Source organism: Anser brachyrhynchus, assembly GCF_964034855.1.
Source record: "Anser brachyrhynchus genome assembly, chromosome: 3".
Taxonomy (NCBI): domain Eukaryota; kingdom Metazoa; phylum Chordata; class Aves; order Anseriformes; family Anatidae; genus Anser; species Anser brachyrhynchus.
This window is the reverse complement of record NC_137696.1, coordinates 108359395-108431483: the sequence shown is the minus strand read 5'-3', so window position 1 is coordinate 108431483 and position 72089 is coordinate 108359395. Positions and strand designations below refer to the sequence as shown.

At 37.9% G+C, this 72089-nt stretch overlaps 1 protein-coding gene and 2 long non-coding RNA genes across 3 annotated transcripts; 1 reads left to right on the top strand and 2 right to left on the bottom strand.

Annotated features, from left to right (window-relative positions):
• Positions 1-22701: 22701 nt before the first annotated feature.
• Positions 22702-25462, bottom strand: SOX11 (SRY-box transcription factor 11). The gene has a single exon (XM_080584573.1). It carries the CDS (start codon positions 25323-25325, stop codon positions 24114-24116), a length of 1212 nt encoding a protein of 403 aa, XP_080440699.1. The 5' UTR covers positions 25326-25462; the 3' UTR covers positions 22702-24113.
• A 1290-nt stretch (positions 25463-26752) lies between these two features.
• Positions 26753-41211, bottom strand: LOC308191763. The gene is made up of 2 exons (XR_013948262.1): positions 40302-41211; positions 26753-36598 (listed from the first exon to the last, which is right to left on the bottom strand). It is a non-coding gene; the product is annotated as an uncharacterized lncRNA (long non-coding RNA).
• Positions 41212-51754: 10543 nt separating this feature from the next.
• LOC308191762 lies at positions 51755-68455 on the top strand. The gene is made up of 5 exons (XR_013948261.1): positions 51755-58877; positions 61656-61708; positions 61879-64789; positions 66767-67027; positions 68323-68455. It is a non-coding gene; the product is annotated as an uncharacterized lncRNA (long non-coding RNA).
• The last annotated feature ends 3634 nt before the right edge of the window (positions 68456-72089 follow it).

Genomic DNA, 72089 nt, shown 5'->3' with positions numbered 1-72089 from the left:
CATGTTGGTATAAAAGTCTGAAGAAGAGGAAAAACAATTTTGCCTAAACTAATTAGTGTCCTTCACTAACTCACGCAATTACTGAGATTACAGAAAAAAAAAACAACAACAAAACAATGTAGCATATCTTCCCTTTATTATAAAGAAATACTAAGGCAGTTACAGAAAGTCCAAAGAGACCCTGGTCAAGCATTCATCAAGGTAACACTTTCAGTATTACATGAGTGGAAGTATGTACTCACTGTAGGATTAAACTGCAATGTCACAGCCTTGTGATTTGCCTCTGGAGAAAGAAAGGAGATCAAGAGCTTTTATCGTGTTCAGGTGCAAGCCACAGGAAATTAGGCTTGCTTTATAGACCATGATTTCCTGACTACACAAGCATAACAATAATTAGAAATCTTGTGGAGGAGATTATATACTGCAAATGTAGTTGTTTACCCTACAACCCTATTGTGATATGAGTTTTCTAATAACATTAGTTACCCTGTATATTTTCCCTAGCTGAAACAGAGAAGAGAAAATCCACGTGTTATAAGACTTCATACTTCTAAAACTATATGGCTCATGAAACAAAATAGATGTCATAGGGCAATAAAGGAAATTAATTTCCATAGAAGATGTGGGAAAATCAGCCTATAACCTAATGAAAGTTCAGGAAATGGTATCATTTGTATGAATGTGGCATTTATATATATATTATTTATATATATATATATATATATATCACTTGTATCTCCATACCATTTTCTGTAGCTGTTTGACTGAAAAGTTGCTGCAGATTGGAGCCACCATATCATCCCAAATTCATGCTGTCCTTGGAAGAGACATACAGACGCATTTAAAACAAACAGAAAATAAACAAACAGCAACAAAGAAACAAACAATAACAAAAAAGCATATCATAAAAGGCAAAGGACATAAATATATGAAATTGTACCTAGGGTATAGAAAGAAAAAGATTGGGCATGTAATGGATTCTGAGGTGATGTTACCTGGTTTTGAAGCACCTGAAAAGCTTTTTAGTGACAACCAAAAATATTATTTAGGGTGGAAGAGATAAGCAAAGTTTTGTAGAACCAAACTTGAAGAGATCATACAAATCATTCACAGATGAATGGTAGAAATGCCAAAGGCACATTTCCGATTGGAGTAGTAGTTACCAGAAGTTTATTGATGACAATAACACTCATGTATTGAACCTACCATACATGGGCATTTTCAGATTTTTAACCACTGTGTTTCATTGTGTTTTGAAAATATGCAAATGTGAAATATCCTTGCTGCAATACATTGTGTCCAACAAATTAAACAGCCTGTCAGATTCCCATGTGTTACTTTGCAAGCTTGTTTTAATTCAGCTGAGCCATTAGATTGTTTTAGAAACACATTGTGCATATTATTTAGACACATGTCAGCAGCAGCAAGACATTTAAGCACAATCGACGTCTGCCTTATCATGCAATGGCAAGGCGTGTGTCAGAGAGAGACAGTCTTCCACAAACAGAAGTGGAACAGAGTAATGATAAGAAGATTTCCACAGAATAAGGGGTATATTGAATTAAGATTCTAACTGATTAGATTAATTAGTGAGTCTGAACTGAGAAAGTATGTTCTATTTTTTTCCTTACTTTCTAAGTATCAACAGTTATTTATCATGTATCATGTATCATCAGTTATTTATCAGCCCCAGGTTTGATATTTCATAATACATATCTCATTGCTCACCACATTTTTCTTGTTTTTAATATTAACTATGAACTAATTATTATATATATAAAAGATAGGATTCATCTCATTTTCTTTAATGATCTAATATCTAGGCATCCACTCTTGTCACTTCAGTGTTCATTATCACTCTCCAGAGGACAATTTAGCCTGTCCACTTTAGATGTCTTTTTCTCACATGAAGCAACCTGAATGATGCACACTCTTAGACCCCTAACTTTTAAATGGCTAAAGGGAGATGAATGCTACCCAGAAGAACAACCTTTTCATACTTTGAAGTTGAAGATGAGGTGACCTCTACAAAAGAACTCATTAGGGTGGTTTAAAGAATAAGGATGAAATAAATACTAGTACCATGCAAAGCACTGGGAGTTTTATTACCATCCTCAGTGGAGACAGGTCACCCCAAGCCCCTGTATAAAGTCAATGCAGTTTTTATGTGATGTTTTGTCAATTAAATGGCCACTTGTAGAGGCCATCTAACATTCCTCATCTATCCTGATAGAAGCATAACACATGAAGAGGAATATGACTGGCAAATCCATTATGTTATCTTGGATTCAAGTTTTTGATCTCTTTTTGGCAACAACAGTTTGTAATGAGTGTGGAAGTTGTGCTGCATGTTGGAAACAACAACAGTAAGGACTGAGGCCTCCTTAGCAGACTTAATGTGCCCTCTATTCTTAAACAAAGATACACACATAAAATTAAAAATACAAAGAAAATATACTAAGGAGAAATACTAAGCATTACTGGGAGAAAAATGAGAGAAAAACATAAAAACTTATGGTGGATGTCATTAGATGACATAAAGCTTCATGCTGGACTTGATTTGGAATTTAACAAGGGAGTGAAAAATAAAATAAAATGATGCCTTGTGTACTGATAAGATTTTAGGATGAAATCCATGAATAAATATGCTGTGCACATCAGGTATACATTTTTGTTTTCCTTAGATGGCTCCCAAAGCATTTTTGTGTGCTTTACAAGTAGTAACATTATTTTCACGTTGGTCAATACCGCAAGCTAGGAAGCTAAAAAAGGCCAACCACTGTGATCTACTTGCTTATTACTGCTGGAATTAGATGTCTTTCAGTGACAAATGAAATTAATTCAGCTGATTTAGGACTGAATAAAACAAGAAATACTAAAATGTTCTATAGAAATGTTGTTGTTTGGGAGGTTGTAGTCTTCAGGTTAGGGACAGTGATGAGCAGCCAGGTCAACCTTTTCACAGTTCTCACAGCAAGTGGATCCACAAAAATATCTTGTCCTTTCCCTGAATTTCCAGGGGAAATTTCCAGCTGTTGTATGAGCAGGTCCTGGAAGTATTGCACATTCAAAACCTGTTTTCTTGAGAAGTCTTCAACAGAAGATTTTAAAACTATATAAGCAAGACCTTGGTGTGATGGTTCTGCATAGTGCTCTATGGAACATTCAGCATGTATAAAAATTTACTTAGTTCTTATTGCTAGGGAAATTGCTTCTGCTTAGAAGGAAATCCACACATCAGATTTGTTTCAGTTGAAAGCTGAAAGTTAGTATTTAAAAATTGTCTCTAATTGTCTCTCTTGTCTAATTGTGAAAGGGTGGGAGGTATCACAAGCATTTTTTTGTCCCAGGCAAACCAGAAAGGACAGGAGTTGATACTTATACCTTTGACCTGAGATCTGAAACATACCTATAATTACTGCAATACACGTGTTTTCTGGATATCTATTTAAATTACTTTTAAGACTTTTTATTATGGTACATTATGTCTAATTTGGAATAGGTTAAGTCTGACTTAAAATAGGAAAGAGAGATTAAAAGGGAAGGAAGGATTTTCATATTATCAACATTAGTAGTAGTTTTAGTCACTAAGTGAAATTTGGTGTCTTAGTGTTTGCTTTGAGAAAAAAAAAAAGAGCAATTAGCGATGAAGAAAGCATTACTTACTAAAAAGAAGTACATAATTTTGTTTCCTCAAACAGTACAAACAGAAGACAAAATTCATCATTCACAGTCATTAGAATTTTTAACCGATTTCCTACTAAAAATCCTCACCCTGCATCCCCTAGGTACACAGAGCAATGGCTGTTCAAGTTGCCCCAAGAACTCTTCCCTGTCTCTGGGTGTGCATTTCTCCTTGCTTTTTAAAATCCAAGCATCTCTATTCAGAATAAAGCAGATTCTTGAGCCACCTTGCATTTGTCTTCAGCTTGGACAGAGTTTTGTCTATTTCTTCAGCTTCCTTCTTCTATAACAGAGGTTAATACCTTTTAGAGTTATCTCAAATGAAAGGCAGTGGTTAAACCTAATAGTTCCACTGAATTTTAATCTGGGCTATAACAATGTTTTAAGACTTTCTGAAGGTAAGTTTAAAGTTTTACAGGGCTATTAAATGTTAACCTGGCCTTTGACAGCAATAGTGTGGTTTCATCAGCTCACACTGAAAAACTAAGAAAGCTGGAGTGCAACATGAACTTCCCATTCCCACTCACATCCACCAGTATTACATTTAGGATTTAAATACTGCTTATACATTACTGGGAGATTGCTGGAAACCACACGAATCCCACTAGCAATCCTGTTGGCCCCCTGCAACTCTTCTCCTGCTCTAAAATAAGTTGGTAGCAAATGTTTTTTTTTATTTATTTTTTTTTTTCTGAGATCTTTGACAGATTCATTACCCTCTTCAATTTGCTAAAACTCAGAATAAAAGAAGTCATATAAAATTCCTAAGCAGGCTAATTTCTTTCATGCTATCACACCGTACTATGTTAACACACACATAATATTACATAAATATGTTAGATTTTTTTCAACTTGAACTGTTGATATAAAAGCAAAGAGAGATATATTTGGTCGTGGTTCATGCCAGCAGAGAATGTTCTCCTAGAATAGTTCTCTGTCAAGTCCAGCTTTTAATAAAAGTGGTTGTGGAGCTCCCTTCATCTAGTAGGTTGACAGGTCCGGTTTTAAGTTTCATCCTGTCATGCTTACTTATAATCCTTGTGCCAAAATAAACCATTCTTTTAGTCATGGTATTTCCATTTTGCGAGTAATTGTGATCTGTTACCATACCCATCTTAGTTCTCATCTGGTGAATTGAAATATATATAATTTTTTTCATTTCTTTCCTTGTAAAACATTTTTTCTGGTTTCATCTTTCTCCCTATTGTATTTTTTTGAATTCCTTCCAGCTCATCAGTATTATTCTTGTATTAAACTTGAACAAGGGTTTACACGGCTTTTATTAATGGCACCCCTAGTAGAGAGATCCAAAAATTGTTCATATATCAAGGAGGAGGATTGTTTGTATATAACATATATGAGAGAGACATGTATAATACAAATGATTATGGAAAATAATTAAATATTATCCTAAGGCACATGGAAAATAAGGAACTGATTGGTGACAGCCAATATGGCTTCACTAAGGGTGGATTGTGCCTGACAAATCTGGTGGCCTTCTACAATGGAATTACAGCATTGGTGACTAGGGATAGAGCAACTGACATCATCTATCTGGACTTGTGCAAAGCATTTGACACTGTCCCAATGATAACCTTGTCTCTAAATTGGAAAGACATGGATCTGATGGATGGACCACTCAGTGGGTAAGGAATTGACTGGATGGCCGCACTCAAAGAGTTGCAGTCAACAGCTCAAAGTCCAAGTGGAGACCAGTAATGAGTGGTGTTCCTCAGGGGTCAGTGTTGGGACCTCCAGTGTTTAATATTTTTGTCAGTGATATGGACAGTAAGATTGAGTGCCTCCTCAAAAAGTTTGCCAATAGCAACAACCTGTGTGATGTGGTCAACATGCTAGAGGGAAGGGATGGCATCCAGAGGTACATGGACAGGCTTGAGAGGTGGGCTTGTGCAAACCTCATGAAGTTCAACAAAGCCATGTGCAAGGTCCTGCAGCTGGCCTGGGGCAATTCCAAGCACAAATACAGGCTGGGTGTAGAACGGATTGAAAACAATCCTGTTGAGAAGGACCTGGGAGTGTATGTTGATGAGAAGCTCAAAATGAGCCAGCAATGTGCACTTGCAGACCAGAAAACCAACTGAATCAAGGGGTGCATCAAAAGCAGCATGGCCAACAGGTTGAGGGAGGTGATTCTCCCCCTCTATTCTGCTCTCGTAAGACCCCACCTGGAGTGCTATGTTCAGCTCTGAAGGACAACTAAGACATGGACTTGTTGGAGTGAGTCCAGAAGAGTGCCACGAAGATAATCATAGGACTGAAACACCTCTCCTGTGAAGACAGGCTAAGGGAGTTGGAGTTGTTCATCCTGGAGAAGAGAAAGCTCCAAGAAGGCATTATAGTGGCCTTCCAATACCCAAAGAGGGGCTACAGGAAAACTGGGGAGGGACTCTTTGTCAGAGAGTGTAGTGATAGCACAAGAAGTAATGGTTTTAAACTAAAAAAGGGTAAGTTTAGATTAGATATTTGGAAGAAATTCTTTACTGAAGAACCGAAAGAGGTTGTCCAGAGAAGTTGTGTATGTCCCATCCCTGGAAGCGTTTAAGGCCAGGCTGGATTAGACTTTGAGCAATCTGATCTAGCAGGAGGTGTCCCTGACCTTGGCAGGGGGGTTGGAGTTAGATGATTTTCAAGGTCCCTTCCAACCCAAATCATTCTATGATTCTAATTCAATCATTTATTCCAGAATTGGTAGATAAACTCATTGTCTTGAGTATGATAGAAGAAAAATGTTTATTTCTGTCCAAGTCAGTGTTTCCCAAACTATTGGTCATAGTTGTGAGCAATAAGGATTAGTACATTTTGAGCCACACAGAAATGCGATAGGTGGCTGATGGTGGGGAAAAGAAAAATATTGCTGATTTAACAGATATGTACTATGACTTGAAAAACATAATAGAGTGCTGCCATGAACAGGGAGTGCTTCTTGTGGGTTTCTGTTCCCATCCAAACACCAGCCTGAGCTAGAGCACTCAGAAGCTGGTCCAGCTCCTTCCTGGTGGAAGAAGCATCCTTCTGAGCACAGCAAGAGCATGAGGGGTGCATCAGTCTTCTTCCATATCTCATGTGCCCACATCCATTCATTTCAAACCTTTTTCCTTAGACATTATCTTTCAATTGAAAATGACAATACTTTGTAAGAACGACCTATTTTCATTTTGTGTCCACTTTGTTACAACAGATCTCTGCCTCAGCCAGGGGGACAAGAGACTAAAAATATGTGACATATGGGAATGACATCAAGTTTCAGAGGACTATTTCATCCTAGCTGCTTCTTGGTACACAGGAAAATAATCTACAAGCCATGTATTACTTTTCACATCGTCCCCTGAGTAATAGGCTCCATTACGTATGATAAGTTTTTGCTTGTGAAATGGTTCTTTGAGTCCTGAGCAAGTAAAGTTTAATGTGCTTTCTCTTTTATTCTTCTACGCTTATGATTCATTTTGTCACTGAAATGTATAAAAACCTAGGTTTTTTTTAACTTTCTGTAAATGTACTGGAGGTTCTGAGGAAGATATCTTTCCCTAGCAGTCAGCTCCTTTCTCTCCATACAGCTGTTGTAGCCATACATGAGTTCAGATAACCATATCTCCAGAGATATCACACATCCTGCAAGCACAAAATCCTTACCTTCATCCTTCTCCTGTTGCCAGACTCTCTCCAAATTTTCTGATTCCTAAGTATGCATCAGTACGGAATCTTGCTGTCCTTTGCACTCCTCTTCCTACTATCCTTGCCTGTCCTTGATCTTCCCATGCTGACTCTTGCAGTCTTGACCTTGTTGTCATTCATATATCTTGTCTTTAAAAAATGTTATTCTCCAGATTTTTTACTGTTTATTTTTTCTTTTTTTTTTTTTCATTTTCTTTCTTTACCTCCCAGTCATCTTACATGTTAGATCCATGTTTCTTTTCATTATTTTTAAGTTTCTATACAAGTCTGCCTCAAGCATGTCCTTCTGCTTAGTTTTTCTATCTTATTCTGCCCCAAAACAAAACAAAAGAAAACTGGTACATTATCAGTGGAGTTAGGGTCATTTATAAAAAGATGAGAGAAATCAAATCCAGATAGTATTTCTTTACAGGAGAGATCGTATCTGTGTTTCCATATGAGCATTGCCTAATACCACAGAGGCCAGTTAAAGCTTGACAAATATTCTCATTTAAACATTTTACAGTGAACGAACTACTTGTTCTTAAAATAAAACTTCTGTACTTTTATTATGTCCTTATTTGTCCAGATACTTTTTAAAAAAAAAAAAAAATACTTAATTGTTTTCCTCTTTCCCTTGTTTTATTTTATTTTGTTTTATATGTTTTATCTATTTCCAGGGTGAATGAATGAATGAAAAGGGGTCGGGGATATTTTCTCACTTTTTCCATTTTTCTTCTGACACTCTGTAACTTTTCAAAACTTCCTAAACTTTGGAAAAAGTAAAGAGGAAAAAAAAATGGGACTCAGTAACTTTGTCACTCTATAACTTTTCAAAAAGGTGAAAAAGTTTTAAAATGTAACAGAGAGACAGAGTTATAGAATTTCATTTTTCTTTTCCTTTATACTTTTCCAAAGCTAAAGAGTTTTTTTAAATTTACAGATTTGAAAAAGAAATGGAAATGAAAAACTAAGGAAGAGGGAGAATAGAGGTCACCATTTTTAATATGTGCCTTTAAAAAGGGAAAGCTGAGAGGTGAAAAGAAAAGGCAAAAAAAGGATGAAAAGTCAGATCTGAAACTGTATAAAGAAAATAGCAGCACAGTGCACAATCAAGTTAAAAAGTAAAATAAATAAATAAATAAAGAGAATAAAAATAAAAAGCATTCAATTTCCACTTATTTCATTATTCCTGTATTTACTTGATAACTTTAGCCTCCACTATAACCAGAATTTGTGGACCAACTGAAAAGCAGTCTATAACGTCCCAATTCAGAAAAGCACATATCCAAATTTATCTTTACATTTACCAGCTTGCAGCCTCTGGCACTCGGTCAGATGCTGTAAATAGCAGTGAAGGAGACAGAGCATTCTCAGAGGCCTCGTCTGTGAACGCACTTCCACAGGCACTAAATTTAAACAGGAATCTCATCGCCCTCCACCCCAAGAGGAAGACGCGTTCCTTTGATGCTGCCACGATTTATGCAAATAACTGCAAGAGAGTAAATACTGCTGCACATATTTTTGCTTCACCTGCCCCCAAGGATCTCATACTCAGTGGTAATGGCCCAGTACAGGGCAGGATCTGTCCCATCCCCGAGTACAGGGGCTGTGATTGAGAGTTGCAGCCTGAGGAAGGCACAGAGGACAGTTCTCCCACTCCTCAGAAAAGTGATCTTGCAAAAAAGAAGTCATATGAATTGTACTAAACAGTTACTTGCTTGATGTAGCTCTTGACCCTCTGTGGTTCTCAATTAACAGAAATCCCAGACTTTTGCTAGGCTGAAGTTAAGTACATTGAATGGTCCCTTTGTGTGTGCTAGAGGAACCTCCGGTCCCAGCATGGGATTTTCATCTGCTGCAATGATTAGGTACAGCTAAGTCACCTGAGTCCTTCAGCTCCCTCAGCGTAGACCAAGGTGGGTATAGGTAGTCTGAATTCAGCCTAAATCTGGCAAGTCCAAGAGATGCAGGCATCCATATCCCAAAATGATGTTTGAGACTAGCCTTGGGAGAGTGTTCATGAGGTTTACAGGATTGATGGTTTTCCCTGCAGCCTACGGACCTGACAGTGGTGGCCTTAGAGAGGAACCACTAGAACCACTGGAGCTCAGCCACACTCATCCTCTGTGCACTACATCCCTACTGCCTGCAGGTTATTCCACACCCTCTGGGACCAGGGGAGTATTTCTATGTTACATTTGAAAAAAAAAAATAATAATAAATGAATGAATAAATAAATAAATAAATAAATATATTCATGTATAGTCTATAAAAATGAAAAACTAAAATTGGCAGTATAGAGTTGGATTTATTTAGCTTCATTCTGTACAAGGTTATCTGTAAATCTAAAGAAGAAATATCTTTTTTTTCTTTTGTTTTTCAGATGGCAATACGCATTGCGTTTACCTGTGAAACCGGAAAGATTTAGAAGCTGATCCAGATTATTGCGCAAATAATGCTTGTAAAAGTATATAACTGTCTTGTCCATTCTGTTAGTTCTTCATTTTGTTGAATGATTTATTTATAGTATGTCTGTGAATCCAGTCTCCTCTGTGGATGATGTCACCTTTCATATGTATTACACATGCTGCACCCCCGGGAAAAGGCAGCAATACGTCTCACTTTCTACTGTTCCTCATGCCTCTTAAGTAGTCCATATAGTTTACATAAATACTTGTTTCAGACATTGCTGAGACATCTATTCAAAAATATACATTTATAGAAAAAGAGAGGAAAATTACAGTTGCTTGTTCAAGTATTTTTGGTCTTATATTGTTATTTCAGATAATAGACATACTATTCTGCTTGTGACATTCACTTATGTCTTGTTTCCAATGTATTCCCATGGTACTTTGCATGTCTGATGGCTAATACTTTGTTTGGGAGAGGTTAATCAATTCAAGTCTAAATGGTAATAGTGTGAAATAAAGCGAGTATTAAAAGGACTGGAAAAGGCAAACATAAAAACACACGGCTTCTTCTGCTCTCACTTTCCCCAAGCAAAAGAGGAGAGAGGGAGTGTTGTTAATATCTATCTGGTTTTCTCAGTAAGAGGTCAGTAGTTACATTTTTAATGTTACTTTATTTACCTTTGATTCTATTTATCACATACGTGAAATACATAAATCTTTCAATCACATTGCAAAGTTACCAGAAAGGAGGAAGACAAAAAATGATTAGAATATATTTCTGGATTTTGGAGGCACAATGGGAAATCCATCCCACATGTTAACCTCCCAGATGAGCAGGTTACAAGAACCTCTTGTGAGTCAAGGAGACATTCTAGCCCTTGCTAACTTCCATGAGCTGGGAATCGGTGCCTAGCATTTAAGAGAAGTAAAATACAATTTCTGTTGGTATACATAGTTTTTGTTTCATTCCCCCCCCCCCCCCACTAGTACTTATCAGATATTCCCTCTGTTTCAAGGCTTGGCAGAACGTTGGAGTCAAACTTTTAAAAATGTTTTCTTTCTGCAATTGTAAGACACAGTACATCAAGTATAGATGAAATTAATTGTCTGCTTTAAACCACAGCCCATGCAAATTAAGTTGAAAATATATTGAAATACACATTATATATGTATAATAAATAATACAATACAATATAACATAATAATTATAATTATAAATGTATTTGTGTGTGTATGTGTATGTGTATATGTATATGTATACGTATATGTATTATATCATATATTTTTATACCTGGCACCTAAAGTAGGTCTTCTGTGTCCCACAAATGACAAGATTACTAAATTCTGTGAATCTTTTATGAAAAATCTTCCTTGATATACCAGCTCCAACATCCCAGGTCTCTTACATGCAAGAATGCCAATAATATGAATTAGACCAATTTGAGAAGACAATCTCAGAATTCAGATCTATTAGAAGGCTCTTAAAAGAGAATCTGAGAGAGGAAAAAAAAAAATCAGGAAATTACTCTGTGAGTGTGGATTTGACTAGATAGTATCCTAATATGGGGTGCACACTAAATTGCTTGTGATTTTTAATACAATATACAAAACAAATGGTTGTTGGATGAATCAGTGAATATCTCTTAAATCTTTTTTAAAAGCTAATGAATAATTTTAAATATGAAACTATTTGAGTTTAAACTGATTACTGTTTTTCCTCTTAAATATTCATAGCTTTGTATATAGATATATATGTTCCTAATTTTATAAAATAAATATATATACAAGTATATGTGACAGAAAAATGCATGTATCATCACTGAGGAAAATAGCTAGCTAAGCTTCAAATAAATGTATAAGTTTCTGTCTGGGAAGCCTGAATCCATTAGTGAACTCAACAAATAGGTCAAGAAAAGTAATAGCCAAATAAATATTTTATTAGCATTTTGTGAAACTTGCTAATGGTTAAGCCTACTAATCCCACAGTAGTGGGAATCTTCATTCAGTATCAGGTCATTATTCAATAGACATTGTCTCCAATTTCATACAAAGTGACTTTCTGGGTGTGACTGGAAAGAGGTGTTTTCACACTAATTGAATTCTTTACTCTGGGATACTATGGAAGAAATCTGCTTCTGGTCTAACTTTACCGCTGGCTAACTGATAACAGACAATCAAACAGAGCTCTATCAAACTGCATCCAAAGAAAATATGTCACAAATTTTTCATCAGCTTTCATAACTAAATTCTCTCTTGAAATGGTGAATAAGGAAAATGCTGGTATCAGGGAAGAGGAATAGCATTCTGGCTCAAAGTCTCATTCTCCAAAAGTGCAGGGTGGCATCACACAGCCCTACAAACACCTCTAGTGGCTTAGGAGAGGAGTCATCTGCAAATACCAATATGGATATTGAATTTCATATCCCCATCCTTGTCCCTTGCAGATTCATATTTTAACTTCCAGAGACTGAGGTTTCTACCTACCCCATAGAAAGGCAGGGAAGAAAACAGTCACAGCACATCTTGCTGGCTGGTGCCCTGGGCATGTCCATTTCAAAGAAATGGCACTGACTAAGACTGATCCTGATGACCTAAGCAGCAGATGCAATTTTTCAGGATCCCAGTGCTGAGGGCATTTTGGAAATTATTCTGGTGTGGCAGCACTTTTATAGTTTTAGGTTCTAAAGAACCTATAGAACACAGTGGGCAACTCTTTGTAGGCAAGTTGCTTGTCTTGTCTTTCTTTGCCATTTTAGCTTTTCTTGTTGTTGTTTGTTTGTTTTGTTTTGTTTGCCAAGCAAAGCTTATGCTGCTCTGTTTTTCCTTCTAGCCACAGCAATCTTGTTCAGATTATCATACCTCTGTTCAAAGTCAGATAGCATTTGTTCAGTGAATGATATCAGAAAACTTGCATGGAGCAAGAAACCACTGAATATCAGAAAAGTTGTGAAACCTGGTGAACTACAGATGTATGATTTTGTTTTGATATTGGTATAACTCAAATAAGTCTGAAACTTGAATCTTCCTTTATGCTTTTTTAGCTTTTATTTCACCTCCAATCCTTAACATATTAAAAAAAAAAAGTTTGAAGCAGTTTTTTTTTGTGTATGTGTGTGTGTGATTGAGTAATCACTGGGGTTAGACTATAACACTGATGTGCTGATCACGGGAGCATTCCCTTTTCAGGACACTAAATCAATTTTACTAAATTATGTTAATATTTAAGTAGGAAAAATGCTTAATGATTCCCTCTTATCTAGTCCAGCTGGATTGATTTCTTTTCCTAAGAGTGCAGTTTATGAAAATATTGTCTAAACTAACTGTGAGAGTGCTAGAAGAACATTCACTGTATGATTCTTATGTATAATTTAAATAGCAATTTCAAGGCTCCAGTTCTACAGCTGTTCAACATATAAAATTCTCACTCAGCTCTACTGTTGGAGGAGATTCAATAGAAGTGATTCTACAATTGATTTCAGTAGGTATTTTGACTACAAGAGTAGCTCAAAATTGGCCAACAGTATTTGTAAAGTGCTTTTGGATTCTTGGGAGTGAAGGCACTGCAGCATAAATTGTCATTTTTATTAGCTAGAGCATTTTCCTCTCCTTAAATTCCATTTGAAATTACCATGTTTAAAAAAACCTGTGGTCGCAGTCTCACTGTGCACTACTGCTGTTGAAGATGAGTCCCCATGACAATGCAACAGAAACGCACCACTTGCAGAACTGACAATACCAATACACAGTATGTATCAGTAATAGAGTAGAAAGTCAAATTCCTTTTTGCTTTGCCTTTAGCCTCATGACTTTTACATTCCAGTCCATAGGTTAAGGCTAAGGTATTCTCCAAAATTATAGTGACTTTATGGTCAAAGTCCTACAGAGTAGGGTTTATAACCTATAGCCACATCTATGCTAGTAAATTATTCCAGGGTCTGTTCCCTGTTTTTGAGGCCAGCTGGCATGATCTGGCCACATCTATGCTAGTAAACTCTCCTAGTTTCCAAAACAGAGTGGATGAATCCAAACTGCCTATTGGGAATGATCTTTGGCCCATGCTAATTTTCAAACTGTTCCAGTGATTTTTTGGAAGAGCACTAGTATTCACCAGCCAAAACCATGTCAGGGATTTTTCTAACAATTTAACGATACAGACAACTGAGTTCCAGTGCCTGGACTATGTGCTGTTTAATTTCTTAGCATAGACATGCTTTCCATCTCTTTCCTGTGCTTTCTGCTCCCCAAGCAAATGTTTTACCTACAGGATACCATATCAGTGGGAAGAGCTTGTCATCTGTCATTAGAATAAAACCATGAACTTGAGGTCTTGAGTGGATAGAGAGTGCCAGCATAAAATCCTAAATCCGGTGTATGAGACACCAAACACCTCCCATTTTCACAGTCAAGTTGCAGATCTCTCATCACACAGCACTAAGGCTGAGCCCAGACATCTGCCATGGATGAGCAGCTGGAGCCAGGTGCCTAACTTCTAGGTACAGCATTGCTTGGTAGGCATGTTCTCATGCCAGTATATTTGCTAAAAAGGATTTGAATAAAGTTGAAAATGCAATCTTTCCCATGTTGTTCCTTAACTTTACAAGACTGACAAAGCAGCCTGTTTGTGTTTGTGCATGAAAGACTGTGATATATATCAATATTCATACCTATCCATCTATATATAAAATACATGCTCAGGAAAAGGCTAGAGAAAAAAAAATAGCAATATTTTGTCTGGCTGACTGATACAGTGAAAAAAGTGCAAAATTGTCTGGCCATAAAACTTTTTTGGGGGGCTGAAGAAGTCTCAGATTATCATGGCTACATTAAGGTTTACATTTTAAACATGCAGTTATTGGGGGGTGGCGGGGAGCATGGTTACTGATGCTGTTATTTCCCTTTTTACAGGTGCTAAAACTTCACTGTTCATACCAACTTCAAGCAAAATCAGGATGGCTAATTTTAACTGTTTAAGTAGATAGCTTAGATGGTTTTCTTAAGTGTAGATGACTTCAGATGAATCACTCTGCCTGCAGAGCTATTGGCTTTGATAACCCAGAGCTGATGAATGACCACACAGAGCTGAGAATGGCAGAATTGGTTTAGGCTATGGCTGTCCACAGCCTAAAAAAGAGGCAGTAGTAGTACTTTCCAAGGATATAAATGGTTGTAAGGTGGGCTGTTCTCAGTGATTTTTCTACACTTTTTCTACCTTTTGAAAGAGAAGGAAAGGCTATGCACAACAGTGATACTGGCAGGGGAAAAGATTGGTTCTTATCTCTAAAAAGTATGAGAGCTAAAACTCAACAAACAAGGCAAACAAAATTAGGTGAATGAAAGGCAGGCTTTATAGATATTCAGGGACTATTACCCTAAGGACATGCAGGCCAACAGTGTCTCATCAAGCAAAGACTATGTGTAAGTGTAAGACTATGTGTAAGTGACCAAACATTAGTTCTTATTAATGTAAGTAAGCACATTAAGTAAGTAAGAACATCTTTGTAACCCCTAAAATTTGTTCTTAGCTTTAGTACCAACCTGAAAATGTAATTTGAACATACATAAAGCTATTGCAGAGTTTTAACTTGATGCCTATTTGGTGTCTTAGAGATGAAAACTATTAATATATATATGTCCTGGTTTTGTCTTCAGACTATGAAGAAAATTAACTCTATCTCAGCAGAAACCAGGACAATCTAAGATGCCAAAATGCTACGTTAATATATGAAACTTAACGGAATAAATACAATCAGATTTAAATTTCTTTTTTGCTATGTATTTCTTGAACTGCTTGTTGTGCTTGCTTACAGCTAAATCCTGCCCCGTTCCCTATGTATCCTTCTTTGTTAATATTAAGACTTGAAAAAATAAAACTTGTAAATAGATTTTAAAGGATATGCATGAGTAAATTTTGAAGATAATCACTGTCTTTAATTAAATTTTTTGAGTAGCAGAAAAAGTGATCTATCATAGACACTTTAGCTTATGCAAATGTCAGAATGATGCCAGTAAATTTAAACACCAGATTTCAAGAGAAAGTGTTAAGTTCTTTCAACCATGGTGGGAATTAATATAGCAGGAGATATTTGTATTGTGGTGGATTTTTTTATTCTACCAAACTTTAATAGGCTATGAAAGGCTATCAAAAAACTTAATAAATTCCAAGGATAACAAATGAGTTTGGATATATTTGTGGGTCTGTGTTACCTACATTCCATGTTTTCATGCACTTCTAGGGTTTGTCCTAAAGTTCAGACTTGAGACCATATTAATCAAAACTGAAATGCCAAGTCAGAGTTTTACTTCTTTACCCCAAACGTGTGCTCCTACCCTTTCTTTCATATAAAACTGAGCGAACACCCAAGCCACACAATACCTCCAAAATGATAGTTTTAAGATGTGATAACTCATAGTTTACCAATCCAAAAACACTTTCAAGCACACGATAGGAAAGATTCCCCATGTGTGTAATGTAGAAATTTTCTCTGGCAATAACAGGACCTGATAATTCAGAACTGAAGTTCCATTTTTCAGTACAGTAATGACACTTCTCACTCAGGAAGAGCCAAACACAAGACTTCAGCTAGAGACATTTGAGATAATATAGAGACGGCCTTAGTCTGTTCTGAAAGATTTCTACAGCTTGTCTTTGGTTATATACAGTGATACATAAACAAACAAACTCTATGGGAACTTGTATATATATATGTATATATATATATATAAAATATGTATTATATATTAATGATGTGTTTTTAGTACATTGTTTCAAATCCCTCTAAAGTATCTTAAAAAGTATTTTTTTTTCATAAATACAGAAAGGACAGTGGTATGATGGCTGTAAATAAAGATTTTATTTCACTGACTTAGAATGACTAGCTTAAACTTCCTATCTTCACTATGATGCATCAAATTCAAACTTTTACGTCACATCAGTTACACACCGCCATTCACAAAAAAATAATACTACTAGACCAGACTTCTGAAATTATATAGACTGTTTTCAGTGTTCTTAGTAAATTAGGTAAATTAAAGAGAAATAATTACTTGTCAACTGAGAAACGTATTTTGGAGAAAGAAGTTATTCAGGTGTTGTGATAACAACAAGGGCAACAGGAAGAGCTGTTCTCAAGGTTCATACAAAATGATCTGAAATCTTTTATTTGGTGAATTGACTCTTCTCAAATTTAAAGGCTTGTATCAGCTAAAGCTGAAGTCAATATAATTTTTATTATTATTTCCTGGATTCTAGGAGTAACCCACAACCTCTTGATGGGAAGGAAACTATTATCAGTTGATATTTTCACCCTTAGGTAAAGTTGCAGAAGTATAGATATAAAATGCAAGCAGGAGAGAGACGTGCCTTTTTTTTTTTTTTTTTTTTGTAATATGGAAATATGTCTACAGACAGGACCTCTAGAAGGTTTGTTTCAGCAAAAGATGTCTCGTGTTAATTGCAGATTTTTAATTTGTAACAATATAACTCCATCATTTCTATAAAACCATATTTAATATACAAACAACTTTCACCACATAAACACATTAAAAACACCTTTTTTATAGTTCCAAGAATTGATTACAGGGTTCTCATAAAAACATTTTCATAACTAGAATCTTAATACAGAATGATATTTTGTATGCCAAAATACATTTAGATGGTAAATTGTTTGTAGAAAAGATACAGAGAGAAATGGGTTTTGCTGGCATGTAATCCATCTTATTTCATTCTTCTATGGTCAACTTTAAAGCAATTTTTGAAATGTTTAGCATAAAATATTTTATTGTTTCATCCAGAGTACTAACCAAAAAAAAAGGAAGTTAATTGGCTTATTCTCTGTTTCAGTGTCTCTCAGGCATGCCCAGAACAGCACTTACCCTCTTTACCTTGACCATAACTATCTGTCAAGGGTTTTTTTCAAAAGACACATTATTCCCACTGAATTTCAGCTTTGGGTGCCCACAGAATGAAGAATGGATTCGCTCTAATAGCTGAACTGCATTTACCAAATGCAACACTGGAAAAAAAATCCACATAAAAACACATAGGAAGATTGATCACACAATTTTATTAGAGTCTTTTGAACAATTGCATTATGTTGTTCCTTTATTTAAAAACTCTTGCAAAAAAAGACATTGGAGTGGACTGGTTTCAACCCTGAGCATTAACACTGCATATCAAGTACTGTAGTAAAGAAGCTGGTTAAGTTTGTAGCACTAGCACAAGTCACTGATATTAATCCTCTAGGTGATCAGGTTTTTACAAAAAAAATACATAGTTTTCAATAAATAATGCTTAATTTTACAACTTTGATACAGCAATGTCATACACTGTTTTGACACATACTAAACTCTGCATGCTATATAGTCTACTAGAAGACAAAACTTTGCCATGCATTTTCTTTTTCTAGTGCTAGAAAACACTTTGTCCTCCAGTGCATCGCCTCAAGCAGCCTTACCATCTTCCTTCTCTCACAGCAATAGGCTGTGCACTGGCATGCAAAAACCTCAAGAAAAGGTTTCCCCCCCACCATCACTCAGACTTCTAAACAAAAGTACTTTTCAGCTTGTCCCCCCAAGACCTGGAGTGGCTATGAAAACTAATTTCATGTGGCCTTGAAAAGTCTTTGAAATTACATATTTTAAAAGTGTCATGCTTGAAAAACTGCTCTAAAACATTCATTTTCCCCCACCTGTGGCCATCATGCAACATCATTGAAATGTTGTAACCATCAAAAGTCCCACACTGGAAAACAGGCCTCCATTTTAAAATAGCCCACCGAAAAAATAAAAAGAAGAAAAAAAGTATCACAGCATTTATGTAAAGACTCCAAAACGCCAACATATGTACAAGAGCAAAACCAGATACGAATTGTAAATGAACTAACAATGGCATATAACTCTTCTCCCTGGTTTAGCCAGGAGTTGAGGCAAGTTGGTTTTGGAGATAAGCAGGACGATGGAAACAAAAACAAACTGTGACAATGGGAGTTCCTGGATTAATCATTATTAGTTGACCAAATTTCTTCAAGTGGTAAATCAGGGTCTTGATTTTCTTGGAAGTGGGAGTTACCAAAATCGAAATGTCCTAATTAATAACATATAATGCTAAATCAAACCTGCTTCTAAGTATTTGCAAGTCTTAGAAGTTTGGAGCCATGCACTTTTTCATCCTACAAGATTGCACTTCACAGAAAATCCAGATGTTGCAACTAACCACAAAAGAAGAAACATGATTAATTAATAAGGATTGAAACCTCCATTCTCACACTTCCAGGTTGTTGTTCATCATTGAAAACCATTCACCCCTTCTTATCCATATTGCTTTAGGGGTTTCCTTGTATCTACAGAAGTCATTCCTTTGAAATTGCTGTCAATCACAATTTTCTAAGAGTTTTTAAAATATTCCTATCTTTGCACTGGCATAAGTATTGGGTTTTCTAAGAGAATCCCAACCCAAAGAAGGTATTACTTTTATACATGAAATATTATGAACTTTTGTTTCCCTTTTTGTAAGTCATTCTACACTTTCTGCACATTTGTGCTTTATATTGAATATAAAAATAGGTCTTTAAAACTCTATTTACTTTAAACTCACTAAAAAACTACTTGCTTGTGAAATTCTCTTACAAATTCACTGCATCCATGTAGAGAAGATAAAACTAATTAGGCAGTTAATTGGTATAGGTAGTGTGCAAAAACAAAACAAAACAAAAAAAACAATCACAGCCTTTGATGTGGGTGAGGGGAAAGGAAATAAATCAAAGGAATACAACCATATAGAAGGAAAAATGTAAGGCAACTCATTGAATTAAGTTTTTGTTGTTGTTTTTTTCTTCTACTTTTTTTTTTTTTTCCTGGCCATGCTTACAAATGAAGGTTATGAAGAACTAAGACACCTATCCTGCCAGCAGCCCTTGAGGCAAAAACTCCCATTAAACTCAATGAGAATTTTTTTTTTTTCAGGTTTAAGGCCTTACTAGACAGCAACTGTGCAGATGTAAAAAGGAACTTAATGACTGTGTTGAATATCAAACACCTAAAAGGTATATGGCCCTGACTTTGACCCCACACCAGTTGTACCTTAGCGTAACACCAGAGTTGCACCTTCCTTGAACAGGCATGAGTGAAGGATCAGACTGCATGCATGCAAATCACATTCAATAGACTTGGAGAACTTTAACCCGAATGACAGTGAATGCCTAAAGAGCATGTAGCACATACAGGATGCTTGGAATGAGTCTTCCCATCACATTTGTAAACAACTGCACTAAAGGAATTAAGATATTTCTTAGGTGTACTTGTTTTTTAAAAGAAATAAGGGGAAGAGGGGGAACAACCAAAGGAGAGAAATGATAACAAAAATTCTTACTATAAAATTAAAAAGAATCACCATATTTGATTAAGTTTTACATGGAGTCGACATCCTCAGTGCTACAAAGAAAATTGTCTTTCAAAAACAAAACAAAAAAAACACAAACTCATTTTTCTCCCTCTTATCGCTAAGCCTTTTTCTACTCATAATAGTATTGTACAGAGACAAATGCAAAAAATGTGAAAAAAGGCCATGGGAGATATTAAGCCTGCAACAGGACTGCTCTAGTAGGTCAAAACGGATTCTTACATACACTAAAAAAAAACTTAAAAAGAAGCTGAAGATAGGAATATTATTAGATACAACAAAAGCAAAAAATACAAGAGTAATTTAGCAAATGCTATTTTTCCTGATTAGAAGATTGTATGTTACTTTCATTGAAATCAGCAGGAGCTTAGGCATTCAACAGCATCAAACTTCAGCCCTAACAGTGTAGTGGCTTAGAAAGAACTCTTTTTTTTCTTGAACAATATGCAACATTAAACTCTGAAATAAATGAAAGTCAGACTTTATGGACAAAAATTATCTCCCTGCACTATACACCTTCACTCAAAATATTCCTCTGATATAGTATTGTATCACTCCCAACTAGAAGAAAGAAAAGATATACTTCTGAGTGGGTATTATACTCTTTAACTAAAGTAGACCTGTTGCTCTTTTAGAATATGCCTGACTGCTCTATACTTGGATCCTTTAAATTAGTTATCCTTGACTAATATCTTAAATGGTAATTTTAAAAAAAAGTCTTCCAAAAATATACGCAAGTCAAAACTCCTGTAGGCTGAGACACAGACCTTATTACAATGCAAACCAAATTCAGCCTAGATTCGACCATAATCATTCATAACTCATTGAACATCTGTAAAGCACAAATGTTTAATGACACTGCCTATTATTACTTTAATAAACAAGGATGCATATCAGAAGAAAGGGACCAGAAGAAAAAGTCCCCATATTTTCATGATAGCGTGAAGAATTACTAAGAGAATTTTGGCTCAGTTTTAAGACTTTGAACCTGATCAACTGATTCCATCACCCTAGCCCAAGAAGGGATTCTCAAAAGCAGGATAGTAGTGAAAGGCTAGGCTAGAGCACTTCAGTGTATCTATTTTCTTTCACTCTTTTGCCTTAGAAGAGATAAATGTCATTTGTTTCAATCTGATTTCTAAGTTATTACATGGAGAACACACTAATCATTTGAGACCAAAAACTGAAAATTCAAGAAACTCTGTTTTATTGAGGACTATCCATTGCCAAGGATATCTTGTATACTGTAATTAAGTTTGTTTTAAAACACAGTTTCTCATAAAGAATTACCACAATGCAAGACATAAATTTGAGTTCCCAGATATGCTATATCTCTTTTCTGATAGCAAAGATTTAGGCCAAACAACTTTTATTTAGAATCATGAGTGTTTTATTATTATTATTAGAAAGATCAGATTATATTAATCATTTTACTACCAGTTCATTTAACTAACCTAAAGTAAGATATCTCACCACTTAAATGCCTAAGAGTTGTCCTTGATTAAACATAACATGCATGCAGGTTTTAATGTTATGTTTTATTATGCCTTACAAATGTGTATGCAGGATTTTCATTTCAGCAAGTCTGAAAGCCTGTAGCAGTGGTTGCCACCAAAATACCAGCACAGTGAATTGTCCCTGTAAACAGCTGGATCATTAATTAGTGGAGAAAAAAATTACCAATGCCTATCAGATAAAAAGTAAACGTCTTGAGAAACAAACTTCCACCTTGTGAGTCTGTTTATTGCCATCAGCATTTATTTCAGAGCTTGTAACTGAAATCTGATGGCTCCTAAGGAAAAAAAAATATATATTGAAAAAAAAAGTCAAAACCGCACACTGCCAAAGTCTGCTCACCTACAGCAGAAGCTCGTACCCCCCCTTTCCTTCCCATGCCCCCTCGGAGAGGGGCCAGAGCAGCCCCGGCGGGCCGAGCGCTGCCCTAAGGCGGAGATGGGGGCCCAGAGCATCCCCTCGTTAAGTCTCGCCCAGGCTAGTCAGCAAAACGGGGAGAAAGGGAGGAAGGAGGGGGAATAATAATAATAAAGGCGGGGAGAGGGGGAGCTGCCCCTGGGGCGGCAAGGGGAGAGCGGGTACTGGCCCCGCAGCCCCCGCCCCCGGCAATGGGATGCGGGGGGGCGAGGCGAGCCGAGCCCTCGGGGAAACCAAGCGATGCTGGGCGGCCGAGGGGGATGCGGGAGAGCCGAAAAGCAGCGGGGTGAGCCCACCTGCTGCACTGCACCGCACCGCCCCGCAGAGCCCGGCACGGCACGGCCCCGGCCCGGTCCGCCCCGGCCACCCGCGGGCACCCGGCTGGACCGCGCCCAGCCCGAGGGGCAGCGCGTTGCAAAAAAAGGGGGTGGGGAAAAAGGAGGGAAAACAATTTAAAAAAGGAAAAGGCAAGAAATCCTTATTTTCCTTCCCCCCTAAGCTCTGGTCATGCACTACAGCCTACAGCTACCGCTCCTCCGCGGGCAAGGGGTGACAACACGGCATCTCCAGCGTTACTTCTACAGACACTAATAGCGATACGAGTTTCTATCAGTTCCAGCTGATTTATTAAAATTGTCAAGATACAGACTTTCAGCATTAAAAAAAAACAGGCTATGATGTTGACAGTGCACAAGTCTGCTTTTGCCATCATTTGCTACAAAATATGCAGATGGTCTGTACTTTAGATTATATTGCACAACATGAGAAACTTTAACTATGTGCCTTTTTTCTTTTTCTTTTTTTTTTTTTTTTTGCTAAAATCGAGAATCCAGTTTCATACCTTCCATCTGGGGCCCCATCCACATATCACAGCGTATGAGATACATAAAGTCCTACTATAGTACAGTACATATACAATCTTTTAAACTAAGATAACAGCTCTGAGGTCTATATCACCATTTTCAATAAATCTTTACCTACAAATATTGAACAAATCTGAACTATAGCTGTACAAAAAAGTGTTTCTTTTCTTTTTTCTTTTTTTTTTTAAAACCACAAGGCCTTTAGATGCAAGGATTATTTTTTTAAAATTTTAATCCTTTTAAAACCAGGACATAACGTACCAACAAACTTGCATGCTAAAAACAGAGAAAAAAAAAGAAAATAAAAGGGAAGAAGTGCCTGAAAAGTCTTACTGAAAAAACACAGCAAGAATGTTCCCTTTTCACTGTACAAAAATACGCCTGAAAATATATTAATTTTTAAAAAAGACTGAGGTCTGTTATGTATCAAAAATGTTTCAATACCTTTTTGTACTGAGGTCTAGGCTGTCTGGTATTCAATCAAGGAGGTATAAGGGAACAAGTTACAAAAAAAAAAGTTGGCAAGTAGAAATCACATTTGTAAAACCATAAACAATTTGATCTGAAAAGTAAACTCTGATCTTAAGTCAGTTCAGTTATTTGTAAGCGTTTGTACAGTCTGCATTTTTTCAAGCTCCCTGCAGCTTTGTTAAGAATCGGATGCATAGAAGACATCAGTTTTCTCCCTCCAAAAAAAGTTGCAATGGTCCCTTTCGGAAAAATAAAAATAGTAAAAAAAAAAATCAGAACAGTTCTTTAAGATCTCTCACGGAAAAAAAAAATCCACAAACCCCCTTGAGTAACAGTTGTGCTGCCAAAAGACTTCTTTGCAGACCATCTTCCAGACTTCAATCAGAGACCGACAAGCTTCAAACAGCGCCTTCTGTATCATTTTTTCCCCCAGTCCCATTTGCCTTTGCTGTTGTTGTTGTGATCACCAAATGCGATAAAAAAAATTAAAAAAAAACAAATTAAAAAAAAAAATCACAACTCCCGGGCTCGGAACTAACTTCGAGATTTTTTTTTTTTTTTTAAAAAAAGAAAACAAGACTTTTTTTTTTTAAATCATCATCATCACCGGCGTCGCTCCAGCTCCAGCTCCGCCGCCTCGCCACCGGCACCGGCGCCCGCCCTCTCCGCCGCCGCCCCCGCTCAGTACGTGAACACCAGGTCGGAGAAATTCGCCTCCAGCCAGTCTCCCGCGATCATCTCGCTCAGCTCCGGGGTGCAGTAGTCGGGGAACTCGAAGTGGGAGCCGAGGCTGCCCTCGCTGAAGGAGTCCAGGTCCTTGTCCACCAGCGAGAGGGAGAGGTTGCCGGCGGCGGCGCCCGCCCCCAGCTCGGCGGCGGCGTGGCCGTGTTGCGAGAAGTTGAGGCTGAGGTCGAAGAGGAGGTCGTCCGCCTCCTCGCTGCCGGCCGACGAGGTGGAGATGGAGCGGGACGAGGCCGGGGAGAGACCGGCCGGAGGCTGGGGCGGCGGCGGGCCCTGCTTGGTGATGTTCTTGAAGCTATAGTAGAGTCTGCTGCCTCCGCCCGCCGCCGCGGCGCCGCCCCGCACCTCCTCGTAGAGGCTCGCCCCCTCGGTGGACTCCGCCGAGGAGCTCAAGGTGGGACTCGCCGGCACTTTGGCCACGTTGTACCGCCGCAGCTGCTGCGGCCCCGGCTCCTCGTCTTCCTCCTCCTCGTCCGCCTCCTGCTTGATCCGCAGCTGCAGCTCGTCCTCGTCCTCCTCGTCCTCCTCCTCCTCGTCCATGAAGACGCACTTGACCGTCTTGCTGCTCACTTTCAGGGTGCCGAAGACGTACTCGTCCCCCGCGTAGTCCCCGTGGTGGGCGGCTTTGGCTCCCGGCTTGGGGGGCGAGGAAGCGGAGGAGGATTTCAGCTTGCTACATTTCTTGCTGGAGCTCTTGGCGCTTTTGCTGCCGCTGCTGCTGGTGGGTGCATTTTTCTCCGGACTTTGGCTGGCGTTGGGCTTGGCCGACGGGTCCATTTTGGGCTTTTTCCTGGGCCTGTATTTGTAGTCGGGGTAATCGGCCATGTGCTTCAGCCGCAGCCTCTCCGCCTCCCGGATGAACGGGATCTTCTCGCTGTCCTTCAGCATTTTCCACCGCTTGCCCAGGCGCTTGGAGATCTCCGCGTTGTGCATGTCCGGGGACTGCTCCATGATTTTTCTCCTCTCGATCTTAGACCACACCATGAACGCGTTCATCGGTCTCTTTATGTGCCCCGACGCCGTTTTGCACCAGTCCGGATCGCTCTCGTCCAAAGCCACCGGGCTGCAAGCCATGAACTCGCCCTCTTCGGTGTCCATCGCCTCCCGGGGCAGGTTGCTCTCGCTCTCCGCGCTTTCCGCTTGCTGCACCATGGTGGGCTTCTCCCGGCTTCTCCCCGCCGCTCCCCTCCGAGCCAACAAAGCCGCTCCCACCGGCGGCGCACCTTGCCCCGGCGAGCCGAGCTGGGCGCCGCGCTGCTGCGAGGTGGAGCTGGCGGGGGGCGAGCCTCGGGGGGCGGCTGCAGCCTTCCTCCTCCTCCTCCTCCTCCTCCTCCTCCACCTCTTCGGCCCGCTGCGGCAGGGCCGGGCTGGGTGCGCTGGGGGCTCCGCCGCGCTGTGCCCCGGCCTCGCCGCCCGGCCTGCCCCCGCCGCCTTCGCTGCCCCCTTCTGCAAAACTCGCGGCTCCTCGCCCGACTCGTTATCAGCCCCTCATATGGGTGACATCACTGCCCCCGGCGCCCAATGGCGCCGCTCGGGCCCGCCCCCCGACACGCCCCCCGTGCTTTATCAGCTCCCCTTCCCCTCCCCCACGCTGACACACCCCCCTGTGCAGGGGGGCGGCGGGGGAGGGGGCCCGGCTCCTGCCCCCCCACCCCCTTCATCCTTTCGCCCCCCCCCTTGCTATTTTACCCCTTGGGGGTCTTCGCCCGCCGTCCCCGGGTGCGGAGTGAGGTGGGGAGAGGGGCGGCGGCCGCGCCCACCCCCCCCGCCGTGCCCCGCTCCCCTCGGGAGGCCGCCGAGCCCCTCGCAGCGGACGGCAGGGGGCGCTGGAGCTCCGCAGCCCGCCCGTCCATCCCTCCCTCCGTCCGTCTGTCCGTCCGTCCACACCGGGACGGTGCCCGCAGCCCCGCTCCCTGGGTCAGAGCCGGGAGCCCGGTGGCCGCCCCCCGTCTCCCTGGGGGGGGCCGCGACGTGCTGGTGCTGAGGGACACGGGGGTCCGCGGTGCCCCGAGCCCCCGGTGCCCCCGCGGAGGGTGGAGGTGGCTTTCCCCCCAAGCCAGGTGTGTGGCAGCTCCCGGAGGGCTGAGCCGCCCCTGCCTTCTTGTTCGCTGGCTTTCCGGAAAGCACCCGGGTGCGCAGCGATGTCGCGATTATCGCAGAGCCCCCGCGCTGGATGCAGCTGCTCCGCTGGTTTCCGGCGGGGAGCTCGGGAAATCCGATGGTGCCTCGTCCCTGGATATTTTGCTTTGCGAAACCTGTGGTGAAAATAAGCTTGTCCGCTGTTCTGCGGGTCCCTTCGCATTTTCCTAGCTACCATGTGCAGATATTAGCAAGAGAAAAGTTTAATAAGTTTGGTGATGGTTGCTGGCTGGAGGAGATGTGATGGTGGTGAGATGGACAAGCCCTGGCATGGCCTCTCCTCTGTCGGAACTGGTGCTAACGGGGCAGCAGGTCCCCTGGTAAATCAGCCTCTAATTAGCACAGTGGTTCGTTTTCCTCAGGCCACAGCAAAATTACTGTGTTGGGATGATGTGACTATGATATCATAGGGCCGTGGTGTGACGAGTACTGTTACATCAAAAAAAAAAAAAAAAAAAAAAAAACAAAACCACGGATCCCTCACCTCTTTTAGCTTTACAGGCGCATTAGGGCTACCAGGTCTCACTCGTTGTCAGAGGTCAGGAGCAGTTTGGAGCAGCAGGCAAGAGGCTGGCACGTGGTGTTGTGTTGCTTCCCCTGCCTGACCCTGGCAAGGGCTACAAAGTAAGGGGAAGGGAAAGGGCATAGCTCAAGAAGGTTCAGTCGCTCCCTTCCAAAGATGGATTTAGAAAAATGCCACTCTGCTTCGCCACGAGAAACCCTAGGAAGGTTTTTTCTTCAGAGGCTTGCTCTCTCTCCCCTTGCAACTGCACTTGGTGGTATGATTTAACCCCATAATCATGCTGATCCTCAGGGAGACAAGAGGTAAAATGGAAAATGTGCCTGGCAGGGTTCTCAGCCTGTCATCAAATGTTATGATTTAGAGAAACCACGAGAGGAGAGGGCGCAGCACCTTCGGGAGTGCCTGAGTTCATGCCACAGCTGTGGTCAGCTGTGGTCGGTCTGGGGAGGGCTGCTGGCAGGGCAGGGCATTCCTTCCAAGAGGGGCAAGTGCTGGCTCAAATCAGGCACACTGGAGAGCCATCTGTGGGATGGGGAGTTCAGAAAGGGTGAGAACACACTCCTCATAATGATGGCGTGGACAGGAGTCTCAGGAGATACATAGCTGGCTGGCTCCTCTAGGGAAGACAGCTTTACTGCTGCTGGGGCTCAGTTACTAAAACTATACCAGGGTACCAAGACTCTCAGATAATCTTTATTATTCTTGTTATTTTTCTGTAAATGTCAGTATTCAGATTGACAGATTTATTTTTTATTTTTTTTGGTAGTGGGAAATTGAGATTTTCATTGTGCCTTTTAAATCCACATGGAAATAAGAGGAGCTTTTGGAGTAGTTTTGCAAAATGAAACACACCAACAGGTTTTAATTTGTTGTTGGTTGTCCTAACATTTAGGGGAGATGTCACTATATCATATAATTGCATAAAATTCAAGCTGATGAAAGTGGAACATTTCCTTAATTTCCTATTAAAAGAATTAAACCTATGTATTTTCATAAAATAGTGCTATTTTGTCACATCAGCACTTTCCAAGAATTGTGAACTATTTTAGAAAATTTTCAGTCAATTCCTATGGAAACCATGTAGTCAATATTGATAAGACATTTTGATGCCTAGGTCTCCATCCCCCAGGGTGACGGAATCTGACATTTAATTCATTGAGATCACGAGAGATCATTTTTAATAAAGCTTCAGAGTGGATTGGAGCCAAGGCAGCCCCATCTCCTTTACAATGTCATTACAGCAGACTTTATCTGGGATGTTTCTTCTCATTCATTTGTGTCCCTGTAAAGAAGAATATTAATACTATGGGCATCACTTAACTTCCATAAATGCCATTTTTCTTTTTTGTTTGTTTTCTTGTTGTTTTTTTTTCTCCTATATCTCATTTTCTGAAGTGTCTTGGCAGCATTTCAATTTTTCCTCAAAGTGATCTTTTAAATATAAATAGCATTACTGTTTTCTCCTGCTTGTTAATGTTATGTTCTGATTTTTATTTTTTTTTTTTTTTTGCTTTATTTTGAAGGATAGTACCAGGAAGATAATGAAGCTGAAAACAGACTGATAAATAATAGCCATACTCAAGAAAAAAAAAATCATCTCGAGGATTTTAGAAATCTGATTAAAACATGTACATGAATAAGTAGATATTACTGTTAAAACGAAATAATTTACTGTTCTAAAAGCAGTTCAATAATTGTATGTGTGCGTGTGTTTCCTATCAGAGTGGAGCAGTCAGAGCTAACAGCCCACTATTCATTCTTTTGAAATTCAAATGAATAATCATCTTCCCATTATCTAGGTCAATAGAAGGCTGGGCTACCCCAGAAAGTGGGAGAAAACAGGTAAAACAGGATGCTTTACAGAGCTTAATGCCTGCCCCTTGGATGGAGGCTGATCTTAAAAATCTGTGTCCACACTGGAATCCCTAGTGCCCTATTTCGGGGAGATGTGTTATCCCAAGCGTAGACCAGTGTGAGTATATAATGCTGGTAAAAGCACAGAGGTCTCTGAGTCTAGAAGTTGGCAAGATGCCTCTGAAGCCATGAAGATAGCTGGAAGAAAATGCATCATGCAGGAGTATAAGCCCTCTGAACGTGGCCTTATGTGCTTACATCTGCCCCCGTCAGTTCTTGAAAAAGTGATCCATGTTTCTAAGACACAGGTGACAGACTTCGTGCAAGATTTTGGCTACCAAAACAAGAATAGCAAATGGAAAAGCCAAGATTTTTACTGTGCTACGTCTGAAGACAAATGGTACTATGAGTGCAATTTACTTTCTGTTATTTATTTCATGCCTGTTCTCAATTGTGCTGCAGACTTTTTGTCTGGAGATCCCAGCATGACTTTGCATGGGGTACATGTGAAAAACTGGAGTTACACACCTTCTGCAAGGTGTGGGAAGTGGAGGGAATCACAAGCTGTAGGAGGAAGAAAGAATTACAGTGTTAAGAGTTTTGCCTTAATGGGAAGCATATGATGAATTCTGACTGGAGGAGTCACACCTGAGGTTAGATCACACATTTATTTCTTAGAGATCTTTTCTGGAATAAATGTAAGTTTCTTGGGTCTTGTATTCATAAGGAGAAAATAAAAATAAGCTGTGCTCTTACTTCACATTCGGTAGCACAGTGTAAAATAGTGAAAAGATGCATCAGCTGTGCTTTTTATGAGTTGGTGAAGCTTACCTTCCCTAGAGTTTTTATCCTAAGCTGCTAGTTCATGTGAAAAACTCAGTGTCCTTGTCATCACTAGAAAGATGGCTTCCTCTTCCATCCTATCAGCTACTGTATGCTAGTCACCTGCATGTTCTTGGAGTAGAAATTGATAGGACTGTGATTTCCACAAAGCCTTTTCTTTGGAAATGAAGGTATGTAGGCACCCAGAACCACCATGTGTAGCAACCAAATTTCAGAACGAGAGGTGAAGTATACTCATTTAACTGAAATGGAATAAACATCTGAGATTACTAAACTAGTCTTATCAAAATCCAGATAAATTAAATTTACATCAAATTTGAAAATAAAGAGTAAAGTATCCGGATATACTTAACTTTGATTTTGTGTGCAGAAATCTTTATTTTGCCAAAAATACTTGCTTCAGAGATCTGTGGTGAGTATGGTGCTGGATCTCTGGCAGGCCAGTACAGGATGTGGGGACTTTCCAGGCAGGGTGGCCTTCTGCTTCTGGATGGGGTTGCCTCAGGGGTCCAGCAGAAGCCCAGTGAAGTTGTCAGTGTGAGCAGGATTAGCTCCTCTTTCCTCACTTCCTTCTGGAGCTGAGGACTCTGCTTACTCACCAGCTGATGTGCAAGTCTGTGCCTGGTCACGTAACTGAAATCTGACCAGAGACCTGCCCTTGAACTGCTCGCTGCTTGTAGGTAACTCCAACAGCATCCTTTGACCAATGTTTTTAAAACATGATCAGCAAAGACAAACCACGGGCATTGTTTGTAAACAGAAACAACCCAGGAGTTACAAATTGAGCAGTTAGTATGCATATTAGTTAGTAACCAGGTATGCTGTATGCAAGGTATAGGTCTGGAATTGACTTAGTGGGACAGAGTCTAGCACCTTAAAGTGTGTTGTTGCTCTCCTATACCCCCTAAAACCTTGTTGTGAAACAGTACTGTTTCTCTGGGGCTTAATGGATGGGTCATTTCTTCACAGCCCTTTGGTTTTAGACAAGGAGATATTTTAAGATACCAAGATACCATTTTTCATAATGTCATTCTGATCGCAGAGTGATAACTCCTTAAAAATAAAAATAAAAGGCAACAAAATACCAAAAAATAAACAAGCAAAAAAAAGCTCCATGTGTTCCTTGGGCATTACATATGCTCTAAGAAACTACATAAAAATAATGTTGGGATGTTCCACATTCACTGCAACTCTTTTTATAATTCTTGTTTGCAAGACAAAATAATTATTTTGTTTCTAGTTGTGAGACTAAAACCTCTCTGAGGCTCTGCAAGTCAGGCTGGGTTCCTTCCATCCCACAGATCATTGCAGTACTAGCAGTTCTGTTTGACAGATCGTTTCCTCAGCCACTTGTGTGTAACCCTATTGATTTGAACGTCTGCCCCCAGCAACACCTGTGCAAATTCACGGATGGCACTGGGACTGCACAGATGCCATGGAGGGCATATTCTGGCATACAGGATATTTATTACTGGTGGTGATGCATGAGATGGAAGGGATCCAGGACTCAGGCTGAGTTTGTGCAGCTGGCAGTTAGAAATTTACTTGCAAACTGAGCTCATTGGGTAGGAAAATCAGTGTGATAATGAATCTGGAGCCCCTAGTGCCATTTTTACCAAATCACTTTCAGGGCAGGAGAACAATTTAGAAGAGATGTCTCTTATTAGAAGTGTCTGAAAATTGTACTTGAACAAAAATATATAAAAATTAAGATAATCCCATAAGAGATTAGATTTCAGCTATTTAGTATCAGAAATTACTGTTACTAAGTTTGTTTAAACAGAGCTGTTTACTTGTTTCTACTAAAAACTTGAAACGTGTGAATTAAAATAATTTTAATTTTAGCTTAATTTTAATGAAATATTCAATAGACAGTTACATGAAATTAAAAAGAAAGCAATTATTTTTAAAGTTCCTTTTGTTGTTGTGTGTTTGCTTGATAGGAAATCTTTCAAAGTATTCAAAATGATTCAAAGTGACAGAGTTTATTAATAATGCTATAAATGTATATTGTTGACCTATAGACATTGAACTCCATAGTGCTTTAGTGGGTCTCTTAGGAAAAAATGTTGTACCTTGAACCAATTATAGACCATCTCTGGTTAAATTGCAGAGCCAGTTTGCTTAATATGGGTAATTTGATGTTGTAAAGTATTTGTCAGTACCCTAGGGTAGTCTCCTAGGGCACACAGGTTTCACTGTATAATATTTCACACTCATATGTGCACACGTTAACCTGCTTAGGTGGAAACTACTTAAGAGTCACATGGGATTTGTTATATTACATACTTAATTTATTCTATATGCTTAAAGCTTCTCTTTATCAACTCCTGAATAATTATCATAGCTATTGCATTATTTTTGCTTATTATTTTTAGTGAGGAAAAAAATATATTCAATCCAGCAGACTTCTTAGAATGTGAAAATTTAGCAAGGGATCAACAAAAATGTGTAACATTGGTATAGCTTTGTACATTGCACCAATATGCTTGTTAGAAATATAAAGCATGTTCACAGCTGAAAAGACACACACACACACAGATTTATCATTTACCTTTTCCTCCCTACTAAAGAAAAGTGGAGCAGCTGTACTGTCCTCACCATCACTTACAACCAAATAACATTTGAACCTATCACATAGAAACAAGCTAATTTATTTGGGTTCAATGCCTTGAAGGAGAAAACAACGTAAACTCGTAAACCGCAGAGAAGACACTTACCAAGTCTCATGTCCTAGGTGCGTGCCTGATCAGGATCTGCTGATCGGTTGCCGTTTGCGTATACTGTTATTGAGCGACAGAGAAGCCACTCTGCAACATGCACATGAAATAATTTTCATTTACAGGGCTCATGCAGTGAACAGGATTCTGCAAAATTCTGTAGAAGTTTTGCTAAGAAGGGCCTCGCTCATAAATGATACCTTGTCCTGTGTCATTCCCCAGTCACATAATTGAAGATACTCAAGGGCATGGCCATAACGTGACCTCTCCTATCAGATCGGCCAGGAGTCTTCCTCACCAGGGAACAAGTCCGAGGTTTGCTTTGCAGTGCTTTTAATCTGGGAACTGTGAGAGCACTGGGGGTGATGTGTGGATGCATCCACCAGGTGCCCTGGCTGTGTTCCCATATGAGCTACTTCTGCCTGCTCTTGGCAGAGCTCTGCTTGGAAAAGCTCGGGATTTGGGCTTCTTGGGCTGTCTGGACTTCTCCCTCCAGGCAGACTTTTCCTGCTGGCAACCCTGAGCCTGGGTTTGCACTGGCAAAATCTGAGTGAAAGCAGTGCAACAGCTGTACAGTGGAAAGGGAAATTAGAGCTTCATTGCTAAACAAAGAAGCAAACCACATAATATTCCTATTGCTTGTATATATTTAGAGAGAGAGAAAAAAAAAAGGTTATATGGAGTTCTTTATAAAGTTCTTTATGTCCTTGTTTTGTTATGCCTATGTAAATCTTTCTATTACCATTGTTTCAAAAAGAAATAAATTTAACAAGTGTTTCATTTCTTTTTTTTTTTTTTTCCAAATGGAAAACAAACAAACAGGCCTCCTAGTAATAAATAATATCAGCAGTCACAAGAAATTCTACAGTAGCTACCAATGAAGGCACATAGAAATGTTGTTTGTTTTATTCCTACACAAAGCCCTGCTGAATTCACAGGAATGAATTAAATATGCTGAGTGTGACTGGGACTCTGGGAAAGCAACACTTCAGTTGATACTGGCTTTAATTTTCCATTTTTATTAATTTGTTGTGAATTTGGATAATAGCCTTAAAATAAAAGCCACTACATAACTGCAAATGTGCATGCATATAAAAGTGCATTACTAATTCTTATGAAAATTACCTCATGTTCTTTTGGGTTCTAAAAGAATATCCAACAAAATCACTAAATATTCACCAAAAAGTAGGTAACAGAAAAAAAAAAAAGATACAATTCCCTCTAATAACCTTTGATTTGTAGTAAAAATGGGAAACATTTCCTTATTCTATCTGCTTTGTCTTATTTCTGAAATATGCCAGGAAGTCCCAGGTGTATGCAAAACCCGACTGTACCAATCATTTTATGATGGTGATGAACATATTAACTTGGAAAAGACTGTCCACCTTAAACCAAAAACCAAACTGTCTGTCCTTCTCCTTCCCCTAGGCTTCTCTTACATTGCAAACTGCACACTGTTTGTATTAACACCACCAACATATTCAATAATATTAGAGGCTTGAAGGTTTCCTGATGCTTTATTACACAATGATGAAAATATCATAACACCTCTAACTTCATCAAATCAGGCATTTCATTACGGCATCCTGCAAGTATAGAAAACTGATTGTCTTGTGTCAGCATGGCCCGAATCCAGTTCTTGCATACAAGACATGGTTACTAATGATGTTTGTAAGTCAGCTGAGACTTGATTTTATTTTTCAGTTTTGCCGCACTAGGAATTGTAAGTCAGAGCAGTGAATAGAAAGTGTTTATTACAGCTTATCATATGGTTTGTTTGACAAAATGCTCAATCAATAATAAACCAGAAATTAATAATTAATTTCATTTGCATTTTTCACAGCAGTTTATATCTCACATCAAGCTGGCATCTGAGGTAAGGAATTATTATCAGCAATTTAGAGAAGGGAACCGTGGTTTTGGGGTTCTCCCTGCACCATTGGTACTGGTCAGAAAAGGATGGTACAGGGATCTAGAAACAACTTCCCCATTTCTGTTTTCTGCTTTAGCTGTGAGGACCTGATTTACCCACTGGATATTTTACCTACAAGAATATCTGTGCTGCTGGTTAAGTAGTGTATGGAGGAAGCCATTTTTTTATCGTAGACTTGACCCAAATCCTTGGCTTATGCCTGAAGCCTCCATTCAGATACAAACAGTCCAGCATATTCCTCACCTTGTAGGGTAGATTCACTACAAAGAATCATCTCTCGTGTGAATGAGATTAATAGAAGTGTGCTCAGCCCCTTCTGCACACCTTCATATCTCCTTTCTTCCCAAACTGCAAAAGAAGAAAAGGTACAGCTGAGCTGCTATACACAAATTCAGACTTCTCTCTAAGTTCTTACTTTGGCAATTTAGGCATAAATGAACCAAAGCTGGAGTGGAAGATGTGACCCAATGGCAAGATAATTTATCTAAGGCTACACAGTGAGCCTGTCAGAACAGGAATAGTCATACAATCCTGCTGATTACAGTCCTGTGGATTCTTCACCGCACAGTCTTGAGTCTAAATGAATATGTACACAGAGAAGTCATGTTTGAAAAGACAGTTTTTACAATGCAATTGTTCCCATTTTGAGCCAGGGTAAAGATCAACCCAACTAGCGAAATAGATTAAATGGAAGCATGCTTATTTATTTATTTTAAGGTGAACAGTTTTCTCTTGAAACAGGATTATTATCTGGGAGAACCATCTACTTCTATCCTCAAGCAGAAAAAGAAAATATTGTCATATTCCATTTCTGTGTTACTCTGGTAATGTATTTTACTGGCTGTATGCGTTTCTGATTATTCAGAATCACTTCACTGAGTGATTGAATTTACATTTTATCTAGACACCAGTCTTACCCAGAAAGATCTTTTCCATTTCAGTGCTAGTTTGAAAATCCGTTATTTGGTGTTCATCGGATACAGGTTTTCATTTGCACCAAGATTGCTGTAGCAGAAGAAATATAGACAGACTCAATGGCTTCACTAAGTACGAGTTTTCTTGTAATACAGAAAAAGCCTTTCTAGTTTTCCTGAGCACTGAGCTTGGAAAATGTGGGCCCGATCCTGAGAAATATTGTTTGTTTTCAGAGAGCAGTTTAGTATCCTCACATTCTGCCTCTCTCCTACCTGCCCCCTGCCCTGGCTTTCAGGATGGCTAACTATTGGTTGTCCCAGGAAAACAAAATATTTTTTTTGTATTTGGATCTGGGCTTGCGAATTAGCAGAAACTCCTGCAGCCCTTACTCTGTATAATCTCAGTGGTCACAGCTGATTTGCCAGCATTGATCCCCATCAGGTCCTCAGGTTAATACTCAAGGGTTAAGGTTGTTTCAAATATGAAATTTTCTTCCCATAAGAAAGTTTAGTATAAGTCACTTCCAGCAGCCATGCAGCAAAAACTTATACTGTTTTTGTACTGTTAAACCACTTAGTCCAATTCAGGTAAAGTCACTCTTCTGTGTGAAGGCCTGTGGTCCTTCATTGTCCCTAGGGTGCAGATACTTGTAGTCAGTGTGAATTTTGAAAGAGTACCCAGATAAAATGGAACTGAAGGATGACCTGCTGCTCAGGAAAAGCACTATGAAAAGGTCTGATTTAGACATGTCAACGTAAGAGCACGGATATTTAAATTTGAATATAAGTTATATATTTTTATTTTTTTTTTCTATTTTAAGTAGACTTCTAAATTAATTCAACAAGAGATAGGAATTTAATGTTTATTCAGATTTTTTTTTTTAAATCAAGATTGTTCTGTTTGTAGTAGTAATTTCTCACTGCTGTTTGAAAGTCATTGTTTTTTGTTTGTTTGTTTTTTATTTGTTTGTTTTCCAGTAACATCATGATTTTGACCAAATCACATGTTTCTGGATTTTGCTTTGGAAGAAAATATCAATCATTTGTATTACAGAAAAATATTAATTGGTAACCAATTGTTGAGCTCTCCATCTCTTTTCGGAGACCACAGTAGTGTTGCTATTAGGAGTTTTAATGGTTAACTAAGGAGAAAGAGGAGGAGAATTGGGTGTTGATGTAAATGTGAAAGAGGGTAAGGAGAAAAGGTACAACATAGAGAGAAGGGAAATGTAGAGACTGAAGTGTGCAGAAATAGGAGTTAATTAATAATACAGATTTTTTACATCAAGGCACTAAGCAAAGAAATCACATTAATAACACTTACTGTATATAGATTTTTATTTCCAATCACTCTGCCAGCTTCCTGCTAGTATCAGCAAGATGACTTATGTGGACTTCAGGGAATATGAGAAGCATACAAATGGCTGGGCAGTAGGCTGGAATTCCTGATGGGATGCAGTTCTTGCTTCAGATTGGGATTGGCACTTACAGGGTGGAAACTAGAGGGGGAAAAATATTAAAGCACAGCAATAAAGGTGAGCTGCCATAAACTGATCCCATCTGACCTCTGCTCATAATACAAAAGGTTTCTTAACTGTAATGAAAACAAAATTTAAAAAAAAAAAAAAAACAAACAACAACAACAAAAACAGTTTAAAGTGTGCAAAACACAGAAAGGGCCTAAGCCACAGATACTTGCCCCTTTTGGAAGGCATAGGTATGAAGCAGTGTTTCACAGCATTTCACTGCAATGTTCTCTTCAGGTTTCATCTGTTAGTGAAATGCTTAAGCAAATAGTTACAAGAAAATGAGTTTTTAGGGCAGCTCCAATGTCAGCCACATGTGCAAGATAAGGTTAGCAATTGCTCTCTTTTTTAAATAAAGACATTCTGCAGCTCAAATATGAAGTTAAATCATGAGTGCTTCAGCACAAGCCATAGGTACTTACATTTAGATGATGTAGTGTTTTGAAATGCATATCTTTTTCTTTCTTTTTTCTTTCTTTCTTTTTTTTTTTTTTTAAATGCCTTTTATATTTCTAGTCATCTTGCTTTTCCTGGTCATGGGCACTTGCAGACAAGGAATGAAAACTATTGCTATCTCTTTCGAGAATGGCACCCCCCTTCTCTCCACTCTTGACAACAACAGCACAGAAGAGTGCAGCCTTAAAACAAAATTTTCTACAGTGTGTCATGTTGCTGTTGAAATTTAATGATATTCAGGGCTAGGAGAAAAGAGCAGCTGCCCTCCAGGTGGTGTTCCATAAATGCTCCCCAGAACCCAGCAGGAAGCTGTATAAGTTCAATTCAGTGAAGCGAATTCAATCATTTGCCCCTTTGTAAATGGAGCATAAGCAAAAAGAAAAAAAAAAATCTTTGAAAGATCCTAACACAACAACGACATGTACCCAAAATCTCACTTTTTTTTTTTTTCTGCCAACACATATTTCAGACAAGCTTAATAGGATCTTACAACAGCTATTTCACATTAGAGCATTAAGGAAGAAGTACAAAAAATTCTTATAAATATCCAATATTTGTTTTTCATAGAACTCAGCAATTAGTGGTGACTAGAATTCTACAAGGTTAAGAAGTTTTCTTAGTAATGTCTTTTCATAAACAATAAACTGCTTTTGTAAAGCATTAGGTTTTGTGACAAACCTAATTAGTACAACATTATGTAAGTATGAACACAGGTGTGGATTTTCATTTCAGGTTATTATTATTTTGTTATAGACTCTACCTAAATATCGGAAATACAGTGGTAAATCTTTTAGTTGCAGCCTCTTTAATGTTAATTATTGTGCTAGTGTATAAGTTTCCTGGTTATCCTTCACAGCCACCACTACTATTTAAAGCTGGATTTATTAATATGTTATTCAAAACAATATGCAACCTTATTGTTGCAGAAGTCTGCTTGGAGTGTTTCCTAGATATAGACGAATGGCAGTATTTTTATCTTAAAATACTTTCACAGGTTTACACTTCACGTTGTAAGCAACAAGAAAACCAGTCTTTTCCCCCTAATTTGCTGAACATTTGGCCCAATCTGCTTTTTATGTTATGCAGGTATGAAATGTATTAGAAGGTGATAAAAGCCATTCTCAGCCCTCATGCAACTAAATAAGTAAAACCATAAACAGCTTTGATTTGAAAATAGGAATTTGGCAAGAGATTAATACATTATCTCTCATGGTGCTTTGAGGAGGAAAAACTGCACGGCTGAAATTCAGTGTATTGGAAACTCTCATTGTGCATTTTCTGTTAGTGATGTTTTAGAAAGGTTTTCAAATTCACCAAATGTATACATGGAGAGGAAGCAGTTGGATTAACCTGGTATCAAATTAGCAATCCACTTTTAACGTGTGCTTTCAGGAAGGAAGAAGAAGGCCTGGTTTCTGATTTCATATCATGAAAGACCATTCAAGGTCTCAAAACCTGGATGTGGTATTTTTGAGTGGCGCTGCATTAAGATGGAAACCACCAAATCTCTAGTTCAGTTTTCTTGAAGCTTTTTTTTTTTAATTGACTATTACACTGTCAAAACTGTACTTTTATAAGGTGTCCAAGAATGAATTTATACAATGATAAAATTTCTGAAGAAGCCATAAATGTCTAACGGATAAATAATGATTGTTATCCCAAAAGTATGCATACCAGAGTATGTATTTAACCAATACATTCACTTTCCTTTACTAAATCAATATCATACATTTCCACATCTGCCCCCCCCCCCCCCCCCAGTTTCTTTCACAGTGCAATAACTATCTTTGGTAACCAAATGACCAAGCACCAAATTCAGACTATTGTAGAGTCTGTGCAGACTGCTAATTTATTTGCTGAGCATGCACAGGCTGCTGGGGAGCACCCAGAGGGAGAGCAGCCCCTGTTGCCAAGTAGATTAGTAATTTGCGTCCCCTTTCACTTGAGTTCAGAAAGATGGTACATGATGAGAGTGTTAGGCTCATCTGCTTAGGCTAGAGTATGCATGTATAGCAAGGAGCAATCGCAGAAGGACAAGGATGCTGCAGTAAAGAGAGATGACAGAGGCAGGGACACTTTCATTAGCTCTCTGGCAATAATATTCACCTGCGGCTGCAGCAACTTTATTCCACTTGATGGAGAAGGACCTTCAACCCTTACTCTGAATTTCCTTCCCTTTTTTTTCCCCAGCTTATTTCATACTCATGTGTTGTGTAGCTACTTCTGTAGTTGTTGAACCATATGGTTTTCCTTACCTGTGATATTGGGAAAACAGCCCTGTTTCTTAAAAAAAAATAAAATAAATAAAATAAAATAAAATAAAATAAAATAAAATAAAATAAAATAAAATAAAATAAAATAAAATAAAATAAAATAAAATAAATAAATATTTGTGATAGAAATCACAAGTTTTCTAAATTAGATGAAAAATATTTCTTCAGTTGGATAGTTAAGGAAAAGTATTTCAAGAACAACTGTTTGAGCATTAAAACTACAAACCAAGAAATCTAATACAAAATTCCTGATCATTGGACCAAATACTCTTCTCTAACGGACTGGTTTCTTAGAAGATGAGCAGCACATAACAAAGAGTAAGAATAAATATTTGATAGGCTCTGTACTTCTTTGCTTATGAAATTGAGAAGCCATCATAACCCCAATGAAAAGAAGCCTGCAGTTCATTACCAGCCCCCCTAAATTTTCCATCTTGTGTAAAAACATACACATTTGTAGAGATCTCTCCAGTATGAGCCTTCCCCTGTCAGAAAGAAGGAGAAGGTAGGACAGTTTAATGTAAGAAGCAATGTAGTCTGAATACAATAGATGTGAACTGTGGCTCAGTGTCTGTATAGCTCTAATATATATTTATTTATTTATTTATTTTTTCAGGAAAATAGAATGCTTTTGAGTGAAATACTGTTTTGTTTTTGTTTTTGCTTTGTTTCTATATATATAATGTAGGATACCATAAGCTCACAATAGGGGTAGAATTTGCTAGAGATAAAGCAAAATAAGTGTCTTGAAAAATTCTTCAAAACTTTGAAAAATAACCATGAGAAGTAGAATTGGTCAAGCAATATTGTTTTCTGAACTAAAAAAAAATGGATAAATGTAAATTTTTGAGGAATTTGTGATTCAGCCCATAGACACTCCCCTTATCTGCAATATTTTCAGTACTTCATATATACATATATATTTTTGCCTGTACGTCATTCCTTACTGAATAATCTTCTGCTCAGAAACTCCAGGATGCAACTGATCATTTTTTATGCTCCTTGACTTCATGACTAAAACTGAAGTTAAGCATCTGTGGATAAAAGACACAGAATATATATATATATATATATATATATATATATATAACCAATGATTTTGTGAAGCATTTTCTGAAGCAACTCCACATTGTTTAATAAGATTTAGTAGAAAGTGCTTCAATTCCCATATTTTCCTCCCACACAAAATCCCTCATTGTGGTACCCCCAACACCAGTGCAGGATGGACATGGAGCCAGTGCATGTGAAAAGCAAGGAACTATTTATATCAACACCTTGACAAGCAGCTCTTTAAAGCAGTGTGCAAGGCTAAGCACGCCTCTCCCTTTTGACCTTATACACTGTGCGCTGGCTGGCTCAGCCTTATCTGCAATCAGAGCGCCTGACCCTCCACATCCTGCTGGGTCACAGGTATTTCCTTCCACATGGAACCTGATGCATACTTCTAATTCTAGTAGCTAAACTGTCTTTTTTTTTTTTTTCTTTTTTCTCTCCTTGTGGACTGCTGCAAAGGAATTCCATTGATATAGTTGTGGGTTGTTTATTTTTATTTTCTCCAGATCAATCTTTCTTTTTTTTTTTTTTCAACTATTTTCTTTTGTTGTTTGACAGTCTAAAGAGAATTATTAAGCCTATCTTATTTTCTTAGTTTTTACTGCGTTTTCCTCTTTTGTATGATATTTATTAAAAGGTTGCATGAAGTCAGATATATTTTACGCTAAATAATAGTTCTGAATAATTGATTTGTTAGAAGCATGTCACCAAAAATACTCACAAAAATCCAAACAGAGGAATGTCATATAATTTGTCTGAAACAAACCAATTTTGATGTAATTTTTTTTTTGAATTCTTCTGTTAATTTCAGAAATGATGCTCATACCTGCCTACCTTTGCAGTTACTCTGGTCCTGAGGGTCAGGTCAATCAGCCTACAGACACATGTTCCACGCAATTTTGATTTCCATTGCATTCTTTGTTTCATTTAACAAATAAAAAGTGTCATTAAATGACATTTTAATATGTCTTTTTCTTTTTTCTCCCATTATATGAAATAACATTTACTGAACAGGTGCAGATAGTAGGTTGAGAGGCCAGAAGTAAAAGAGGATGCAAAAAATCAATGGCAAAAAATCTTTTCCATAAGCAGGAGCTCAAGGAGGAACAGGAGCTCAAGGACAAGAGAATAAGAGAAAACGGAGGCCAGAGTGTAGCAAGAATGGTAGCTACCATCTCTGGAGATCTCCACTGATGTGTGCTGCCCTCATGAGATCTTAATGCAATCCACATAATGACTAAGGTCTTTTCGATCTGAAGTCTGAGTGGATATTATTAGTCCTGATCCAATCATGTCCTACAAATACCTGCCACAGGTGTTAGTGTGATGGAGGGTTCAGCCCAGACACTGTACAGGGCTCCCAGGCCTCAGCTTTCTGTGCAGTCAATGAAGAGAGAAAGCTGTTGTATCTGTTATGGTAGATGTTTAGACTAATTTAGAAGAGCACATAAAGGTTCACAAATGCAGAGATTCAAATAAATCCCTTTTAATAGCAGGTCTCTTTTAATAGTTTTTTTTTTTTTTTTTTTTTTTCCCCCTGTAAATTGTAGCATCAAATCTCTAAATGTAGAGAACAGTTGTGCTCCTGAGCCTTTCTTGCCAGGAAGATAACACCCAATTGCGTGCTGCGTAGATCAGTTCCAACATTAACAGAGAAACAGCGTGGACAAGCTCATTTTCACTTGTGACAAGGACAGTACCAAGTAATTTCTAGTTTTCAGACATGATAAACTGTTTTGTTTGTTTGTTTAATATGACAAAATTGCTTTAGGTATAAACAAAACAAATCTCCAGTACTGAATTTTCCTATTAAAAATGTTACTTAGAAAATCAAGACACTTTTCTCCAATTTTAGAAAAAGTTTCTGAAGACAGTAAGACCCATATTTGCTGATAGATAGACAGATGTGTGCCTATGCATTTACAAATAAAGATTTTAAACATATATCTGTGTGTATTCTCAGTAAAAACATTTATATTCAAATTTAGTAGTTTTCTAAATGTCAGATAAAAGGGATTTTTTTACACCCAGGTTATATTCCTGAAATTAGAGGTTCAGAATAAGGAATTATTTAGAAACATTTATTTATAGCAGCAGCAGCAGATGCTGCAATAATGCACACTAGGTTTAAAGCTATTCTCATGCTGGTATGCCAATCATTCATACCAATTTTTATTATGAGCCCTCTAATGCAATATAATGTACAGAGTCTCCAGCAGACAATTAACACACAGGTTTTTCATGTGTATATGTCTTTCTGTGAGTAGAGCTCTGTAATTGAAAGCGTTTTATCAGCTCTGGAGTAAAAGACATCGGGGTGGGAGGGAAGGGATTTGGGTACACAGCTCTTGTTGATAATGAGAGCTTCACTGTTACTAAATGTTTACTAAAGATAAGAACAAAATATATTTGTGGCATGAACTTCAGATAATATTTTACCTGTCCTTTGAGCAGGTAAGCAGAACAAACACTTCACTCTATCAATTTCAGTAGTGAACTCAGCAATAATTTGCAAAGAGAGAGAGAGAAAAAAAAAAGAAAAGAAAAAAAAAAAAGAGCAACCTTGACTCTGCTTATCCTATGTTAAATGGTGCTATTTAGACAGGGGCTAAGAGCAGGGGCAGGGCAGAGCCATACTTCCTCTGGGAATATTTGGAAAAGGACTGCACAAAGTGCCTGTGATGACAGAGATTGCTCCTTTGTGTATTCTTGATGTGCATTGGGGCGGGTGGGGAAAGAGGCCAGTACTCTGTCTCCATCCTTTTCCTTGCTCATCCTCATTCTGAGTGTGTTTCCTTGGATTCCTTCCAAATCCTGACTCCCCTCTTATCTCAGCTGGGCCCTCAAGAGCGTTCTGTATTCTGTGCATCCATGATAAACACTCACCATCTACATGCGAGTATTGGTTAGCTCCCCAGTTTGGACACTACCTAGACAGTCATTCACTCCTGCTTCCAGTCAAAATGTTTCAAGGGAGTCAGTCCCCTGAGAGCTGTTAAGCTCTTGTTTCTGAGGTAGTCTCACCACTGTATGACTATCAGGTGAGGAGATATCCTCTTCCTATGAAAAGAGATGGTCTAACTTATCTTTGCTCTGATGCCAGCTCTGCCAGCACAGGGTACTCATAGACCAGGCTCGAGGGCAACCCAGTGCATCCTTTGGCAAAAATGACCCTTAATCTAAGGTCTGTCAGAAGGGAGGTATGGTAGGAGTCCATCTTCTTGCATTGGCCTCATGGTGACTTCTGAAGTCAGTCTGCCTGCCCCAGCTAGCCAAAGGGACAGCAATACTCTGGTTTCCACGAATTTCAGGGTGGAAATGACTCTTATTTTGTCCTGTGACAGCATCTGACTTACAGATAACTGTGATCTGTAAAGTTCAATTTCAAAATTTAGTTTAGTTATCACACTAGCCCTTTGGAAATGCGGTAAAACCACCGGTGATGAACTCTGCCACTTTAATTCTCCAGAGGGCCTTCCCTCCACGTTAGCTGTAGAGGGTCTTCAGCTGCATCCGGCTGAGATAGCTGCCAGGGCCAGCCCCTGGGCAGACTTGTTTACTCAAGCATTTACCTGATTACTCACATGACAGTGATAAGGAGTGTATTTGTTGGCAAACAGGTGTAACTCATCAATAATGGTAGCAGGAGGTCATTCGATGACATACTTGGACACACTGTGTGTTTGTTTGGTTTTAAAAGTGCTCATCTGTCAGAGGAAGGGCAGTGAAAGAAGCAATCTGCATAAATCAGAGGAAAGCCACTTCAGAGCACCCCAAAACCTGCTGGATGCTTTTCTATTCTTATACTGGCCGTAACAGTCACCTTACAAATGATCAGCTATGTTCGTTTGGGTCTGGAAACAGACATGAGTGGGCAGCATGGGGTGCACCTTGAGCTGGCAGAGCCAGCAGAAGCAAAAATCAACACCATGGTCCTTTGGAGGTAGCCAACACCTTGGAGCACTCACGCTGGGCTGTGTTCAGCTCTGTGTTTTTTCACTGTCTTTCTATGGGCAGAGAGGTTAGTCTGTGTCTCTCAGTAGGGTATTAAAACAACAAATTCATTATCCAGTCAGTTATTCCAGAACCATGGCTCTGCAATGGCATGCGTTGGATCTATGATGCTTTGACAAACTCTTTAGACTTTTATGCGCCTTCCAGACAAGTTATATTTGGTGTCCTTCCAAAATGCTGGTAAGACTGCAATGCAGAAGGGACATCTTACTCCATAGGGCTGATAGAAGGTACCAGATTTTTCTTTATCAGAGCATAAAGTCCCACTCATTTTCATTCTGTGGCCAAAAGGAGTTATGGCTTTGGCCATGTATGAAATTTTTCTCATGCATACTGACAGTCAAGTCCCACCCTGATTCTGAAGGCAGCTGCATATTTAGGATGCTCTTTCTACTAAATGCCATTGGACACCCCTTCTTCCACAACAGGTTTACACAAAACCTATATGATCCTGGCGTACCCTATTACTAAGCCCAGTGCTGGCATTTACAGATATAAAGAGGCTATCACAATGGTAATATTTGTTTTAATCTTTTTTTTTTTTTTTTTTTTAACAAGCAAATGAACCCTTCAGATTGACTACTATGGGATCTTTTTTTATTTTTAATCACAATTATTTTCTTTCTGTATGAATAATTATTGTAGGGATGTGATGACGATAATGAGACACAAGCGTTGTTTTATTTACAAAATATACATGTATGTGGTTTTGTACATGCGTATACGTAAAGCAGGGCCAAGAAAACAGTTTTATATCAGTGCTGTTTAAAAACAACAATGAAATAAGCAGAAATAAATTGGAAAGTGTATGTGTTAGCAAGAAAAGAAAGAAAGAAAAAAACACACACCAAGTATATTTTTGGCTAGTAGCTATTTTTAGCATTTCCCACTATGGTTTGTTATGTCAACTGTTCTACAGTGGGTAAAAAAGATCTTATCTTACTGCATGATTATCTTGGAAGAGTGGATATAAATGAAATTTAAGGATGAGGATCAAGATAGAGTCTGGATCAAGATAAATTCATGCTTAGTATTTGATTTTAAAGGGCACATTTTAGTACTTCTTCTTCTCCAAAATTCTCCTTTCTCTCCCTTCTGTCTCCTGCAGTTCTAGATAAATGTAATCCTAATATACCTAAATATATTATATCTGCAAAGAAGAAAATCTGTTTTAGAGAGTTTGAGAAATTATTTAGTAGATGTTAATTGAAATTAGTTATAATTAAAATATGCAATTACAAAACCTTAAAGAAAATACTTAAATGTTTCTGCCGCCTTCTCTAAAAGGAAGACATCTTTTCCTTTAAATAATTGTTTTTTAAAATTCATTTTTTGAAAGGAGCTGTCAAGGTCCTCATCAAAGTTAAAATTCTTGAAGAAAAAGTTTTGACTGATTTTCATTTACGTCTTTCAAGCTTTTAACTCTGTATTTAAGAAACCTTCTTCAGGGCAATTATTTAGATATAAACATGCATATATATGTACATACGAGGTGGGGGGGTGGGGTGAAAGGAGAGGGAGACAGAATCAGTAACTGATCTTATTCAGATTTGTTTGTCAAGAAAATTATATTTTTTATATTCGTTAAGTCTATAAATGTGAGCAGAATAATTAACAGAGCTGTGGTAAGCAATTCACCATTGACCCAAACCATGGTAAGTCAGTGACTCTTTTTTTTCCCCATTAGGGAGAGGTGACAAACTCATTGCCATTTGTTCACTGAGGGTGGGGGAAAACCCAGCCCCAGAGTTGCTGGCACTGATATATATGTGTGACATAGATGTTTTAGCTGAATAGGACCAGCAGCCAGGAAAAGGAAAAGGCTGCGAGCTCAGAACAGAATTGGTGCTTTGAAGTGTTTAATCTTTTCTTCACGTGGATTTTGCCATCAAATTTTATAATTTTATAATTTTATAATTTATATTTTCCTAAGCTTGTGGCCATGAAGGGTTTGCCTTTCTTCATCTTGTTTTGAAAAATACTCAATAAAAAAAATAATAATAATAAAAAATAATCAACAGACTACCTTGCCAGATGTTTTATTTATTTATTTATTTATTTTTTCTCACAATCCTACTGATTACCTGAATTTAAATGATTGGCAGTATGCTTTTAATGTGAAAGCAGATAGTGCATACATTAAGTAGAGCAATTAGCATACTTCTGACAGCCACTTGCCTCCTTCTTGCTCAGTCCTTGAATATGCATGTTTGTGCACCTTGCAGGAACAGAAGGTTTGTCAGAAAGTCATGATGAAGCCAGGAAATTAAAAGCAATGATGAAAAATTGAGGCATAAAAAAGAGGAACAAGAAAACCACAAACAAACAAACAAAAGAAACAAAAAAAGCAAACAGGATTGCAATGTGGATATTCAGGGGTAATGACATTTGAACTGCTACAAGTAAACTGCCTGGATTTGCTGCAATTTTCTCATTCTTTTGCTTGGAGAAAACTCAAAGTGAAAGCAGCAGGTTTCATGTTGCTCTGAATTGCAGTTCAAATTTCTTCTATTCTCTGTCTGCTCTTGAGCTGTAAGTAGAAAATGACCAGGGTTAGTGGAGACATCCTTATTGCTATCCGCACAGTTAATGCAAACTTCTTTTTGGGGGGTGGGGTGGGGTGGCAGGTTAGGGAGAGAATGCTCTAATTGCCTCCAGCCCTAAACGAACCTCAGGGATACTATTGCGAAGTTCATGAAGCTCAACAGTACCAGAGTTAAGGAGAAAACCTTATCACTCATCAGATGTCTGTGTGCAGCCCCAAAGCATTTGCTCTCAAGAGTCAGTCATGATGTCTCTCAGTCAGCTGTGTATGAAGTGCACGCTATCATTCTCTTTGTTTAGCAAATAAAATGGATGGAATATAGACTTCTGTATTTGCAATGTGCAGGGATTACTTTTTTCTTCCTCTTGAGACCTAATTTAAAGGTCTGTTTTTCCCTCAGTTCTCTATTTACTCGTGTTTTGAACAGCAAATTGAAGAACCATTACATTAATGCATGAAATTCCTAATCTTGAATTAAAATCTCCTTGTTGCAGCTTTGCTCGTGTACTAACCAAGAGGAGACTAAAGGCAGGGAATGATTTCAGAGTTTCTGTTCTGCTGTTGCTGGAATGGAAAACACCGCAGAGGTAATTCGCTCGGTCCCACTTTGCTAAGGCAACGCTCACTAGCAGCTGATCACTCCCTGAGGATGCTGTTTACTTGCCCTTGGATAGGATAGACAAGAGATAAAAACAAGAGAAAACACAAGTTACAATTGTAATTCCCCTGACAAATTCCTCCTTCCCCCACAAAAGTCATTATTTGCTAGCTGGAACTTATTTTTGCTAATGGATTTTGTGTTTGAGGTAGATGCCATCTTGACAGATTTGGTGACTGACATCTTCTTTTCAGAAGAGATACAGTGCTGATCACCAGAGTGCACATTTCCTCCCTCTCTGGCTAGCTTGTGTTAACTATGCTCTGCAAAGGCTCTCTAAGGAGTCATTTAGTCTCTCTCCTGGTTAAAGGTAAATTTCATTGTTGTGCAAAGAAGGCCCATGCATCAAAAACAGAATTAAATGGTAACTAAATATCTATTATTCTATAAGAGATGAAATTTCACCTTTGGTTCTTATATTCCAGTGAGGTGATTATCAGTGATAATGTATTGTACAACTGCTAGTTTTTTGAGAAGTGAGTTTAAACCCAAAAAACCCTGTTCCAAAGTTCATTGCAGCTACTACATTGATCAATAACAATTAAAAATAATTAAAAAAAAAAGAAGCCATGGATGATGAAATAGGTTTAGAAAAGTAATTTGGAAGCTGTTAGACTAATTTGAAATTATCTATTGATGAAACTCTTGTCCAGCTCTGCAGAAAAACTTTGTGATTTGCAAAGGCTCAAGCCAGTCCATTTCTTCTTTCTCAGGTGAAACAGAAATATTATAAAATCATACAATCATAGAATGTCTTGGGTTGGAAGAGACCTTAAAGATCATCTAGCTCCAACCCTCCTGCCATAGACAGGGATGCCACCCACTAGATCAGGGTGGTCAAGGCCCCATCCAGCCTGGCCTTGAACACTTCCAGGGATGGGGCATCCACAGCTTCCCTGAACAACCTGTGCCCATGCCTCACTACCCTTACAGTGAAGAATTTCCTCCTAATGTCTAGTCTAAATCTATCCTCTTTTATTTTAAGACTATTCCTCACTGTCCTATCATTATCTACCTGAGTAAAGAGTCCTTCTCCATCCTTTCTATAACACCCCTTTAATTATTGAAAGGCCTCAATGAGATCTCTTTGGAGCCTTCTCTTCTCCAGGCTGAACAGCCCCAGCTATCTCAGCCTTTCTTCATAGGAGAGGTGCTCCAACCCTCTGATCATCTTTGTAACCCTTCTTTAGACTCGATCTAACAGGTCCACATCTTCCTTGTGCTGGGAGTCCCAGACTGGATGCATTACTCCAGGTATGGCCTTGCAAGGGCAGAGCAGAGGGAGACAATACCCTCCCTCAACCTGTTGATCATGCCTCTGTTGATGCAGCCCAGGATGCCCTGCAAGTGCACACTGCTGGCTCATGTTGAGCCTTCTGTCCACTAGAACCCCCAAGTCCTTCTCTGCAGGGCTGCTCTCAATGAGTTCTTCTCCCAGTCTGTGCTCCTGTCTGGGACTGCCCCAACCCAGGTGCAGCACCTTGCACTTGGACTTACTGAACCTCATGCAGTTCACATGGGCCCACTTCTTCAGCCTGTCCAGGGCCCTTTGAATGGCATCTCTTCCTTCTTTGGTATCGACTGCATCACTCAGCTTGGCGTCATCTGAAAACTTGCCGAGGGCACACTCAAACCTATCATCTATGTTATTGGTGAAGATACTGAAAATTGCTGGTCCCAAGACAGACCCCTGAGGGACACTGCTCATTACCAGCCTCCACCTGGACATACAGCCATTGATCACTACTCTCTGGGTGTGGCCATCGAGCTTATTCTTTATGCACCAGATGGTCCACCCTTCAAATCCGTATCTTTCCAATTTAGAGATTAGAATGTATTGTGGGATCACGTCAAAAGCCTTACGGAAGTCCAAGTGGATGACATCAGTCGGTCTTCCCTTGTCAACTGATGCAGTCACTCTATCATAGAAGGCCACCAGATTGATTAGGCATGACTTGCCCTTCGTGAAGCCATGTTGGCTGTCCCAGATCACCTCCTTGTCTTGTATGTGCCTTAATATTGCTTCCAGGGGGATTTATTCCATGATCTTGCCATGCAGAGAGGTGAGGCTTACCAGTGTGTAGTTCCCTGGGTTTTCCTTGCCACCTTTTTTAAAAATTGGAGTGATGTTTTCCTTTTTCTAGTCACCGGGGATTTCACCTGACTGACATAAGTTTTCAAATATGATGGAGAGTGGTTTGATGACTAAATCAGCCAACTCCCCCAGGACTCTGGGATGCATGTCATCAGGGCCCATAGACCTGTATTCGTTAAGTTGCACCAGGAGGTCCCGAACTTGCTTTTTGTTTACAGTGGGAGGGACTCTGCTCCCCAAACCCCTGCCTAGAGGTTCGGGGACTCGAGAAATGTGGGAAGCCTGACCACTAGTGAAGACTGAGGCAAAGAAGTTGTTAAGTACCTCTGCTTTCTCCACATCTGTTATTACCAGTTCTCCATGTATGATGAAAGAATCTAACTTTTCAGTTTTGAACAATCCTATATCCATGGGGAAGATTCTTTTTTCCTGTAGGTGTTAGTCCAGAAATCCTCAAGAAACAGTAAAAGAGTCAGCCACAATGCAATCTACAATCACCAGCATGACTGATAGCAGTTCTGATTCTACATTAAAATGTTTCTGCTAGAAAAGCTGTTAATTCTGATTGATATTGATCCTTTTCTCTCCCATTCTTATTGCTGTCACATTTTTTTGGAATATTTTAGGCAAGAGATATACTTTGTATTATATAACGTAAGAAAGAGACATACTTCATCAAGAAAGAAATATATTTTTATAGCCTGTGATTAACTAGAAAATGTATGATGGAGAACAATGTAGTAACTGATAATATTTTGAAGTACAATTACATCTTTCATCTGGTGACTTTAAAGTGGCATTCTAATAGTTAATCTCTACATTACTCTTTTGAGACAGGTTGTATTTATTAAAACCACCACCCCCACTAGTATCCAGGACAAATAACATTAGCTGTATAACAATACATAGAAGCAAAGCCCAGTATTTTGAAGTAATGAAGAAAAATGGATGGCATAAAATTGAAACTTCAGAAGCAGAATATATTTACATGGATTGGAATTTGGCCAAAACATTGGTTTTAACACTAACTCTTGTGAAATGTCATGAAATATTTAATAACAAGTTCTTAGCCCAAAGGAAGAAATCCCAGGACAAGTACCAAGTCTTATGTTTCATTTGTAAATAAGTTTAAAAAATATAGAGACAGAAATGCTATAAAATATATTTAACACATTTTGGTATAATGTTTGGAACTCATTGCTGCTGTCTCTGAATTTGTTAAGAAAATGTATTAGGATAATTCTAATGGAGTGAATTAGTCTTCAGGAGTTACTTTGGAATACCTTTTTTTTCATGGTCACTGTATTTTAGAATAGAAATTATTTTATTCTGGGATAATTGTCAACTTCACAGAATTCAGCAAGTGATTAAAAAAATTACAAACAAACACACACACATACACAAACCCACCTATAATCTGAAATAGATTGTACACAGAGGAAATTGCAACAAACTATTTCAAATAGACATTGTAGTATAATGTATAATGCACAATGGTTATTCTGGCCAGTACCATTATTGGAAAGAGATCCCCAAAATATGCTGTAAAACAGGCAATGAAAATGCTGCAGCCAATGTAGCTGTACAAACTACATGGACTATCAGGAGTTAATTAAATGTTCACATTATCAGTTCTCAGAGTTGTGCCAGGACGTCTGTCTTAGTATTAGCTGGTCTAACACAAGATATTACATTGGTATACTACACTTACAGTGCCACTAGTCTTACTCCATTACAGCTACAGCAAATTACTACTGAAGGGTTAAATACAGAAGGACTTAACTCACCACTCACAATTATCATGTACTTGACAGTTCTTCAGAGTATGTTATAATCCTAAACCCAAAATAATGATTCATTGTAAGAACAATAATTCTTAGTCTAAAAATCTTTTTTTTTTCTCAAAAAAAGTGATGACTTCAGCAAATAAAAAGAGTTGAGGTTCATAAATATATTAATTCCACTAAGTATTAAACAACAACAACAAAAAAAGCTACCATATAATCATGCTTTTCCACTGAAGAAACCACCCCTTGTGTGCAGCTCAGACAGCACTATATGCAATAATAGAAGGTGGCAGAGGGTTGTTTGAACAGTGTGTGTATTGGTTGCAGAAAGACAAATGTACACATAACTGTTAGCATTCAAAGAAACAACTTACCTACATTTACCATACTTTAATCTTCTTCCTGCTGCTGTTAAGATATAAGACCTCTTCAAGACCTACAGAAGTCATGTTCCCTAATTTTCCTTACTGTGATAATCACTTTAGATGTTTCAGATGTATACTGTACCAGAATGGTATTGTTTTACTTGGGCATAACAAAAAAACTGCCGTTATCATTTTCACTTTTGGAAAACAGGCACAGGAGTCTTCAACAGCCAGAAGAAACCAGGATATCAGCTTTATGTCTCATCTAATTGACAGATCCAGCAGCACATTGACTCTTGCCACAGTACTCTAAATTGACTCAAAAATCTTGACTTGCTTTCCTGAAGTCCTGACACATCATTCTCACATTCTGAAGAAGTTTTAAATAGTTGTTTTAATGCAGTTTTAAATTACAATGACAAAAAAAGGAAAAGCTGTCTGACTACTTTCTTTTAGTATTCTGGGTCTCTTGTTTCACAAAGACCTGAAAGCTCTAAACACTTTCAAAGAAGGAACCATGTAAACTAGACCAAGAGAATCAGGAGTGTGGAAAATATGTGAATATTTTATTTAGTTTAGGTCTTACAAGGAAAATCCTAACACGAGCCAATCTGAGTATGAAATAGTGTCTTAATGGGATTGATTAAACTTCTATCATCTATAATTAAGCTTCACAAAACATCTTAGAATATACTAGCAAGAATAGTCCTTCACTGGAAAGGGATGAATTAGGTAAAGAAATAAAATAATGTTTTAAAAGAAAGTGCTTGAATTCTGAGAATTCTTTACTTTTTTTTTTTTTTTTTTTTTTTTTTTTTTGAAATTCGTTGTATAAATGTCTTTACCTGGGTAGTCACTTAGAGGTTTTAGTAGTCAGTAAAAAGAAGTAGATTCTTCTGGGATATTATATGTCTTACATTAAAATTTGTGTGCTAAATATGTAAAATACATATATGTGTAAACAGGTAAAATATATTGGATGACTTGTGCCTAGTAAGTCATTCTCTATCTTGAGTATAAAAGTTGTTTAGAATACTCCCCTAAACATCATCACTAAGATATCATCAGTAAAAGGTGAAATTCACTGTAAACAGTAAAGTCAGTAAGGACAAGTCTCACTTGCTGTGCCTACCTACCTGTAAAATGTATATGGATGGTGGAAAACTCTACCCTTTCTCTGTTACCTTCAAAGCAGACAAGCAAAACTAGAATTCAGATATTATAGGAATTCTTTCCATCTGAATGAGAATGGACATGACCCATCTTGTCCAGAGAAGCTGCCAGAGCTCATAGCTGCACACTGCAGAAGGAACTATGTCATTTGTTCAACCTACACACAGATGAGTTTCAGGATGAATTCATCATATGATCCCTAAAAAGAGGATAGTTTTAAAAACTTAGTTCATCTCCATGCATGGTATGTGTACAAACAAAACAAAAGTGCAAAATGAACAAGAGTTTATTTACAAGTCCACAGCTATGTTTTTGTGTCTTTTATTTATCTATTTACCCGTAATAAAGTAACTCTTTGTCTCTTGACTAATGGGTCATTTTTAATTGTTTCCAGTGATATAGAACATAAATTATTCACAGTTGTTCATTTTCAATAATTTGAACAATGGCATGTAAATCATTTTATAAAAAAAAAAAATCAAAGCACTTGTTCCTTTTTTAAAACACTTTTGAGGAAATGTTCTTAAAGTACTTTATTTCCTTTTCATGTTGACTCTATTCGTATGAAACATTGCTGCCATTTTAGAGACGGTCATTTTATCATTTGTATGGTTTTGCTTTGTTTTGTTTTGTTTTGTTTTTAGTGTTGAATTTCTCTCTCTCAAAAAAAAAAACCAAACCAAACCAAAACAAACAAACAAAAAAAAACAGAGAGAGGATATGGAATGAAGAAAGAAATAAGGCAGCAACTGACAATATCTAACTTTTCAGAATTCCATCACGTTTTGGAAAGGAAAATTAGCCAACTTACAGTGTATTTTTTTTCTTTTTTTTTCCATTGTTTTTTGAAAGCAGAGGAAGGATGTGAAGAGATAGAAGTGTTCAAAGGAAATAAAAATGAGAAATGAGGTGGGAGAACCTAACTACAACTTAACACAGCATAGCCGAATACAGATCTTCAGTGGAAACATAAGAGTAATAATTGAAAAAAAAAATGTGTATGATAATGTAAATCTTTTCTAATTTAAAATCAAGTAAAAGTAAAAAGTAAAAAAAGTAAAAGTCACCAAGAATGTGCAGTTAGTTGACAATAGTCAGTGATTCAGGACTATTTTGCAAAAGAGACTGGTACATTGATAGAAGAACAAGTTTGGTGTTTAGTGGCAAAATTTTGACACCCATCAATTCAGTATTTCACTGAGGAGACCAGGTTTAAATTTAATTTAAGGGTCTTCACGAGGATTATGAGGAGGATTATTGGCATTCTCTCAGTCATTACTGGTCATTTTGTACAACTACTTGTTCTTTATTGTGCAGGGTAAATACCTGTTCACAGGTAGTTACTTCTTGTCTGGCTTCTGGGAAGAGGACATGCTCCAAGAAGCAAGCCAACACTAACTTCTTTGCTTTGGGGAGGTGTTTGGAAAATCTGTTCACTGACTTCATACTTCTGTGGGATGTTATTACATTACTGGAGAAATGCTTGGGAGATGCTCACACAGGAGTGATCATCTATAGGATGGAACATTTCTGAAGGATCTGTCTAAAAACAACACAAATTTGTATGTTTTAAGTTAATTATCTGCCGAATGCCCATCTTATTCTGGTTATTAGGGACATTCAGAATATAATTGCAATCTTGATTGATTCATTATTTTCCCGTTTGCAGGTCACAGTAAGCACCAACACATTTTTATAATAATCATCTACAATTAGTGGAGTGAATGGGGTTTTGAGTGTGACTTCTCCATATAGTTGTCTATTTTCATATATCTATTCATAGAGTTTCGCTACTGGGAAAAGCAAGAAAATATAATTAGCGCTATTTTCACTGATGGAAAGAAGAAATGGCCTTGTTACAAAAAGGCCAAGTACACTTATCTTCCAGGTGGAAAACATTCCATATTTTAAAGGGTAGATTGTTTTAAGCACAGTGCTTTTCACTGCTTTTCCATGTTGTGTCTGTATATGTGTGCGTATGTTATTTTGTGACATTTTAAATTTAAAAATTTTATATAACTACCTCAGAAAATTTGTTGCTTGCCCTAGACATCAGCTGTGACTTCACATTGTTAAAAAGTCATGTCAAACACTGCCTCCCTAGGAGACCATTAGCAATAACTGTGCATCAGGAAGTGTCTGGAGTTATGGAGTACAACATACCCTGTCTTAGTCACTTGGAGCTAATTCTGCACCAGTGGTGCTCGGGGCAGAGGCTGTGGTAAGTCACAGATTCAGCATCTCCATTGTACCAATGGGATTGTCATTCCTGTCCTGCCCATGTGATGACAAGTCATGTCGTCTCCACACTGTCATAGGCTTCCACTGGAGGAAATAATTTTCCACTTTTAGCCAGATGCCTGAGATGCATCTGCTGCTCCAAGATGGATTTGAATAGCCTGAAGGGAGAAGGCAGAGATTGGCTGGGGGCTTTAGGAGGCTATTTGCTCGAGGGAAAAGCAGGGAAAGACAAAGACCCCAAAGCCCTTCTCTTGAAAAGTGATGAATGCTTCCTACAAGGCATTGAATACCTCTGTCTGTCACCTTACAAGTCTGGCTGCATAGATTGTTACACTTCTATCACAGTGTCCTCTCAGAACTGACCTTAATTAAGTTTCAAATTATGGTTGCAAGATTTGCAATATTTCTCATTTGCAAATAGGAAACTGAGGTCCTGTAAGAATAAAGACTGAATATATATACAAGAACACAGGTCTAAACACCACACCTCCGTGCACCTTTTGGTGTTTAATAAAAGTCTGTCCCAAAATAAGTTGCTCACATTTTCTAAAGGATACAATGTTTTCTTGTAAGGCTGATGTACACCAGGGTCTCCTGTGAGACCTAGTGCAAACTTGTTTGTATGGTCCTCAGATACTTCTTTTCTTCTTTTTCTTTAATATACAGCCATTGAATACGAAAAATGAAATATGATTGAAAAGAATGATTATGACTTACATATGTTTAGGATTTGCCAATAATTAGCGTGTATGGAGAATCAGTTGGAACAAGGCCATAAAATCATGGTTCACGAAAAAACATAGGAAGGTACCTAACTACCAAGATAAGAAGTTTTCAGTTTTTCTTCTTCCTTTTTATTCATTCATGTATTTATTTATCTGTCTATTTATTTATTTATTTATTTATTTATTTATTCTGGCTTAGGTTGTTTCCATATAATGTTATCAGGCTTGTAACCTGCATGGGAATGTCAAATAGCTTTTATTGCAAGCTTCTTTTATATAAAGCTGTTATATTTTCCACTAATTATAAGAAATTCCACCTCTGCAAACATGAGGATATGATTAGCTGACATGAAAGACACAATACAAGCAAACAAACATGTTAATAAATCCATCAAATGAGGCTTAGCATCAGCCTTACTTAATGCTGTCCATGTACAAATCAGCTTTCATTTGCCTTTTTCTCACATTTGCACATTTTCTTATTTTTAGATGAATTTATATGTTTCAACGTTACATCTTTCATTACATCTATGCTCTTTAAAGTTTTTCTGAAGTTGCACCTGGACAAACACCTCACATTTCATCTTTCACTGTGTAGTGGTGGCACAGGGTGATGGAGAGAAGCTGTGGTTGTGCTCTATCTCAGAAGTGGCTGTTAACAGCCCTTACAGGGAAACTTCTAGAAAAAAATAAGCTGTATATCCACGTCCAGAGCTAAGACTTGAAATCTCTGCTTTTATTAGCTTCACACCTCCCTGCTAACTAATTCAATATTATAGGATCCCAGTAGATTGCAGAAGTGGCCATTATTCACTATTAAATTCAATAGATAAATCATATTACTTAATACAAAGTGGAATGCAACTCTATCAGATAATCACACAGAACCCTTATATACTCGGTTTTGATCCAACAATTTGAAGTCAACAAGTTTCTTGGCTGATTTTAGTGTGTCCTTGGATGATTTTTTTTCTTATGAATGTTTGCTAAGTATAAAGACATGAGCCACACAGAAATGTATCCTTGCAAGATTAAGCTTTCCAGAAAAATGTTAATCCTTTGACAAAACACATGAAGTATTTCACATCTAAGAATTATTAGTAGGGGTGGAGCTTTTTTTTTTTTTTTAATTTATTTATTTGATTAAACTTCTATTTAAACTCTTTATTCCCTCTTAGCAAAGGTATACAGTAGGCATATTGTGTTTCATTTTGTTTTCAAGTAATAAGACTTCCAACTGTCCTTCTGAAGAATTTGAATAAAGCTGCCATTCAGTAATTTCATACTTGCTACATTTAACTTTGTCTTCTGCTAAATTACACCGCTAGCCTATAGACCATTACCCTCGTAAACAGAGTTAAAGCCCCTGTTGCTGTATTTCCCACTGAAATTACAAAAAAAAAAAAAAAAAAAAAAAAAGCTGGATCTTTGTGTGGTTGCGCTGCCAGCAAAGATGAACACTGTTATAGATGTCTGGAGAATGAGGATGTGAATTAACAGGAAATGGCAGGGTTTGCTGCTGGGTTAGGCTGTCACTAGGACAATTAGCAGTATCATTATCAGGTCCCCAGCCCTACAAATAGTGCAATGAAGAAAAGCTCTGTTAGCACCACATTAGTACCAAAAGACTCTAGCCAGGTATGAAATTCCAGCCATAAGAAAGTTAGTGTGACTGTATGACTTGTATTTACATTTTAGATTAGCAGAGAATCTCCACAGCCTATAATCAGTGATGTTTTTAAATAAATAAATACAAAAAAGCTCATTTTTTAATATTGAAAAATTCAAGAAGAAGAAGAAAAAAAATAAATTAAAAATACTCAAAGCAGTTTACTCATTTTTTCGAAATTAAAATGAGTTCTTTACAGGCAAATGAGCAGTTTCTAGTATACATGAGGAGGTCACCACACAGCATTTCTGGTACTAACAGATGACAGACATGATAATGTCTGATGACAGACATTCTAATAATTAGCTTTTTCTGTGTCTTTGCAAACCCATCTTTGTAGATGCATAGCATCTTTTCCTTGCTCTTATCCTTTTTCCCTCATTAACATTTCAATCAACTGTACTTTTCATTGGAAACCAAACTGAGAATGTGGGGAATTAATATTTCTAATGTGTTTTTAATAGGAAAAAATGTATTCTGGATGTCTGTGAGCTGTCTATTGCTTTTTGTTGTTATTCCTATAATTGAAGTTGCACAGTGTGGTACAGAGATGTATGATTTTCTTCCTCTGAAAGGACTGTAATTTAGTATTGAGCCTAAGGTAATCTTTAAAAGATCAACACTAAACAGCATTGAGAATTGAAGTAGAACAAACATGCAAACTTGTCTGTAGAAAGAGCAACAGATTATGAAGTTAATGGTCAGAAATCTGAGGTTTTACTTGCCTCATATGGGTGTATTAAAGAGAGAAATCTGCATTTCATGCATGATTGTTTAGATCCTTTTTTTGTGGATCTCTCCCTCACATAGATCTGTTCCAAGACTGAGCCCTGGCAAAGCACTTCTCAAACACTAATATTTTGGGATGTGTTTTTCTGACATGGTGAGGAGAATCATGACCTCCTCTTGGTGCCATCAGGTATGCATACATCCTTCTGATCTTTCTACTGCCCCTGCCACCTTCCACTATTCAGGCTGGCTTGTTGCTGATTATGGCTACATGGTGTGGTGTCTGCCCTCATGCCAAGGCAGACATTTCTGGCACTCATTCACCAGAGGGTTACTGCTCCAGTTGTCTCCTAAGCTTCTTTTCTTCTTCTTTTTTTTTTTTTTTTTCTTTTCTTCTTTTCCTGCTCAAAAGGAGTTGTGTTAAAGTCAGGGAGATGAAGAGATGAAGAAGAGCCCAGGCTTGATGGGAGTAAGTATAAATAAATAAGTAAACAACTGTAAATGCATATTGTCAAATTATAAGGTATGTTTGTTGTTGTTGTTGTTGTTGTTTTGTTTGTTTGTTTTTCATGAAAACTCAAGCTGTTAAAGTAATTTATTCAAATTGTCTCAGCAGGGATCTTGGCAACGTAGGTCAAGGTGGATTTCCTGGTAGAAAAAAAGAACTGTTCTGAAATTCTTGGTGGAACAAATCCCGCAGAAAAATAAATAAATAAATAAACAAACAAATAAATAAATAATTACAGTGTTTTCATATTTACATTAGACAACTGAAATACAATGGGGAAGTTACTAAGCCACATATTTTAGAGATCAATGAGCCATATATTAGTTTCACTCCCTACCAATTCAAATGCATCATTCTCAAAAGAAATACTTGGATTATTTAAAATAAGTCAGTAATTTAAATCTGTTAATAAAGTAAAATGCAAAATCATGATTTAATCAGTGAATGCAGCTAACATAACTACATAAACATAAAATATTTGATGTAACATGGAAAGTATTAGAGGGGCTGTAGAAAACATTTTGTTAATTATGTTAGGGCTATTGGTTAATTTTAAAATAGTATTAGGAATAGCTTGATAGAATTCCTTATCTTTGATAAAAGGTAGCTAATTACAGGGGTTAAGAATATGGAAGTTATATTAAAATGTTAAAATAAATGTCTCTCTCCCCCTGTTTGGCTGTTCCAGAACAACTGCACAAAGAATACGATGGCTGATAAATAAAACAAAGTATACAGTCCTTAAGGAGCATGTGGAATTCATTGCCATGGGAGGCAGTAAAGTGGTTGTAGGGTGGTTGTATTTAAAAGAGGATTATTTTACAAGCAATAACACTGAGCTAAATTGTATGGAGCAACGGAGCAACATTCTTCACAAGACCCCTGAGGCCAGCTCAGCATTTTCAGCTATGGCAGCAGAGCATTTTGTGCCAGCAGAGAGGAACCAAAGTGTACAGAAAGATGACACAACAAAAAGCTAACCAAATGGCAAGGAAAAGCCAAGACGAGTGGAGGAGTTGGAAGACAGTAATAAAACTACAGCTTGTCCAAGCTCAGCCAGGCTTCCGTCAGTGTGCATCTCTTCTCCCCATGTTTTCTTGTTAACTGACTCAGAGCTTCAAAGGCACTTGGCCAAGGGGAAATTAAACCCAGGAGCCAAGGTGGAAGCCAGGCTGGCTGTATCTGGCCATAGTGAGTCAGCTTTGGTCTGGGAATATTTTACTGATACATTGCAATATTTTATAAATATATATACATATTTTCTTTTTTCTTTTTCTTTTTTTTTTTTTTTTAATGAACAGTATTTGCTGAAAAAAAAATAATAATAAAGAAAAAGAGGTGAATGTGACCACTCGGGGAGCAGGGAGTAAGAGGACAGCTTGGAGAAGACATACACAGGAGGAGGAAATAATACAGACACTAAGAGTGCATCTAGGGCAGTAAAGCCCACTGCTAAAAGCCTCTTTCAGAAAACAGCTTCCTCTCACTGCTACCCTCTTCCCTGGGAAATGTTTGCCTTCACTTTTCTCAGCAGGTTGCTGTTCCTCTTTGTCAGCCTCCTCCATCTCTTTTGGGCTTGGGGGACATAAATATCTCTTTTGGCCCTTCCTTCAAGTCTCATCCACATAGTGTCTTCATAATAACCTCTCCAGTCACTCAGCTGGTTTCACATGTCAAGAAAATGTATACAGGTGAGCTGAGAAACAAACTTTTTCTGAACTGAAAAAAATCTTAAATGGAAAACTGAAGTTTGAATTCAGGAGGCAGGACAACAGAGAATCAGAGAAATGATTTGAAGTATAAGATGGTATGGGTGAGGAAAGTGCTATTAAATGATAAGCATTTAAGTGTTTTATTACCAAAACAATGGTAGTGATTGTGACTGTAAGCAAGTGTGCTTACCCAAGCAAACTAAGTTATGAATTACTGGTTAAAAGTTGAAGTATTTTCCATGTGGTGTATTTTAACACAAGGATAAGGGGCAAATTCTAATAACCAAACATGCTAACGAGGAATATGTTAATTTGATTTCATTATGAAAAAAAAACAGCATTGCAAACCCCTACCTTGTGTCAATGTAGGGAAATAAAATTTCAAAATGAAGATGATGGGATCAGACTAAAATTCTGTTTGAAACAAGAGTATTTTTTTAAATCCTTACATTGCTTATAAGGAACTTGGGAGACAGCAGGTTAAAAATTCTTATGGAGAAAATTGCGTATGCCTTAGTCCTACATTAAAATAATAATAATAAATATTATTATTATTAATAATAATAATTAACAACAACAGCAACAGCAACAGCAACAACAACAACAAAAGAGTTATTTTAAAGTTTTGGCATATGGAGTTATTGTAGCTCACTGAACAGCCTCCCCCCCCCCCCCCCCCCCCCCCAGCCTCATGTTAGATACCAGATCTCTCTTCCTATTACATAATGCAGGGAAATATACATATAAAATAAAGTTATTTTAAATACAAAGTTTTGCAAGAATTAGAGTTGCAAGAGTTTGGGGAGTTTTATATGTTCCAAGGTTCTATGTCTGATGGAAAAGCTCAGTTTACTGTGAGCATATTTGCAACTGCGGGGTTCTGCAGGAACTTGAAGAGACAGAAAACAGTGAAAATGCAGACTCACAATGTAAAAATATAGGAAAACTCTTTGTGATCTTCCGTGGCACTGATGTGTAAGGCTAATAACAGCGGCTTCCCTCCACTCTTTTCCTGTCCTTACCTAAGAACAGATCCAGATGTTGCGAGAACGTCACCAGAGGGAAGCAGGAAAAGGAAGGGTGAGTATTGTTGAAGAAAGAGTTTGGGATGAGATTTTGCTGGGTCAAACTGCCGAACTATGTGGAGGAGTTGGTGAGCTGAGCTCAGGTGGACCAGTGAAGCTGTGCTCTTGGACTTCTCCTACCATTTCAATGTGTTTCCTTGAAATAGACAATCCGTCTCTTAACAGGAAATACTTCTGAAGGGTTTTACTTAGCAAGGAAGATTGCTGAAGTCCCAAGTCAGCCTCCATTAGGCAAGCTACAGAGGACTTCCAGTGCTAAATAAGAAGTCAAAGACAGATTCTGAGAAGGCTCAGGTGGGCATGTGAGATATTGCTCTTTCTTAGAAGCCAGCACTTTCTAACCTTAATTCAGAGAGCACTGACTAACATCCAGGCAAATACAGGAGGTTGACATCTGTACATTTCCCCACTGCCAGTGTTTTTTAATATACTAGGAATTTTCTCAAGAGTGGACATGACGTGTTATATGGTCTCTCTGAGGGGATTGGTGAACTCTGGCATTAAATACTGAGGGCAATAATTCTTATATCAGATTTATTTCCAGATAATGTGAACTACAGCCTGAAATTAATCGTGGGCCTTAAATGCAAATACATCTTTCCCTTTACATCCAGACACTTGAGGATTACTGTCTTTATATATGGCACAAAGCCTATTTTGATGACATTTTGACCATTCCTGTTGGACTGTAATCGTATAAGGACATTGCTGAAGCCATGGTGTCCCACGGGGTCCTGTGCTGTTTCTGGACCATACATGTCGTTGCTATTCCTTTTCTTTGCAAGTCTTAAGCACTACTACAGTTTAAATGCAGATGGTAAAATGAAAATCCTCTTTACTCGAGTTGATATTATAACACTTTCCATTGTCCCAAGATGTTCCATGCCAGAGGTGAATATCTTAACACATTTAGGGAGTGCTAACATATGGCACGTTTCACTGTATTGGGAACAGTGCCCTTGACACTCTTCAAGTGTTCACAAAAAGCAGACAGGAACTAAAACCTTCTATCATCCTTCATCTTGAGATTTTTCGCTATAAGTTCTTCAAATCTGTGAGTTTCTCTTGTGGTCCAGAAGTTGGATTATTTGCTAAATCTCATGATCCTCTGTCAGTCCTCACTTCATAAAGATCATCTCTTAATTCTACCACACCATGGATTTGGATATGGTTGTTTCAGGCCTTAAATTTACTCCTTTGTACGATATCTGTAAGCTCTTTTGGGTCATATATTTTTCAATAATATTTTTGCTTTTTGTAAAAGGCTCTTTTTATACAATCTATTTTCCCTACTGATAACAGCATCTTCTTTCTTGGTTAGCCCCTGGCTGATGTCAGTAGCTCTTTGAGAAATCATATATACTGGAAATGAACAAGTAAAGACGAATCAATCCAAGCAAATTAAAAACACAACAGCAGTTGTAGAACAACACATATCATACATCCTTGCATAAGAGACATTGGCTTTAGTTCTTTCAGTGTTTATAATTCACTATACAAAAAAACTCTCGTGGAAAGTATTTCTTTTTAACCACAACAGCCCAGTGGCTGAATTTTGTTCAGAGGAGTAAGAAAAGGTTTTTCTCAAATGACATCAGTGTTCACTACTTGAGGTTATCATCTTTCACTCTTCTCATACCACACTGAATCATGAAAGTTTTTCAGAGAAATGCTGCAGCTGGCTGAAGTTAAAATCAATGCCATGAGTCTAAATGCAGATTTTATAAATATATATACATATATATATATTTTTTTCTGTCCCTAAGGTGTATTCTTATTTGTTTTCTCTTTCTGATCATTTTAACTTAATTCATACAATTTTCTTTCATTTTGTTTATTTTCTTTTTCCTTGTGCATTCTCTTCATTCATCTTCTTTCACTGGAAAGGTTTTTGTTTATTTGTTTGTTTGTTTTGTTTTGTTTTGTTTTGGTAGGGTTTTATTTTTCCATTTTTAGTATACTAGATTTATTTTATTTATTTAGTTTTTCCGGACTACTTTCCTGCCCTCTGATCACATCCCTTTATGCTACTTTTTTAGTATAATCTTGATTAGTTTAATCTTGATTTCTCTGTAAATAGTATATCTGTTTTAAGCGTTATCTTACTAGATATACTTGCTCTGGTGTTACTTCTGAATTGATCATGATCTGAGTAATATGCTCCATACATCACCAAAAGCAATTTTTTTTGTGCTGAGAAATGGGTCTATGGTAAATGACTAATCCTAGAAAACAGTAAAAAGAAGGTCTCAGTTCTCACCAGTTTGCTGTTGCCATCGTTACACTGTACATGAGAGAGGGAAGCTCTTATGTTCAAGGATTTTGACCTCTGAGTCTTCCTTCAGTCAGAACTCCTGAAGCATTTCCTTGAAACACTTCAGGACTGGGATTTGTTACCATGGCTGTTGTTAGACCTCTATGAATCATCATGAATTCATCTATCCAGCGTGTATCAGTACGACAGATATGATAGACATCAAGTGGCAGAGGATCAGATATGGTAGATCCCTTAGGGAGCTGTCTATTCCTCATTGTTACAAAGCCAAGTGATGTTACAAACACCAGTAAAAGACACCTGTTTAGGTGTGGTTAGCACGTACAGAACAAGAGGGGCATGAGAAACCTACCTTGAAGGGCAGGAGTTGAACACAGAGACATTACTTTCCTGCTGCCCCTACTTTCATGCAATATGCATAGGGAATTACCAAGAAAGTGGGCTTCTCCAGTCCGTTCATAGGAAATTCCTTCTTAATGAAACATACTTGTCAGTTAAAATATGTTTTTGGAAAGATATATATATATATATTTTTTTTCCATTTGAAACCCTGCTAGTCTTTCTTTCAGGACTTAACACATATAAAAGCCACTGGTGTTTTGATTTATTTTTACTTTGTTTGCTTTCAGGGGAGGTAAATGTCAGTAATACTACTTGTTTATCTTGCAGACTGAGCCCCTCATTTAACAATAGAGAAGGTATTACTTAGTGGGAACTGATCAAGATCTTTTTGTATGACTCTGCCCAAGAGTCCTGAACTGCATGGATTGCTTTAAAAGACAAGATCTCTTCTATATCCACGTAAGTGCAAGTCTGGCCTTAACTTTCATGATAGGAAGCGTAAGACTTTATTGTCTTGGTTTTCTGACATATCTCCAGTGTGAAGTCAGCAGGTCAAGCCATCTGTTTTTGGTAAATTCTCATGTAATGTAAAACAACTGTTGCTGTCATTGTAACTTCTCTGCATGGGTAGATAGTCCTAGAGCCAGAACATCATCTTCTAGCACTTAATGATGTATTCAGAGAGTTCCCAAATCAAGGGAATATTCTCCTTTTAGAAAACTTCCTGGTTTAAATGAAATCTATGAAAAGAGACAATTGTACTTATTTACTGATATAAACTTTTAAAAAAGAAGTGATTGAATTTGATATTTAGGGTAAAATTGACTGGCAGAAGATGGGATCTGTAACTTGAAAAGGTCGTTGAATGTTGTCCAGAGGAAGGACACTTCTAGTATACAATTAACAAAATGATAAGTGCTATTAATTGGTCCCTTTGCTTGTTCATTACCACTTAGTGGGAACTAAGTGAACCCCTCTCACAAGGCTTTATTAAGCAGCCTAAATGCAGGTTCCTAGTATCTTTTTTGATGATTGAGCAACAACATACTCTGTCCAAGATGACAAAGGACAGATATTTATTGTGCCACTCCATCTTCTGCTGGAGCGGCTGCTGATGACTCAGCACTTACCTTATAACATTACTAGTAGCACCAAATGCTTGTATTTATATAACTGAATAACAACCATAATGTTCATATTCTATAAGTGGTCACAGAACATAAAGGAGTAAATTTTACTTCTGAAAAAAAAAAAAGATAACAGATTTTGAGCAATCTATTTGTATGCACTTAGAAAATGGTAAATACTAGCCAGCAACATGGATTTGTAACAAATGCGATGCAGTGTTCATATGCAGATTAGGACACCTTAATTTAAACATCTATGTGTGGATGTCCTCCTACCAGCTGGTGCCCAAGCTCCAATTACACGCTATAGAGATTTAGCCAATGCAATCAACGGATTTTGGGTGCAAACTTGACCAAATGTACATAACATCTTTAATGTGAGATTAAAAAAACTCTCTAGGCTGAATGGCTGCATGGACTGACTGACTGAAAGTCCATTGACTAAAGAGATAATTTAAAAGACATATGTGTATAAACCTAAATGTAAATATATTTAATGTCCTTAGATGATACTGAAATACATCTATTATATTAAATTCAATTAGTTCAATTTTTATTGTAATAAGGCTTCTGAATTAAAGGAAAGGATGTTTTGGGGAAAATGTGGTATGCCTTATTATATTTGTAAACGAATAAACACATTATTGTGAGCTAGGGAAATATCAGCTTGATAAAACTACTCTGAAGTGGGTGCACAATTGCTTGAAAAGCTGTCCTTTAATAATAGTTATCAATAGTTTGTCATTAAACTGCAAGGATGTATCAAGAGGACTTCAGTAAAAATCTGTCCCATGGCTGGTAAATCATTCAGTGACTTCATTAATAATTGGGATGATGGAAATTAGAGAGGATGGTTATTACATTGTCAGGGTGACTACAATAGAAAGAGCTCCAAAGACAGAGCAGGATGGTGCTAGAATTCAAGCTGATATCTATCAACTAGAGAGTGAGCCTGCAATAAAACTCATTGAGGACAAGTGAAAAATACTTTACCAAAGTCAAGTAGTTGACTATACGAATACAAGATAGGGAATGACTGGCTGGAGAGCACTTCTTCAGAAAAGTGCCTTATAGTTTCAGTGGATGGCAAATTGAACTTTAACCAGCAATATCATATGGTTGTGAAAAAACACAGCAGAACAAAAGAGACCCAAGCCCCAGCAGGTATTTCCTAACATGTAAATAGGGCTGCAGCATGTAAAACAAGGGAAAAAAAACTTTCTGTTAGATTGAGTACTGAAAAGACTTCACTTTTTTTTTTTCTCTTTTTTTTTTCTCTTTTTTTTTCTCTTTTTTTTTTTTTTTTCAGGCTGAGATATCAAACAGGGCAACATTACCTTGCACAGGTGTGAGGAGCTGTTGGTATCAGCCTGATACAGCAGAGCAATTCAGGCGCCTTCAGCCTTCAGCGTTCACCTCATGGAATGGAGAATGAGTTTTAAGCCCTTTGGAAATATGGCAGCTAGCAGATGTTTAAAACCTACTCATCCCATCCCGCTGTTTATAGTTATAAGTCCCAGGAAAGAAATAAAGAGTGAAGAAGCACTCTCCTGACTCTGGAGGGCTACAGGTAGCCTTGCCCTGAGTTGGGGGCTATTTGCTGTTTTTTATTGTTTTGTTTTTACCGTTTCCTTATCTTTAGCTCTTGTATAAGAACATGCTGGTGTCATACAAAAATGCAAGGCCTGGTTCCTTTCTTCTATTCTGGGAGAAGGGAGTAAAACCTTCCACTTCCCCCTTTTATGGAGTGATTTCATCCACAGATATTCCAATAATTGAATGAAAATGTAAATAATATTTTAGCTAATTTTACTTCTCTGTGGTCATCTGTTTACTTTCTAGAATTGTGTGTTTGCTCTTACAGTCATCATTAATCTTAAAATTAGGGTAATCTGGCTTGAATGCACAAACATTTTTTCACGTAAATGTTTCCATCAACTTCCTAATTCCCAACTCAGAAATTAAGCTATTGAGTAATCAATAATCGTGTTTGCTAGGAACAGCTCCCTTAGCAGTTTAATGTCTAAGTCCTGTTATAAGGAAGGCAACAGCAAGTTTTCTATTCTTTTCAGTAAGAAACATATAGGACCTCAGGTAAAAGAAGGTTTGCATGTGTTTGTATGTTAAACTTTTTAGAGAATAAAAGGTGACAAGCATCAGGGAAGAGGAGTAGACTAGTAAATGTTACAGAGAATTGGAGATCAAGGTTTATTTTTTCTCTGCTTTGTAATCAGGAGAATAAATTTTAATTTAATTCTTTAGACTTGTTTTACAATTGCTTTATGTTAATTTGCATTTTAAGTTTCCTCATGGCCACTGAAGATCACAGTAATGCTGGGGATTAAACATGTGCCTAGATGGTCATCCTTTTTATTTGCTGGTGCAAGGAAGGTGATACCAATATCTTTCTGAAGTAAATACTTTTCATTCAGAACATCCTTTCTCCTAAAATTACAATGAATGAAAGAAAATCAATGTTGCCATCATCTAGTTTATGCTTATAAACTCTATAGTTGTAAATCTTAATCTTAGCTAACACAGATAAACAGGACATTTCATCTATCACTTTGTGACTCATACCCTAAGACTCTTTAAATGAGAATTTTGAAGACTATTTGGTATGGAATGTATTTTACATAAAGCACCGTTGAGTGTGTCCCATCTTTTTTGGAACATATGTAAACCCTAAAATATGCTTTTCAATTACTGCATATGTTTAATACCTTAGCTTTCCCCAACTTAAAATCTGCCTCTTTCATTTTCTTTTTCTTTTTTTTTTTTTTTTTTCTGTTATTGCTCAAATTTGTTTGGAGATGTCTTTAACCACTGCTATTTTTAAAAGATTTTCAATATTGTCTTTATTAGGACTTCCTGAGGGATGAAGATGGACTTGAAAGAACAGCTGTGTGATGGGCAAGATCTTATCTGGGATGAGGATTACACCAATATGTATTTTAATATTGTTATTCATAACTTACCAGAAACGAAAATTCTCCCGTGGTAAAGATAAAATCTTTCAGCTATTTAAAACATGTGAGTCAGTCTTCTGATCCTCTATGTGATTTAGCCAAACATACTTGTTCATAGCTAGGAATCCAATGTGTAGGGGCACTTCTTTTGCCATGGAGATCGCTGATCACACGGTCGACAGCTGTGATCACACATGCACAGCCTGTTAGGTAGTAAAATAGCAGCAGATCAGTTAGTGACACTGCTTCATTTATATATCCCTAAAGGAATACACATCTAAGTAAACAAAAATGACTGTGTTAAACAATATCCTGTGCCTCAACTTACCCAACAGAACCCACCTCTCTGAGAGATGCAAACCTGCCCTGGCTACATGGTTTCAGGATTTGTCCCAAGATTGTTAGCCAATGTAAGGAGTCAAAAGAGTTCTGTAACAAAGCAGTGTTCAGTCATTTCAGAAAGTTTCAGCTCCACGTGATGCTGTGTCCAATAAATAAGATTGCTGAGTAATGCACCAAAATGGGAAAGTCCATGGGAGGTAGGTGCCATAACCAGGGACATCTCACGGAAGATCTGAGAATGAGGTGACGAATCCCAACACAGACAGGAGATAAAAATGAGCAGTGGCGTTTATGAAATCAGTGCAGCACCCACACAAGGAGCTCTTTAAGGCACTTTGACAAGCAACATAGCTCTTGCTGTTCATGTGCAGGTTGTGAGCCATGTATGGAACACGGTGGTGGGGTGAGTCAGCCTGCCAAGTGGGGCTGCCTTACCTGAAGGCCATGATTCAGCTGAACAAGGCATAGTGTCTATAAGCGGGGCATGGATGATTTCCCTAGTAAAAATTGTTTTTACTGGCCTGCAGTTTACTTTAGAAATGAGGCCTGTGTCAAGAACATAAACATTTTAAGCAACAGGAAAAAGCCATCTGGCCTCATATGCATACTTTTTTTTTTAGTATATCGTAAGCCTACTTCCCTGCTTTTTCACTATTCTTCTTAATCCTTTCCTCCTCCATTAAAATAACAATGAGAAAGGAGAGAAGAGGGGAAAAAAAGCTGCAGAGGTATCTCTTCAACTCATTTCTGTACTTTGCTGCAATCACCTTTCCTGCTAACTTATTCAATATGTTTATTATCCTTTACATAAATAGTTCTGCCTGACTTCTCAGTTTCCTCTTTATTTGAAACCATTTGTCATTTTTGTTTAATATCTAATTGGGTTTGAAACTGTACATCAATTTTACCCATGCTTATATATGAATTATATATATAAATATAAATACAAACTTATACATATATAAAAGTGATAATATTTCCAGTTGGCCAGGCTTTTGTTTTGTAAGTGATAACAAATTTAACAATTTTAACTTTTCATTGCTGGCTAGAGCGAAATAGTGAAACCAATTACTAATTACTTAATTTGGGGAGCTATATGGGAAAATCATTAAAAATATTAACAGATCACACAGTAACAATATTTGACACAACTATGATGTGCAAACAATATACAGATGATGAAGCAAGAAAGAGAAAGACAAGGGAATGTGAAATATTATTGTGAAAAAAAAGCTAAAGTTTGAAATAGCAAATGTCAGGTTTCAAGACAAGGTTTTGATTTTCAAGCTCCAATAGCAGAATAATGAATGGAACTGATTTTAGTACGTTATTCAGAAGATGGCTAAACTAGTAATATGTATAAAATGATACTTAAAATTTGGGTAAAAAAAAAAAAAGAATGGAAGCTAACACATATGTATTTTGTGCACAGACTTTTTTTAGGTTTTGTTCCTTCTTTTTACTTCTTCTCTTGAAAGAAAAAAAAAAAAAGAAGAAAAAAAAAGAAAAAAAAAAAAAAGGCAAACCAATCTCATCCCCTCCAACCTTGGAAAGTAAAATTTTCCGAACATTTTGATTTAAGACATATTTTGTATTTTGAAATCAGTTACTGTATCATCATTGGCCTCAGCATTTTCCCTGTGGAATACATCTTCTTGTGCTGAACCTAGCAGAATACCAGCCTAGAGGCTTCTGGTGAGAACACTTTTCTGCAGCCCTGCCAGCAGGCTTACAGGAGGGCTCCTGCTCTGTAAATTACTGTGGTTTGACAGTAGTCATGGATTTGTGAAACCAAAGACAGCCATTGGCAAACCAGACATCGGCAACAATGGCTCTAAGAGAGACTTTCTGGACATCAGCCATTTTGCTGATGAACAAGAATTATTGTCAACATTTACAAGTTCCACATACCCTCCCAATTCCCCCAGTCAACTCAAATGTGTATCTAGGAGGAGTTTGCCAATGACCTGCACCAAATTTCTTTGGACAGCTTTATATATCCAGCTTGTAACAGTTGATGAGGTGAATTCATTGGAATGTTATACCTAGTGATTTATGAAGAAAATGTCTGTAATCTTTCCTCTAGGTTAGAGCCACCTGGCAACAGTGATGTGGTGATCTGCCCAGAACAGAGTCAGAAATGCTTACCCACTGAAGGCATTTCAGCCCCACAAAAAAAAAAAAAAAAAAAAAAAAAGTATTTGTGTGTTAGTTTCTTAATGTCTCCATATATTTTTACTGATCCTTCCCATCATTCCTTCACACTTTTTTTTTTAATAAAAATAAATTATTTTTTATTTAGTTGTTTTTTGTTTGCTTGTTTGTCTTTGTGTGTATGAAGGGGTGTGTTGTACACATAAGGAGATCTGAATCCCCTGGAAACATCTTTCCGTCAGTTGCATGAGGAGCCTAGCATACTTATGCTTTTAACTAGAGTGAACCTGAAGTCAGGGAATCTGAATGACATATTTATTCAACTTGTGAAGGCTAAATCCACAAAGACTGTATCTACATTAGTGAACTAAAATGAACCAGGACACAGGGCCATGCCCTGGCACCCTGTAGTCCTTACTATTTAACTCTTAGCATTGTCCCAGATGTAGTTTTGACCATGGCCAACTAGTAGTCCCAGACGGTGCCTAGGCACAGGTCAGGGGTTAGCACAAGCCAGGGACTGCTTTCAGTAGGTAATCTGAACACAGTTACCTCGTTTCAGGTAAAGGTGTTGGTGGAGAACAGACAAGAAAATTTAACCACATGGATGGGAGCAACCACATGTCAGCTGGCCTCGGGGCTGGAGAACAGCCACTGGCCTATTGTCCTAGCTAAGGCAGATGTAACCAAAAGGACATAAGTGTTGCAACCCTTAATTATATGTTCTCTACCACCAAGTGGAAAACAGCAAGGCCCTCTCTTCAAAGCAAAAGGAGTGTTAGCAAAGAAAATGATCAAAGAACTCCTAGAGCTATACAGCAGGACATTCTAAAGAGAAGAATAAGAGTTGGGCCAGATCTCCAAGAGTAATGAGATGCATGTTTTCTCAGGATTTTCAGTGATGATACCTCTTGCTGACATAGGCGTCTTAGGATAGACCTTTTTCTACAAAGGGTCATGCTGAATAATGTCAAAAGAAATTTGACTCAAAATAGTGGATGAACTAGGAAGAAGACTGAGAATTCAGAATAGTCTCTCAGATCTTAATACTCATTTATGCAGAATGCAGGAATGTGGATTGGACTAAATCAGAGCAAGTTTGATGCTGCCACCTGGCAGTTAGAAAAATCACTAGATACTGAGAAAAGTCAATTGTCAGTCCCTTCA

Excerpts from the sequence above, each read along its gene's own strand:
- SOX11 (XM_080584573.1), bottom strand. The coding sequence starts at position 25,325 with ATGGTGCAGCAAGCGGAAAGCGCGGAGAGCGAGAGCAACCTGCCCCGG.